The sequence below is a fragment of the Apium graveolens genome, chromosome 6 (assembly GCF_009905375.1).
Source record: "Apium graveolens cultivar Ventura chromosome 6, ASM990537v1, whole genome shotgun sequence".
Lineage (NCBI taxonomy): Eukaryota > Viridiplantae > Streptophyta > Magnoliopsida > Apiales > Apiaceae > Apium > Apium graveolens.
In genome coordinates this window covers 16,506,100-16,578,188 of record NC_133652.1, presented here as the reverse complement: position 1 = coordinate 16,578,188, position 72,089 = coordinate 16,506,100, and the positions used below count along the sequence as shown (strand labels likewise).

General features: G+C 34.7%; 1 protein-coding gene across 6 annotated transcripts; it reads left to right on the top strand.

The window, feature by feature from the left end:
- The first annotated feature begins 43,941 nt into the window (after positions 1-43,941).
- LOC141665113 (uncharacterized) lies at positions 43,942-71,120 on the top strand. Of its 6 annotated transcripts, none has more exons than XM_074471098.1 (15): positions 43,942-44,379; positions 44,838-46,024; positions 46,109-46,281; positions 47,048-47,226; positions 47,836-47,904; positions 48,385-48,457; positions 48,560-48,716; positions 48,849-49,140; positions 49,223-49,337; positions 49,459-49,622; positions 49,818-49,892; positions 50,005-50,417; positions 50,823-51,374; positions 51,478-51,514; positions 70,928-71,120. In XM_074471098.1, the coding sequence occupies exons 1-12, from the start codon at positions 44,038-44,040 to the stop codon at positions 50,191-50,193; spliced, it is 3,015 nt and encodes a 1,004-aa protein (XP_074327199.1). In that variant the 5' UTR covers positions 43,942-44,037; the 3' UTR covers positions 50,194-50,417; positions 50,823-51,374; positions 51,478-51,514; positions 70,928-71,120. The 6 variants fall into 6 exon arrangements, with proteins under 6 accessions (XP_074327199.1, XP_074327195.1, XP_074327198.1 ...); XM_074471094.1 differs by lacking the exon at positions 70,928-71,120 and having other exon boundaries at positions 50,005-50,185; positions 50,274-50,417; positions 51,478-53,747; XM_074471097.1 differs by lacking the exon at positions 70,928-71,120 and adding an exon at positions 52,296-53,747.
- Positions 71,121-72,089: the final 969 nt, after the last annotated feature.

Below are 72,089 nucleotides of genomic sequence, written 5' to 3'. Positions count from 1 at the left end.
CTATCTATTCCAGAATAAGAAATCCCCAAATTTCAATTAAGAACATTCATACGGGTTATAAACCTTAATTTTAAAATTCGAAAATCAAACTCAAATTTGAACATGTTATTGAACTCCAAATCAGACGTATAATATATCAAAATCATCAGGAAAACAAGCTCCACTACATGCAATCATCAAATCAAACAAACAATCATCCGAACAAAAATTCATATTTTTACTAAAATTAATTCGAAAATAAATAAAATTATAGAAAAATAACCTTGATGTCTGCAGGTGTATGGATTACAGAATCTGGTAGAGCTCTTCAAGACCTTCAGATTGGTTACTCGAGCTTTCCAAACTGAATTCAATAACACCTCCAAAAGCTTGTTTGATTCTTAGAACAGTTTATGAATTTAGGGTTTTTCTCTGAAAATTATATAATTATCTGTCTGCAAATGATTTTGATACGAAATAAAATACGGTAAAAGGCTATTTATAATTACGGAAAATTAGTATCCCGTTGGATCATTCCGAATATAAAACGGTACGTTTATTTATAAAAATTGATCCAAACGGTATCGGTTTTCGGGATAATTATCCAAATCAGTACAATTTATACTGCGGTCTTGGTCTCAGCGCCTGGTTACACGTACTACGAGGTGATAATTGGGATAGTTTAATAAAAAGCTCCCGTTTATCGAAAATACGGGTTTTATTGATTTACCGAAACGAATATTGTATCGAAAATGTTGTGTCGGGACCCGCACAGAACAAACCGTACGCCGGATCGAAAAAGTCGAAAAATGGAATATGCTCGGAATATTACAATTAGGTTAGGAAGGAGTTCTCGGAAGAGTTTCGGGTTCCAAAAACGTAACAACGGATGACGTCGGTTGGTTCCCGTTTTTATAAAATAGATTTTAAATACCCGAAAAAAGATTTTATAAATTTCATATGATTCTTAAAAATTCATAAATCATCATAAAAATAATTAGGAAGATATGACAATTATCTATATTTTATTTTGGACATATAAAATTAAAATAATTAATTAATATTATTTTTGAATATCCAAACACAGATAACACTTAACAATTAGTTCATAGAATGGATACTGAACACATATAATAATTATTTAATAGCAAAATAATTACACGATATATCCTGGATATTACAATGAGGCTGCACAAATCATTGTTGATATTGCTCAGAGTGATCTTCTTGTTGACTCTGTTCAACTACTACAGGAAAAGAAAGTTTATCAGGAGGCACTGTCAAAGGTGGATGCAATCATCAATGATTCTATTTTTGAGAAGAGCACACAATAACCTTCACCAAGCATTGCTGAAGCAACTCACATTTCTCAGACTCCACAAGAACCATCGGTTCAAAGTACTGATGTCGGTCTCTCACCTCCTCTTGACAGGTCAAATCCTGATGTTACAACAGCTCCTACTGAGTTTCATCCTTCAACTGAAATAGCTACTATTCATGATCCCCTACTGGTTGCTAGTTTGTAAAAGCATCCTGATGTGCTGTTTGTTCCTCCATTATCATCACTTCCACTTGAGGACTCACCTTTAGGTATTGTTATATTTCTCATATGTTCTCATGTTTGTATGATTATAAATAGTCTCTTCTTTGAGGTTACCTTTATTTATATGACAAACATACTACTCTTCTCAACCATCTTATATTTCTTTGCTAAATGTGTGATTGAGCCTTTATGTGAGACTGTATGAAAATATCATATGAGAAAATTAAATTTTTGAGTGGCAGTCTCCTATACTGGAAAAAGGAGAGGTAGCTTTGAGATAAGAATCTTATAAGTTTTTTTTCTTACTTATAAAGTTTCTTATGTGAGAACCATATTACTCTTAAAAGTAATATATTGTGTGAGAAGTGATGAGATCACTTGAAAAGAAAAGAGAGATTTAGGTGTTACCATTTTTCTGTTTCAGGATCTCATCAGCCACATGCACCTATTGCAAAGGATTTCTGTAAAGGAAAGGCAATTCTGCAATTTCTTCTGAGGGTTTGTCTGATTCTGATAATGACAGTGATACAGATGATTCTGACACAGGTCAGCTTAAGACTGCAATTGATGCATCCAAGAAGTCCAATGTTGGTTCTTCTTCACACTCTAATGAAAATCCTTCTTATTACAGTGCTAATGTTGAGCATTTTCGACAGATAGAATGGGATTATAAATGAAGACTTGCAAATACTTCTATCTCATTTGCTGTTGGTCTGTAACATATTCATCGCGCCTATGATGAAATTTAAACTCCTGATCTGAAGTTGCATCTTAAGGCCTCCACTATTTCTGTCAAAGGAATTCACTAACCTTGATGAAATGAAGAAGTCTCATGCTGCTGTCAAGGATAAAATTGATGGATTTATGCTCCACACACCTACCTCAGCTGAAATCACGAGTGTGAAAACTACTACTAATAGTGTTGTTCAAACTCACCACAGGATGGACTCTAGACTTTCCTCTTTGGAAGACAAGGTCTCTTCTATAGCTGACAAACTGGATGCTCTATTTTCTCTTCTTTCAAATACTGATGCCAAAAAGGGGGAGAAGATAGTTGCTACAAAATATACACCAGATTCTATTCAGATAAAGGATAAAGATATTGATGATGACGGTGATAAGAATCAAGTTACAGATGTTCAAATTGCTTTTACTGCTCAACAGCCTCAACATTCCAAGAAGACTGGTACTTCAAGATAAGGGAAGCCTACTGGTGCTCATAAAGCTAAGCACAAGACTACTACTGATGCTCCTGAGGATGATGATGTTACAATCTCTAATTTAGCATATGTTAAAGGGTTATTCTTTCCTTACAGACATAAGAAAATAGGTGAAAAGATTATCTTGTACTACAAAGACAAGAGGTTTGAGCAAAAGAATGCTAGGAGTGCTCTTGGGTCTATAACTGAAGAATTTCCTGATCTAATAGCTGAAGAAGCAGTTATGCAATAAAAGGAATTAATGGCTCAAACTGAAGCTGAAGCTAACACTTCTAAAAGAAGAGGAAAAAGAGGTGGAAGATCTACAAGAGCTAGAGGAAGAGGAGGAAGATGAAGGACTTCTAAACCAAGTCAAGTGACTGCATTTAATTATGTATTTCTGAATGTTCTATCCAAAGAAGGTTATATTCTTGTACAAGGACATGAAGAAGCTGAAGAAGTTCAGAATCCAGAAGAGTTAATTATTCAAAGGATGAAAAGATCATCCACTGACATTGATCAAGATGATACAACAAATCAGAATGTAACTCTTGAAGTAGACACAAATCCCGAGGTAAAAGCAGATCCCGATGCTGTGAACCTAATAACTGATTTTGACTCTGATGAAAAAGTGATCGAAGCATTAAATGAGTCAGCTATTACTACAGTAGTCACTCCTCATATTTCAGAGGTTGATGAAAAAAAAAGTTGACAGAAGGAATGTTGATCAAGTATGCAAGGATTATAAGCAGAGAGTTTTAAAATCAAAGAGAGAGCTATGGCATAAAGCAAAATGGAAGATTCATTATTTGTCTACAAGTTATGCTCCTCTCAGCAAGAAGGATAAAAGATAGAAAGACATTTATATATTTGATTATCCTAAAGGGTTCAAGCATGTTGAATTTGTGTCAGCAGGGTTAAGGGATTCTATTTTAGAACAGGAGGATGTTGATAAGTCCATCAAGAAACATTCTTGGGTGGAATATAATGAAAAACTGAAACTTGTCAAATCTCGAACCAGAGGAGGCATTGATCATTCTGATATGGAGATTCTAAGATATGATCTGTTGGATACAAATACTCTGACTGAGAATCTTGGTGAAAGAGTTTCTCCTTCACATCTTGAGAAAGTTGAAGCTGTGAAGATTGTTTATAGAAAGATAAATGATAATGATGTCAGAGAAGAGATTCTGTACTTCTTGAGGGATGGTAAAGTAAAGAGCTTTACATTGCAGCAACTCTTAATGAAGACTGTGACAGAATTGAAATACATTCACTATCTTCTTAGAGTTAAGAACAGTGTCACCAGAAATTGGTCTTCTATGATACTTGAAGTCATCAGAAGAAGAGTCATGACAAAAGATGATAAATACAATGGTGATTATGTTCCTATGTACATAACTTATACTGGTCAAGAAATGAATATGGAAAAAGGAGCTGCAGTTCTAAAAGTTTTTCTCAACAGTCCTCAGTTATCTTTCAGTCCTGATCATGAAGATGTCAGTTTAAGCTTCATGTTGATTGGTGATCTTGAGATAAACAAAAGCTCAATTTATAAATTAAGATCAGCCATCTATCAGCTTGGAGAAGACACTGAAGAAAAGAGAGAGTTGAAGAAAAAGCTTGTTAAAGTTCTACAAGGCAAGGGGGAAGAAAAATTGAAAAACTTTCTAAGAACAACTGTCAGTTATCTGAAGATACTGAAGTAAGCTTTAATCCTTGTACATTTTGTAGTTGGTTTTAGCATCATTGAGAATAGAATTTGTGCTTCATTACATTAAGCATAAATTGGGGGAGATTGTTACATACTGATTCTCAATGATCAGAAGAAGCTCAGGATCTGGCTGTTCGGGTGTCATCAGTATTTGATGTGTCGTCAGGATTTGACACATCATCAGCATTTGGATGTCATCAGTATCTGGAGACAGTCAGCTTAGAAGATTTGTTATGTTCCTTGTATTGTGGAATAGATATATTTACGTCTGAGTTATAGGACTTTATCTATTCAGTTGAAGATATGTATCAGTTTCGGTTAGCTTTTGATAATGCATATCCTAGATTGTTTAGTTGTAGTTGTGTATTAGGTCATCACATAGTGTATCGAACTTGAGCATCATACGACCTAGCAGCTCTCAGGAACATCAGTATTTCTTGAGAGAGTTTTGTAACAGTTTTATCAAAAATATAAAAAGTTGTTATATTTTATTACTTGTTCGAACATCTATACAATTGTATCCAACCCCCTTAAACAATTGTATCCTTACTGAGCAACAACTCGTAAAACAGTGTTTATGGAAATATCGTAAACACTAATAACATGAAACAATGATTATGGACTGAATCATAAACCTTATTCAAAACCGAACTCTTGATATAAACACTTATTCTGTTGTCATATCAAATTATATATCAATACGAACTTTGATGCTCACAACATCCCACACCGAAGTCAACATCAATCATCTATACTAATAACACCTTTGATATTTAATAACAAAGTAAGTATCAGCATAAATCAGAACTGAATCAAAATTGCATTTCACCTTTAATCCAAAACAGAAACAGTTGATAAATCATTTATTCTATGATTATCAAAACAATTTAGAAACAACAGCTTAGATTGGAACCAATTATGCACTATGTTGTTCCTGATGATCAGTCACGAAACAACACCGGTATCCCGCAGCCATACTGTAAATATAGGTCCACCCGTATCCCGCAGCCATACGGTACCTATAGGGCGCCAGAAAAGGCTTATATTCGCCTTGTAAGATATTACACTTCCGTATAATAGCTCACGCTGGACCGGTGCCTCGGCCTCTTACGCAACCAGTAACCATCCAATCTTAAAACATTTTATTGAAAGGGGTCATAATAATCGACACCCGAAATAATTTTATTCCCCCATTCACTTGGGCAGGAATACTAGCAACCAAATCATTTCTCAAAATCCAAAATATTTATAAATCCAGTAATTTGATAAGTAAAAACATTTAACTATTCTGAACATTGAATAGCAGAGAGTACTTGCATGACAACTCAGCGATATGTAAAATATTTATCTATGCTGAAGTGAGAATAGGAAAGCAATACTTGCATAATCATAAGCAGTTGGATATGAAAAATATTAAACTATTCTGGAATTAGAATAGCGTAGAAAACTTGCATAATAGGATTCAAAATAAATATCACTTGAACAATAAGTGATGATAGGGATACTTGCCTTTGGTTTTTAGCAGTTAGTCACACTCGCAACATCGCAATTATCTCAGTCTAGCGTCTCATGACCTCGTTGTCTTTCTATTTTAACAATTCACTAACCTACTACTCATGCGATTGCTAGAAGCCTGATAACCAACACCATTCCATTTCACTCTTTATCTAATGTCTTGTCCTGATCAACTCGAATGATCCGCATATATCATTAAAATATAATACTTTAATCGTCTAAACGATAATTACTCGACGAGTTGCGCGTCAAAATCCTATCGTCTACCCGTACGATAATCCACACATAAAGAAGACAGTCAAATACAAGACTCTTGACCCACGTGCACACGTATTTCATATAGCATATAATCATATAAGTCACGTATCACACAATTCATATAACATATGACTCAGTTCGTCAAAAGGTTCGACTCAGTACGCTTAAAACTGAAATCGGGTAAAAATATGATTTATCGCTAAAAAATCGACTCATAATGACTCGTACAACAAGCGACCTTTCGAAACAAAAGAATTTGGGTCTCGAAAGTATTTTTAATGGAAGCGGAATATTTTTCTGAGTCTATACGCGTTCGTTTCGTATTAAACCGACGAACGATTTATTTATTACGAATGAACTAAGATTAGATATAAATAAATCAATTAATAATAATATTAATTGATTTTATATACCTAAATATAAATTTTAAAAGATTAAATATAATTTTTAGGAATTATTTGAATTAATTATAAATAATTATACTTTATTTAACTATTTATAAATAAAATTAATTGATTAATTAAATGAATTTAATCAATTAATTAAATTCATAAATAATTAACTAAAATAAATTATAAATAATTAAACCAAATTGGATTTTTGAAATTTAAAAGTATTCACTTAATTATTAAATAATTAACCAAATAAATTTTGGAAATTAAAAAGGATATTTTAGAATTTGAAAATAGAATTTTGATTTAAATTTTAAAATAAAATATGTGAAATCAGATTTTGGCTGGGGGTCTTCTTCTCCAGGGGATAAAACGACGACTCCCATGGGTGGAACTTCGCCGGCTTCACGAAGAACACGGCTGGCGGTTCGTCGGTTTCTGGAATTTCCAGATTCCGGCCAAACTTCCGACTGTCTCTGGCGAGCCCAATGATCATCAAAACAACGCTATTTCGAGTGGATTTTGCCCCCAAACAATTCCCCGTAATTCCAGGAAATCAAATTCACCATCACCACCCTCAATCAATCCCTCGAAACCGTTCTCCGGCCAAAAACCAACCCATTTCCGGCGACCTCAAATCAAATACCCAAATTCTTCAAAACTAAACCAAAATTGATGGTTTTGGTATCAAAATCATCCTTATAACAAACACAATCAATTTCAGGTCTCAAAAATAATCTAGAACATCAATTAAATCTAAGAAATCGATTCAAAATTTTCAAAAACCCAAAACTCGATTATAATCATTCTGAACTACAACATCAACAAAAATTATATAAAACGCTTCCTGGGATCATTCTTAACCTACTGGTAACCTCAAAAACAATCAAAGATCAACAAGAATAAAAAATGATTTCAAGCAAAGAACACCAAAAATCGATTTTAATCAATAGCTAACCTCAGCTCGTGATTTTGGCATGAACAGAAAGAGCTCGAAACAAGTTTTGATTTGGTTCAAGAATCATAAAAAACGGTTTATTCAATCTCCCAAAATCATTGATCAAAGTTTCTGCAGAGATTTTCACCCCCAAAACTTTGTTCTTGAATTTTCTGAAAATAAAATGAAAAATAAAAAAAAATAAAATAATGTAATCTGCTATTTATATTATCTGAAAAATAAATACCCAAAAAATGAAATAAGGGTGTTTTTATCCTTTAATTAAAATAATCAGGCCCCAAAATAATACTTATGGGGAATAATTTTAAAAGTAATAAAATTAAAAGTTTATATCAAAATTCCCCAAAAATTATGAATAATTCAAAAATACAGAAATAATGGGTATTTGAAATGCGTGTGATTTTATAAAATTAAAAAACGTGAATTTTGTGGGTTTTGACGTCCCGGTGGGGTCTCGGTCTGTTGATTTTTGAGAAACCGATATATTTTCTAAATTAACAGAAAACCCCGAAAACACAAATAGTGCATGTAAACACACACAAAATAAGATAAAATAAGTACCTCAATAAAACGCACTTTGACACGTGTCCCAATCGCGTACAATCTCATATAAATGCATTTTAAACACGTAACGAGTATTTCGTTGGATCATATCGGATCTGAAAATAGATTACTTAGCCGCTAATTAACTATAAAAACAACAACAAGAAAAATGAAGGTGACAAAGGAAAGGCTATTGCAAATTAAGATGTCCCACTTATGCTGAGAAAAGTTGATGCACCTTTGTTCAAGGCATGTGAAGTCAGTTTCAGTGAAGTTGAGTTGGTCATCAAGCAAGAGCTTGCATACGAAGACAATGAGAAGAAATGTACAAAAACAACTCCAACTCCTAAAACTGAAAAGAAGTCAATGGTAAGTCATGTTTTTAAGAAGCCAATCAAGAAAATCAAGTCTGAAAATTCAGGAAAGAAAAAGAAGAATATGAATGGGAAAATTGGAGTAAATAAGAGCAAGAACTTTGCATTTGTTGCAGATGCTCCCAGGAGGCAATGTCAAAAAATGTGGCTCTACAAGTCATCTAACCCACCTTTGCAAAAAGGCTGTTAGTGAGCCAAAAGTGGGATCTTGTAAGTACAATGAAGCAAAGGCTGAAGACCCTTATTCCTTCTGTGATAAATTTAATTACATTCCTTGCAACATGAAATTAACGACAAGTTGTTACAGACCGAGAATGAATCTCAAAGAGGCAAAAAATGAGTCTACAGTCAAGAAGGAAACTGCAAAGCAAAATTTGAACACTATTCTTTCTGGATCATCAAATTCTACTTCTGCACATTCTGTTAACAAGAAGAAAGTACCCAATACTGCTTGGGTAGCCAAATACACTTAATCCTCATTGTTGTGTAGGGCAAGGTGAAGAAGGTCGTATGGATCATAGACAGTGGATGCTCCGGGCATATGACAGGTGATAAAGCCCTGCTATCACAATTTGAGGAGATGGCTGGCCCATTAGTGACTTTTGGAGACAACAACAAAGGTTTCATAATGGGATATGGCAATTTGGTTTCTGGAAATATTGTCATTAAAGATATAACACTGGTAGTTGGACTTGAGGTGAATCTTCCGAGTGTCAGACAATTCACAGATAAAGGATTTAATATTTCATTTCACAAAGGAGAATGCTCAATTATCAGCAAAAAGACTAGTGAAGTTGCTTTGAAAGGAGCAAGAAAGGGAAGCTTGTTTATTTCAGATTTATACTCAGCAAATAAGGATAGAATATATGCTGCTTCTACACCAAGGCATCTGTTGAGCAAAGCAAGTTGTAGCACAAAAAGCTCTTTCACCTGAATTACAAAGCTATCAATACCATGGTGAAAAAGGAGTTAGTGAGAGACATGCCAAATCTGGAGTTTGCTCAAAATAAAGTTTGTGAGGTTTGTCAAAAAGGCAAAATGAAAAGGTCTAGTCACAAAAGCAAATATGTGAATTCTATAAGTGCACCTTTGCAACTTATTCATATGGACCTGTTTGGACCATTTAACGTCTTATCAATTTCAAGGAAGATATATACACTTGTGATGGTGGATGAATACTCAAGGTACACATGGGTAGAGTTTATGAATTCTAAGGATGAAACTCCACACATCATTATTGAACATATCAAGAAGATTGAGAAGCAGGCCGAAGATCAGAATTGTGTAAAAAGACTGAGGAGTGACAATGGCATGGAATTTAGAAATGCAACCTTAACTGAATTCTGCAAGGACAAAGTCATTATTCAAGAATTTTCAGTAGCAAGAACACCTCAGCAAAATGGGGTAGTTGAAAGGAAGAATAGAACTTTGATTGAGGCTGCTAGAACAATGCTGCAAGATGTCAATCTGCCAACTAGTTTTTGGGAAGAAGTTGTCAACAGTACATGCTACACTCAAAACATATATCTCATCAATAAAAATCTTGGAAAGTCACCTTACTCAATCTTATCAAAAAGGAAGACTAATGTGAAGCATCTGCATGTGTTTGGAAGCAAGTGTTATGTTCTAAAAGATAACTCTGAATATGTGGGAAAATTTGACTCTAAAGTTTTTGAAGCAATTTTTCTGGGATATTCATTGGAAAGAACTTCCTGTAGAGTTTATGTGCTTGAACAAAAGAAAATTATGGAAAGCATAGATGTAACTTTGATGATGACAAGTGTCCAGGCTTTGAATGCCTTGATGAAAATGAAGTTGAAGCCCTAAAGTTTGAAAATCTCAACATTAATAGTGATTCTGAAGATGAAGCTGAAGTCAACACAAGCAACATAATGAATGAAGAGTCAACTGAGCAAGTGAATCATGAGAATGGAAGCACATCTCAAATACCTGAATTTGAAAGCACAAACTCAGGGGGAGAAAGAGGAGAAAGTTCTGCAAGTCATGCCAATGGTGAATGTTAGATATATTTGACAATGTCATGGCTAATATGATTTATGTTTAGATTTTAGATCTTACTTAACAGGATAAGTCAGTACTTAACCTTTAATCAGTACTAATACTGGAAGTCAGGACTTAAGGATATCAGTACTTATATTATCAGGAGATAATCATCAGAAGTTAGATATCAGAACTTAATTGCTGAAGGACGTTCAGATAAGGATAGTAGCTGATTAAAGGAAAGAAGATCGAGATAAACATAAGAAGAGATATGCATGAAGAAGGAGTTCCGTGAAGAATGGAATACCTGGAAGAAAAGATATCTGATTGATATATTTTAGGAAGCAGAATTATATTCTATATCAATTAGCGATTATCTTGTAACTATGTAGTATATAAACACAAACATAGGGTTTACACTATAAGTGTTATCATATTCGAGAAGATTATTTATTGTAACCCTAGCAGCTCTCGTGATATTTGTTCATCACTGAGAGGTAACAGTTCCATACTGTAACAGAGTTTATTGTTTCAATAAAGTTTGTTTTCTGTTACTTAATATATTAAAGATCGATTTGATTGTAATATACGCTATATTCACCCCCCTCTACAGTGTGTGTGACCTAACAAGTGGTATCAGAGCTAATCTGTTAACACACATACAGTTAAAGATCCAAACACAATCATGTCTGGCACAGAAATTCCAACTAAGCCTACCAAAACTGAAGAACCTCCAAAGACATAAATTCAAAGTCGGTATGAGACTATCAGAGTTCCCATACTGAGACCATCTGAATATCCCATATGGAAGGTAAGGATGACCATGTTCCTGGAAGCAACAGATCCAGAATACCTTGATAGAATCAAGGAAGGGCCTCACAAACCAACCAAGCTCGTTGTTGCAGTTGCAGGTGAAGCAGCAAAGACCGTACCAAAGGAGAAGAGTGATTATACTGCTGAAGATATAGCATCAATTGCTAAGGATGCTAAGGTACGACACTTACTGCATAGTGCCATTGATAATGTAATGTCAAACAGGGTAATCAACTGCAAGACTGCTAAGGAGATATGGGATGCTCTGGAAACAAGGTGTCAGGGAACTGACACAATTAAGAAGAACAGGAAGACAATACTCACTCAAGAGTATGAACATTTTGACTCAAAGACTAATGAGTCATTGAATGATTTATATGATAGATTTGTCAAACTTTTGAATGATTTGTCATTGGTTGATAAAGAGTATGATCTTGAAGATTCAAACCTTAAATTCCTGTTAGCTCTTCCTGAATGCTGGGATTTGAAGGCAACGACAATAAGAGACAACTACAATCTTGATGAAACAACTCTTGATGAAATCCATGGAATGCTCAAGACTCATGAACTTGAGATGGAACAAAGAAGCAAGAGGAAAGGAGGAAAGTCAAGGACAGTTGCTCTTAAGGCTGAAGAAGAATCCCCCAAAGCAGCTTCCTCAAGGAAAGACAAGGGTAAAGCTCTTTTCATAAATTCTGAAACTGAGTCATCAAGTTCTGAAAGTGATGATGACTCAGATTCTGAAAGCTTGCCTGAGACTGATGCTGATGAGGAGATGATGAAGCTGTGTGCTCTTATAGTGAAAGGAATCACAAAGATTGCATACAGGAAGTTATACCAATGTTAAATGCTATAACTGCGGTGAGAAAGGCCACATATCTCCTGATTGCAAGAAGGAAAATGGTGACAAAGGCAAGGCTCTTGTCACAAAGCAGAAAAGCTGGACAGACACCTCAAACTCTGAAAGTGAGGAGAACTATACATTGATGGCAAATGCTGATAAAGAAAGTGCTGAGAGCAGTTCTGAAGCTGCTGAAACAAAGGTACCTCAGACTACTTATGCTTTTCATACTGATGATATTAATGAGTTGAGAAGATATCTTGAAACCATGTTTGTTAGTTATAGAGATCAAACTTTAACATGTGAAAGATTAACTTCTGAAAATCTTGCTTTTAAGAAAAGAAATGATTTCTTAGAAAAAGAGTTAGTCATGTTCCATCAAACTCAGAAGGATAGAGATGATGTTTTTTTATGTTAGGGATGAAGTGCTAAAAATGAATGAATCTCTAAAAACTGAGTTAGAAAAGGAAAGAGAGATTATCAGGACTTGGACTAACTCTGGCAAAACAACTCAAAATTTGCTAAGTAGTGGAAACTGGAAAGAGGGCTTAGGTTATGGAGAAGATAAGAATGATAAAGGAACTGAAGAAATTAAGCATGTTGTTAAGCAAAAGCCAAAGTTAAAACCTGTTAAGTTTGTAACTGTAAAGTCTGAAAATGAGAAATCAGAAGTTAAAGAGGAATTAACTTCTGACAAACTAAAACAGGAAAAGACAGCTGAAGTGAACATAGGCTTAATGACAAAGAAGCAGCTTAAGCATAAGCTGAAAGATGTTAAGAATGCAAATAAGGTAAAATCACCTAGGAAAAATAGGAATGGAAAGGAAGGTGTGAATAATAGGAATGATTATAAACCTGTTCCTGATGCTCCTAGGAAAACATGTCATAACTGTGGAAGTTCTAACCATCTGGCTTCTTTTTGCAGGAAGAATAAGAATATTAACTCCTTACCTTCAAAATCAGGAGTTAAGAGTCATTCTGTTAGATACAAACCACAAAATCCTTGTTTTCATTGTGGTAGTTTATGGCATTCCATTTATACTTGTAAGGAATATCATAGTTTGTACTATGATTATTATCAAATAAAACCTTCTTTGAAGAAAGTTTCCATTGTTCCTTCTAGTGGAAATTATGATTCAAAGTCTGATAGTGTAAGTTCTGATAAGAAAAATGTTAACATAAACTCTGATGCTAAATCCGCTGCAAATGTTAACAAACTTAATAAGGCCAAAGGATCCAAGCAAGTCTGGGTCCTTAAAACTAATAATTAGTGGTCTTTGTGATTGCAGGGCAACAGGAAAAATATTCTAGTTCTGGACAGTGGATGAGCAGGACATATGACTGGAAATAAGGCCCTGCTATCAGACTTTGTGGAGAAAGCTGGCCCAAGTGTTTCTTATGGAGATGGCAACATTGGAAAAACATTGGGATATGGCAATATCAATCTTGGAAATGTCATAATTAAAGAAGTAGCTCTGGTCTCAGGACTTAAACACAATCTGCTGAGTATAAGTCAAATATGTGACAGAGGTTATCATGTTGATTTCTTTGAAGAACACTGTGAAATTGTGAGTAAATCTAAAGGCAAAGTTGTTCTGAAAGGATACATGCGTGGTAACATTTATGAAGCTAAGCTTTCAACAAGTACTGATGGTTCTGCAATTTGTTTGATGAGTAAATCATCAATTGAAGAAAGCTGGAATTGGCACAAGAAACTCTCTCATTTAAATTTCAACAATATAAATGAACTGGTCAAGAAAAATCTTGTGAGAGGACTGCCAAAGTCAGTATTTGCTCCTGATGGCCTTTGTGATTCCTGTCAGAAAGCCAAACAAAGAAAATCTTCTTTTAAGAGCAAGACTGAATCATCTATTCTTGATCCTTATCATCTACTACATGTTGATCTATTTGGTCCAGTGAATGTCATGTCTATTGCAAAGAAGAAATATGCGTTGGTCATAGTGGATGAGTTCACCAGATATACATGGGTGTATTTCTTGCACACAAAAAGTGAAACTGCATCTATCTTGATTTATCATGTCAAACATCTGGATAAATTGGTCAAAGATTCTGTGAAAATTTTAAGGAGTGATAATGGCACTGAGTTCGAGAATTTGATAATGGAAGAGTTCTGCAAAAACCATGGAATAAAGCAGGAATTTTCTGCTCCTGGAACTCCACAGCAAAATGGAGTTGTTGAAAGGAAGAATAGAACTCTCATTGAAGCTGCACGTACAATGCTTGAAGAAGCAAAGCTTCCAACCTATTTCTGGGCTGAAGCTGTGCAGACTGCTTGTTTTACTCAAAATGCAACACTCATTAACAAGCATGGAAAAACACCATATGAGATGGTGAAGAAAAAGAAGCCAAATCTGAAATACTTTCATGTATTTGGATGCAAGTGTTTTGTTCTCAAGACTCATCCTGAACAACTATCCAAGTTTGATCTAAAAGCTGATGAAGGAATCTTTGTTGGATATCCACTTTCCACAAAAGCCTTCAGAGTCTATAATTTGAGAACAAAAGTGGTCATGGAATCTATCAATGTCTCTTTTGATGACAAGAAGATTACTGGTCTTGAAGATTTCATTGACCATGATCAGCTGAGATTTGAAAATGAAGACTCAAATTCTGATACTGAAAATCCTGACAGTCTAAGTCCTCATACTGTAAACTCTGATGGATTAAACTCTGATATTATTGAAACTGTGGTGGCTACGTCAAAGGAAGATGCACCTATGCAGGGGGAGCATACTCAAGATTTTACCACATCTCAAGAAACATCAGAACATACATCTGGCTCTTTAAGTTCTGATTCATCAAGTTCTGATAAGCCAAGTTCTGCCAGTGCTGAAAATCTAAATTCTGAAGAATCCAACTCAGAGAGCATAGTTTCAGGGGGAGCATCAGAAAATGAAAATGAAGACAGCATGGATCATGGGGGAGCATCCAGTTCTAGAGAAAACCTTCCATCTGCAAGGAAGTGGACAAAATCACATACACCTGATTTGATAATTGGAAATCCTGATGCAGGTGTCAGAACTAGAACAGGTACTTCAAATGAATGTCTTTACAATTCTTTTCTCTCTCAGACTGAGCCAAAGAAAGTGGAAGAAGCTCTTCAAGATGCTGATTGGGTGCAAGCAATGCAGGAAGAGTTGAATGAATTTGAAAGAAACAAAGTCTGGACCCTAGTGCCAAGACCAAAGAATAGATCTGTTGTTGGTACAAAGTGGGTATTCAGAAACAAAACTGACAGTGATGGCATAATTACAAGGAATAAGGCAAGGCTGGTTGCAAAAGGATATTCTTAACAGGAGGGAATTGATTATGATGAAACATTTGCACCAGTTGCTAGGTTAGAAGCCATAAGGATATTTTTGGCTTATGCTGCTCACAAAAAGTTTACTGTCTTTCAAATGGATGTGAAAAGTGCTTTTCTCAATGGAGAATTGGAGGAGGAAGTATATGTTGAACAACCTCCAGGCTTTGTAGATTCCAAACATCCAGATTATGTCTACAGGCTTGATAAAACACTTTATGGACTTAAACAAGCTCCTAGGGCATGGTATGAGGCTTTAGCTCACTTTCTTCTGGAAAGTGGATTCAACAGAGGAACAATAGATAAAACACTGTTCTACCTCAACCATGGAAAGGACTTACTTCTGGTCCATATTTATGTTGATGATATCATTTTTGGGTCTACAAATGACAGACTTTGCAAGAAGTTTGCCAAACTGATGCAGTCAAAATATCAGATGAGTATGATTGGGGAACTTAGCTATTTTCTGGGCCTTCAAGTCAAGCAGAATGAAGAAGGCACTTTTATTTGTCAAACTAAGTACACCAGAAACTTGCTGAAGAAATTTGGAATGCAAGATTGTTCAAGTGCATCCACTCCCATGGCCACTGCAACAAAACTGGATAAGGATACTGGTAAATCGGTAGATATTGCTGATTACAGAGGTATGATTAGCTCTCTACTCTATCTAACTGCTAGTAGACCTGATATCATGTATGCTACCTGTCTTTGTGCAAGATTTCAAGCAGATCCAAGAGAACCTCACTTAACAGTTGTGAAAAGAATTTTTAAGTATCTTAAAGGAACAGCTGATCTGGGATTGTGGTATCCTAGAGAATCAGATTTTAAACTAATAGGTTACTCAGATGCAGATTTTGCAGGTTACAAAATTGACAGGAAAAGCACAAGTGGAAGCTGCCAATTCCTTAAAGGCAGATTGGTTTCTTGGTTCAGCAAGAAACAAAAGTCAATTTCCACATCAACTGCAGAAGCAGAGTATATTGCTGTAGAAAGCTGTTGTGTACAGATTCTTTGGATGAAGAATCAGTTACTGGATTATGGGTTAACATATTTCAAAATCCCTATTTACTGTGATAATCAAAGTGCTATTGCTATGACAGGTAATCCAGTTCAACACTCTATGACAAAGCACATCAGCATCAGGTACCACTTCATAAGGGAACATGTGAATGAAGGTACAGTGGAATTGCACTTTATTCCAACAGATCAACAACTAACAGATATCTTCACAAAACCACTGTGTGAAGCCACTTTTACAAGATTGGTAAATGAACTTGGAATGATTTCAGGTTCTTTCTCTAAATCTGCTTAGTCTTGTTCTGTATTATCAGACTTTATGATCAGTATTTACAGAATTTAATCTCTTTGTGTATTCTGTGATTAATTGATAAATGTTTTTAAGTACTGACTGTTGTCTGATATATGTTTCTAAACTCTGATAAGTGATATGTCTGTCTAATTAACCATTCAATCCTATGAGGATAATTGTGTTAGATACTGACCTAGTAGTCTTCAATAAACAAATGATCTCGTGTAAGAAGTAATTATTTCTGTGGAAATTTTATGACACAAGCAAATTCTGATAATTGAGCTTAGTTGAGTTTACTTTGTTTATCTTATTACTAAGTCACAAATTAGAATAATGCTACTCATCTGTTAAGTTCTGATACTAGTAAAACTGCTGAATGTACTAAGTGCTGATAAACCTCACTTATAAAAAGAAAAATCAAAAGGATCAAAGAATAAAATCAGGTACTCTTTTGAGATCTAGAGTAAAAATGTGGAAGGGAAGACCCAAGTGCATTGCTGGTATTAAGTAAATATGCATTAGAAAAGCAAAATATTTTCTTGGTGACTTTTCACACTCTATGATTACTGGAGAAATACTCTGATAATAGCATAAATTCTGATAAGCAGTCGTGACTCACTTACACTGAGGAGCCACTGTAAAATAGAATTTAAAAAGATGCATAAAATTAGCACAAATCAGTTGAGGTGGACTCAAGCATGAACTCATTCATCAGTAGGTTTCAGGATAATGACAGCTCTTTAGCAAAATTTTAGTTATGCCTTATTTCTAAGATGTACTGAAGTGAATCAGACTTTACTCTTTGTCTGCTATTTAGCTTGATGCATACACTAATCACTCCATCTGAATGATGAAAATTATTGTGGTGGTCTATGTTGTTTTAGATAAACAGTCATTGTGTCACCTTGCACTAGTTCTGAGGACAAGTTCTGGTTGCATGTTCTGAAGATTAAGTTTTGAAGAGTATAACTCAGAAATTGTATGAGGATTTACTCAGATAAGCATTTTTTTTTCGAGTTAAGAAATTATGTTCTGATGACTGTTAAGTTCTGAAATTAGTCTAAGTTCTGATATTACAGTCTAAATTCTTTACTTGACTTATCTGTGGATAAAATTTGATAACAGTCTCGGTTCAAACTAGAATATATTGAAGTGGAAGATTAATAGTCACTATGGTTAGGGTTAATGGTATTCGTACTTGAACAGTCTACTTTTACTTGTTACTTGTGCGCATTAAACCATATTTTCTCTTTCCAATGAATGTTATTCTTTTTCAAAGTCTGGGGAGACGAAGTAGAATTAATTCTACCTGTCAGCATTAAATTCCTTTGCGTCTCCTGGCATTCACTTGCCTATATAAGCAACCACTTCACATCAGCCTTCTCATCAAATTCTTTCTCACAAACTTACCTTCATACTTTTTCTTTCAAAAACACAATGGTCAGATACAACATGTTTTTGAATTACCAAACATTTAATATGGAGCTAAGCTGTGCTGATTGGCAGCAGGAATGGCACGTCACGGCCATTCCTGAGGAGATATGGGACTCTGTCCCACAGGAGGTACTGACCCACCTCCTGTTCTTCTATATGGATTACCATCGCCATCTGGAGCGATTGGAGGAGGAAAGGCTGGAAGCTCTCCGCCAGCAAGAGCGAATCATCCGACTCGCCATTCTGTTTGTCGAGAGTTGGAAGAAGAAATAATTTATTTTCTTCTTCCTGTTTTTCTTCATCATCAGCCTTGCCCTGCTTCTTGAGCTAGGACTAAGGCTGTTGATGTTAGGTTTAGTAGCTTAGGGAAATCTTGTATAAGTACTGATGTAATTTCAATTTCATGAATGTATTCTCTTGATATATTAATGAAATTTGTTTTTGTTTCAAGATTTTGTCTCTAAGTTATTTTGTAATGTATTGATAAATCCTGATAATTATTCATATTCTGATGACCATATAAATTCTGTTTTAATTTAAGTTCTGATTTTCCTTTATCAGTACTTACTCATATAATTTATCTTGGTCACTTTCACTTGATTTCTTTTCAAAATATTAATGTTGCAGTGAAAATTAATTAAATCAGTGGGAACGGTTTCAATTTTGAATTAAAACTGTTTCACCTTGATTAATGGAATATCTGGGTGTCCAACGGTAACATTTTTTTCCAGAGTATAAGTACGACAGAGAGAGGATTTCTTTAATCTTTTATTTCCTTCATACTTTTTCTCTCTACTTGCTTTTACTCTCTTTCTCTCTTTTTCTCACGTTGGTTTTTCATACAGACATTTTATCAAACACCTAACAGGCACTTTTAAATCTCAATTTTTCACATGGCACCTAAGGATTTAATCATTGACGGAGCTAAGTTTGTTCCAAACAACTATGCTACAATTCTTGATCATGCTGAAGCTCCATCTGAATTGTATTTTGTGCAAGATCTTCTTGCACACAGTGAGATTGGGTATGCATTAACTCAGCCTTCAGTCTTTTCGAGCCAACAAGTTCTGACGTTTTGGCGGACTGGGCACTTTGATGATGGTGGTAGACATGGCACTCCTAGTATTGTTTTCGAAGTGGGTGATTCTTCTTATGCAGTTACTCCTGGTACAATACGCAAGGCTCTACATCTCCCAGAAGGTTGTACCTTTTCAATTCCAGAAGAATCAGCTCTTCAGGAGTTAATGGCAAATTTGGGGTATGAAAAGAGTTTGGCAAAACTTGGGCAGTTGAAACGGGCTCATATCAGACGAGAATGGAGCTTCTTCTTCGACTGCATCACTAAAGCTTTTGGGAACAAATGTTCGAATTTTGATGCTATCCCAATTCTGAGTCAGCACATCGGGTATGCTATTATAAATCAAACTCATTTTGATTTTGCAACTGGTATAATTGGTTTTATTGGGGATAGGATGACAGAGGATAGGAATGTTGTCTATTTTGCTAGATTATGTCAACTTATTTATACTTTTTGTATGATGAACCTCAATTAGTCAGTTCCTCAACCCCACCTTTTAAAGTTGCAAAACGCTACTTTAATGACCTGGTAAATGCTGACACTAAGAAATCAGTGGTTAGACCATTACAGATTCTTCAGTCTGTAAAACAGATCCTAATAAATGTTGATCCTGATACTTATAGATCTGTTTACTCTGATGTCCAACCAACAACAAACACTCAAAAACCATCATCATCAGCACCTACCACTCATTCTACTCAACCTACCCTCAAGAAATATCTCAAATCCTATCTCTCCACTTCACAGACTATTCAACCCTCATCCTCAGCACCTACTGTGAAGCCTTCATCCTCCAAGCCAAAGAGGACAAAGACTGTTCCTCAAACACCTCAAAAGAGAAGGAGGATTTCCTTGAGAGATGAATTTGATACTGAGGACCAGGTTCCTTCTTCAGAACCTGTTATAGGTGAAGCTGAGAAAGAGACTTCTCAGAAGGATTCTGGAATTGGGGGATCTAGGCTTCTCAAAAGGCTTAGAAGAATGACAGTCACTGAAACTCCCAAGGAATCCAAATCAACAACGAGATACAAGAAACAGAGGGCAAAAAGGCCAGTTTCAGATGATGAAGAGGAAGTAGCTAAGGAAGGGGATCAGGAATCTCTGATCTCACAAGACAAGGAATTTGCTACAGTCACTTCTTCTCCATCAACTACATCTAAGGAAGCTGTTTCTGAAAAGGCTAACACACCATCTGTGTCTCTTGTTGATCCAGGCACAAGTGCTGATATTGATGTTCAAACCTTGATTGTGCCTGAAGTAATTTTCTTAGAAGCTCCAACAGCAACTAATCCTTCAACAACACATGTTACTGATGCTGTTCAAACTCCAGAGTTATCTACAACACCTTCTCTGCATCATGATGCTGATGATCAGACTTTAAGTGAGCATCAGGAGTTGGCTGTTGATCAGAACTTAGAACCGGATCAGCAACTAGAGGATGTTGAAGCCTCCATTGCTACTCACACTGTTGTTTTATCAGAAGATACTGATTCTGTAAGTTCTGATGCTGCAAATGTTGGAGATACTGGTGATGCTGCTACAAATGCAGATGCTGATGCAGCAGGTCCTTCAGGGCATGCTCCTCAACAAACTACTCTTAAGTCTAAACTTGTTAAGAAGTTTGTTACCAGAGAAGCACCAGTGCCTTGGAGTGAAACTCCTGCAGGACAGGAGTGGACTAAGGAATGAAACTCAGTCACCTGTGTTCCAACTGCACAGAATCTGGCTGAGCAATTGACAAAAGCTGATGAGATGTTAAATACTGATGATTTCAAAACACAGCTTAGAGTCACTGCATTGAGTACTAAATATTTACAAGGTCTTCATTCAAATACTCATGCAGAGTTACATCTCTTAAGGGAAGAACTAATGAAGCAAGAACAAGTTCACAAGATTGATAAGAAAAAGTTCTTCCAACCTACCTTTGACAGGATTGCTTATATTGAGAAGACTCAAGAGACACAACAAGCTCAGATTGATGATATTCTGAAAAATCAAGCTTCTCAGCAATCCCAACTTACTGAAATCCAAGCCTCGGTGGAATTGCTTGTCTCTCTTCTACTACCCGCTGATGCCAAAAAGGGGGAGAGAGTAATTAAGTCCAAATGCAAGACTGCCAAGACACTGAAAGGGAAGGATGATGAAAAGGATGATCAAGGAAACTCTGGAATGGGTAGAGGTCATAGTCAATATAGAGGATTCACATCAAGACAAGCTTGTCACAGGACAAGTTCTGATACTGGGAAAAGAATAAGTTCTGCTACTGGTAAAAGGATAAGTTCTGATGAACTTTTAGATCTTGATGAGGAAATGTCAAAACAGTTATTTCTTCAGGAAAATCCAAGAATGGACTTGGAGAGTTTAATGAAAGAAGAAGCCAGGCTTAAATCAGAGAAAGTCACATCTAAATCTGAAGCTTCTGGTAAAAAGTCACTTCCAAAACTCAAAGGCATTGTGATCAAAGAAAGGACACATTCTGAAACAACATTGGCTAGATCACAACCATAGATAGATCCAAGATCCAAGGGTAAAGAAAAGGTTGGTGAACCTATCAAGGTTTATGTACCTCCCGAGGATGAAGAAATTACTGATGAAAAGGATGATCTTGCTCTGACTTCAAGAAAAGTTCTTAAAACAACCTCTGACATGGCTCAAGTTGTTCAGAGTCAAGAAATTGTAAGTTCTGATATTCAGAAGAAGCAAGTAACCTCTGATATAGCTCAAGTTAACTTGATATCAGAAGATAGACCAAAGACACTCCTACCAGGATTCACTAAAGCAAAACAGACTCAACCTTTGAAGACTACTGCAAGTGGTTTTGAAGCAAGAGTAGTTACTGAAAAGGAAGCAAGAGATAAAACTGGATTGGGAAGTGCTGATGAAAGGAGAATACAGAACACTACCAATGATCCAACTTTCTTGAGTGAACCAGGTATTGGAGCAACTCCTGAGAGATTGAATCAACTGGAATCTGTACAAATAGTTTACCATACCTACTTGAAAGAATACATCTTGTTGTATTTCATGACAGATGGTAGGGTTTATCATATAAGGCAAAATGCCATTCCGTTGAAGTATTTTGAAGAATTGGAGCATGTACTATTCTTACTTCAAGTGGATGACAGATTGACAGGGACTGCTGCAAACTATTTGAAGGATCAGATTCAGAGACAGAAAAGGCTTTATTCTGTTAAGTTTAACAGCACATACGTTCCAAAGTACAGAGATCACAAGGGTGATATAGTTGAAATGAAGCCCAATTCTGCTCAAATTATAACTACCTTTATAGGGTACAGGGCTGTGGAATTCAATCTTGAGTCTGATAAAGCTTATTTGATCAGACTGGATCAGGATATAAGAAAATCAAAGATCAATGATCTCAGAGCTGCAATCTTTCAAATTGGTGAAGATACTGCAGAGCTTAAAGATGCCAAAAGGAGAATGATTGATGAACTTAGATATGCTGAGAGATGTTTGTTGAAGAACTATCTCAGAACAACTCCTGACATCAGAGAGATCAGATAATGAAGCCAAGTCAAAGATCTACAACTGCTTAAATTCTGATATTTGAACAAACTGAAGTTGTTATCAGAAGTTAAATATTGGTAAAGCTTTAAGGACTGTAAGTTGTAGTTATCTAGTCTAATTCTCATACATTTGTACTTAATGTTTTTGACATCATCAAATATCTGTTAAACTTGTATATTATGCTAATTTACAAGTTGGGGGAGATTGTTAGATATATTTGATAATGTCATGGCTAATATGATTTATGTTTAGATTTCAGATCTTACTTAACAGGACAAGTCAGTACTTAACCTTTAATCAGTACTTATACTGGAAGTCAGGACTTAAGGATATCAGTACTTATATTATCAGGAGATAATCATCAGAAGTTAGATATCAGAACTTAAGTGCTGAAGAACGTTCAGATAAGGACAGTAGCTGATTAAAGGAAAGAAGATCGAGATAAACATAAGAAGAGATATGCATGAAGAAGGAGTTCCGTGAAGAATGGAATACTTGGAAGAAAAGATATCTGATTGATATATTTTAGGAAGCAGAATTATATTCCATATCAATTAGCGATTATCTTGTAACTGTGTAGTATATAAACACAGACATAGGGTTTACACTATAAGTGTTATCATATTCGAGAAGATTATTTATTGTAACCCTAGCAGCTCTCGTGATATTTGTTCATCACTGAGAGGTAACAGTTCCATACTGTAACAGAGTTTATTGTTTCAATAAAGTTTGTTTTCTGTTACTTAATATATTAAAGTTTGATTTGATTGTATTATACACTGTATTCACCCCCCTCTACAGTGTGTGTGACCTAACAGTGAAGAAAATGCAGAAAATTCAAGTCAACAAACTCACACCGAAAAATGGGATAGGTATCAAACAAGAGAAGCAATTATTGGTGATCCAAATGCTGGAGTGAGGACTAAAAGTGCAACTGCTAATGAATGTCTACATGCATGCTTTCTTTCACAAATTGAGCCTAAGAAAATTGAGGAAGCTTTACTTGATCCTGACTGGATATCTGCTATACAAGAAGAGCTAAATCAGTTTGAAAGAAATAAAGTTTCGAAATTGGTCCCTGCACCAAAGAACAGAAGTATAATTGGAACAAAGTGGTTGTACATGAACAAAATGGATGGAAATGGAATTGTAACAAGAAACAAAGCAAGGTTGGTTGCAAAAGGCTACTCACAGGAAGAAGGAACTGATTATGATGAAACTTTTGCTCTAGTTGCAAGACTTGAAGCAATAAGGATCTTTCTTGCATTTGCTGTATATTCAAACTTTAAAGTGTATCAAATGGATGTAAAGAGTGCCTTCTTGAATGCTGAGTTGGAAGAAGAAGTTTATGTGCAACAACCACCTGCCTTTGAAGATCCAGAATTTCCAGATTTTGTCTACCAACTTCTCAAAGCTCTTTATGGATTAAAGCAGGCACCTAGAGCTTGGTATGACACATTGTCAGATTTTTTGCTTAAACATAGATTCACAAGAGGAACAATTGACAAGACTCTATTCTACAAGCAGCATGGTGGTGATATGATTCTAGTTCAAATTTATGTGGATGATATCAATTTTGGCTCTACTAATGAAAAATTATGTTAAAGATTTTCAAGACTCATGTAGAGTGAATATTAGATGAGCATGATGGCAGAATTAAGTTACTTTCTTAGAGTTCAAGTCAGTCAAAGAAGTGATAAAATTTTCATCGGCCAAACCAATTATGTTAAAGATTTATTGAAGAATTTTGGAATGATTGTTTGTTCACCTGCATCAACACCTATGTCTACAGCTACTAAGTTGGACGAAGATAAGAAAGGAAAAAGTGTAAACATTCCAGGTTATAGAGGAATGCTTAGATCTTTGTTGTATTTGACTGATAGTATACTAGACATTTTGTTTGCTACATGTCCGTGTACAAGATTTCAAGCTAATCCAAAGGAATCACATTGATGGTTGTGAAGAGAATTTTCAGATACTTAAAGGGAACACCAAACTTGGGATTATGGTATCATAAGGGAAAAAGATTTGAAGTTGTTGGATACATAGGTGCAGATTTTGCTGGATGCAGGGTTGACAGGAAGAGCACTAGTGGAAGCTGTCAATTTCTTGGACAAAGACTTGTATCCTGGTACAGTAAGAAACAACAATCTGTGTTAACTTCCACAGTTGAGGCTGAATACATAGCTGCTGGAAGTTGTTGTGCTCAAGTGCTTTGGATTAGAAATTAGCTAATGGATTATGGCCTAGTGTTACACAAAATTCCAATTATGTGTGACAATACTAGTATTATATCTATTGTTGCTAATCCAGTAAATTATTCTAGAACAAAGCACATTGATGTAAGGTACCATTTTATTAGAGAACATGCTACAAATGGTACTATTGAGCTTATTTTTGTTCCAACAGAAAAACAATTAGCTGACATTTTTACTAAACCCTTGAATGAAGCAACTTTCACTAGACTTGTTGGTAAAATTATAATGCTAAATTTTTCATCCTAAAGGAAATAACTCAGCTAATGTGTTGCAGCAGATTAATTTCTAGTGAATCAAAATCAATTTGATTTAATTGGAAATTAACTGGAATATGAGTTATCAATATTTTAGAAATCTCTGTGTATTTATTTTTCAAAACCCAAAATTTAATTGAAATTTTTCCAAATTATAAGAAAGCTGTTTAACTGTTAATTTACATTCTAAATATGTAAAATTAGCATAAGGTAGAATTAAAAAAACAAAAGTATATAGAGAACTGAGTTCTCGATAAGTCTAATTGACTTCTCGACAAGTCATTTTGAGACTTCTCGATAGAGTTCTCGATAAGTCTCGTTATGACTTCTCGACAAGTCATTGTAGAGATCTCGATAAGTCACTTTGAGACTTCTCGATAGAGTTCTCTACAAGTATCATTCTTAGACTTCTCGATAACTCAAAACTGAAATAATTTAGTTCAATAAATTATTTTAGTAAAATATTTTTGATATAAAATCATTCTAATTTTATTTTGATTTATTCAAATAAAAATTGGAAAAATTCAGTACATTCAGGACAAACTGGGTATTTATTTGACATCTCGATAAGTCACCTTTTAGTTCTCGATAAGTGTCAGGAAAGTGACATAACGATATGTATATGTATATATTCTTACATGTGACTTCTCGATAAGCAAATCCCAACCATTTATCTCTACTTCTCGATAAGTCACTTATCTTTTTAATAACTACCCATACATCTCGACATAACCCCTCTTTACGCTTTCGAGATCTCAAGTGACCTAATTTTCGCGAATCTTAATCGTTTGCTCTCATTTCAAACTCTTTCTCTCTAAAATTTCTTACCCACTAAACTTCAAACACTTCAAATGGCATCAAACAATGTTAGAGCTTTTATCCCAAAGGAGGGCACCAACTACCTTGCATTCACAGATGCTAACCAAGCTCCTGATAGCTTCAAGAGTTTTGTTAAGTTTCTTTTTGAGACATTCTTTGCAGATGCTCTAACTAGAAATCCAATTATGTATCTGGATGTTCTCAATAATTTCTGGAACACAGCTGTGGCTAGGACAGTTGTGCATGAGACCCAAGCTGCATATTTTGTGGTAAACTGCTCAATTCAAGGGCAACATGTGGAATTCAATAAAACTGATGTCAACAAAGCTTTGGGGATTCCTATTGATAACCTGGTGGAGGTTCCTACTCAAGAAGAATTAGTTGAATTCATGGACTTCATCAATTATAATGAAAGAATCAACTTAGCCAGTCTGAACAAGAAGCATTTGAGGAAGGAATGGTCATTCATGTTTGACTCCATTGTGAGAGCTTTCACTTGTAGGAAGACATGGTATGATAACATTTTAAGTGTGGTCCAGAAGCTGGTGTTCTCCATGGCTCACAACAGACACATAAATGTGGGGCTTCTGACTCTGCAGGAACTTAACACAAGGCTCACAATGCCTTTGGCTACAAGAGGTAAGGAAATTTTCTTTCCTAGGTTAATAATGTCTACTTTAAACCATAAAGTTCAAGATATTTATTTACTCAATAGTATAGATAAAACACAGATAGGCAATTGTAAACATGTGTCCAAAATTCTATTTGGCTCACTTATTACAAAGAATAAGGTAACTATAGGTCTCAAAATCACTCTATTTATGTTGGAGAGATTCATGACTTACCCTTACCCTATGCCTGATATGAGGTCCAATGTTCAATCTAGTACAGTAATGACTCATGTTCCTGTGGAAGAACGAACACGTAAACACCAACAAGGGCCTTCCAAAACTGAGACCCTTCCTTCTTTATCATTAGAAGCTAGGAAACTAACCACTTCATCCTCTTAAAAAGGATGAAGTGAGTAAAAAGAAGAGAAAACAGGCACCCTTGACTATTATAAATGAGAGTGGTGAGGACCAAGTTCAAACAGAGTCTAACCTGGTCAAGAAACCAAAGAAGGTGAAGAAATCTGAGTTGACCACTCAATTGGCTACCTCTGCATCCTCCCAAAAACATGTAGTTGAAAAAGAGGGTTTAAAATAGACTCTAGAGGCATCCTCTCAATAGGGTGTCTCTATTGAACAAGACATTCTCCCAGTGCATCTTGTAAAGAGTCTGCACCACAACTTGAACACATTCAAGTTTATGAAAGAAGGAAATAAGGATGACACAAACACTGAGAGCACATCTCTTGAAGCTTCCTCATCCATTCAGGGGGGGCTGCCAACGCTCAATTATGAAATTATATTTTATTTCTAAATTTTCTTCTTCATATAATGAAACACTTGAATCCAATTCTCAAGTGTTGTCAAAATCAAGTGACACAGTTCAAAAGTCTGTGTTCACCAACCAGGAACCACATTCAGTTGGTGAGAGGCTACAAGCTGGGCAGACCTTTATGACACCAACAAAAATATATGAGTTTCATAAGTTTTTACTGAAGACCCTTTGGTAGTATCAAATGCACCTTCATGTGCAAATCAATCTTCACATATTAAAAGGTTTAAGGGTAGTACTCCTGAGGGGGAACTATCTAAATCCTCTCCAATTCAATTGGAGGTTCCTCATGTAGGAACAACTCCCCTCAAAATCATGGCTGAAATTGCTTTAGCAGTTACAGCTAGGAGTCCAATTGTCAATGATCCTATCATTGGGGAGACAAGTCAAGAACATTCAGGTGCCAGTTATTTGCAAGAAGAACAAGGGTTTGAGGCCATAGTACATGACAGTTACCTGGTAAAATCCCCTTCAATTCAAATGAAGGTTCCCACTCTTGGTGAATAACACATTGTCACAACCACAGTTTCTACTGTGAGTTCAACTATGATTCCAATCATAGGATTACCTACCATATCTCAACCCTCCACCTCAACTCAAACATATATACTATCTACCTCCAATCCTACACAACAACCCTCTCACCTCATCTCTCAGTGGCTGCAGGATACTCAAACTCAGCCAATAACCGTGAATGATCTTCTAGTGGACCAACTTTCTGGCCTTGCCAATATTACCCAACAATTGCTCACAGTTGATATGTCCAATTAGGATTATCAAGCTTTCTCGCTTTCTTATAAATCAGAGGTTGAAGAGCAACATCAAAAGATTGTTAATGAAGCTGAACAAGATGGAAATGTTGATGCTTGGCTAGATAAAGATTTCATTTTGGAAATGGATGAGGTTTTGGCTAGGTTTAGGGAAGAGTACATAACTATCCTATGATGCAATGCCAAAACTCTCAGTCCACAAGAAGTTTATGAAGCTATTACAGAAGTTTACAAGGCACAACTTAAAGCTTTTCACCTCATTGGTATAACACTACAACAGACCCTGAATAGTCATCAAGACAGAATTAGAAGATTGGTCAAACACAAATTGGATAATCTTGTGCCAAGTCAAGTAGAAATCAAAAACAAGTTCAAAAAATTTGTTGATCAGATGGCAAAGTTTGATGTCACTAGCATGGAGCAGAGCATCAAGAACTTAAAGTAATCCTTTCTGGCTCTACATGAAGATGTCGAAAATCAAATCACAAATAACAATGACACAAGGGTCAAATTGGATCAACTACATCAGGCTAGATATGAACCTTCGGCTCTTTTGATGGAAGGAATCAGGGAATCAATTCAAGCCACATTTGGTGCTCCTTCCTCATCAAGCTCCCAACAACCAATCTCCACATCCACTAATCTGCAAATCCAAGCTCTTCAAACTCAAGTCTCATCTCTACAGTCATCCAATGATTCTCTCACCAATCAAGTCTCTCAACTGACAGCACTAATACAAAGTCAACATGCAGATATCAAAACTTTGGCAGACTCCCATAAGCATTTTCAATTGCAGAACTCAGTATCATTGGGAGCTATCATGGATGCTCTAAATATTCCTTTGCCTGCTCTACCTAAAGCTGTAAGGCCAGAAATTCCAACTCCACTACTCTTGCCTGCTACCAAGACTAAGAAGGAGATAAAATCTAGAATTCAATAATCCAAGGAAGCTGGAAAATCTACATCTCACTATGGTCAAAGCTCTACTCAAATAAAAATTTCTCAAGATGTTAGTAAAGACAGACTTCAGAAAGTTGCAGTAGGACCCTGTCAAGATAAGGAGTTAAATGAGTTACTGGCTGTGCTAAGAATCTCTCTGGCCAACAACTACATCACTTAAAAGAGAGCCTTGGCCAACAACATCAATTTTCTAAGAGTGGTGATAGTAAAGGTTGACAACTTTTTGGAGAAGAGGATAGTAGCTAATGTCAACGACTGTGATTTGGACAGATGTCTCTCTGAAATCTTCAAACCATGAGATCATCTGAGCTGGATGTAATAATTGATAGAGTTAATCCAGTAATTCCAGAGGACACCCAATTACTCAATGAGCTCAAGAAAGCTCAGATAGCTGCTTTTCCTAAAGCCTATCTATATCCAAGTAGGAGGTGGCCTACATATGTCCACAAACCAAATAGTGCAGATACTTCACAATTCCTAAAAATTGTGTAAGGGCAAATACAAGATTGATTATGATATTGGAAACTAACTTAAAGAGGAAAAATAACAAAACAGCTGAATATGTGGAGATGATCAGGATGTTGGGAAGATATCTACCGAATGCTAAGACCATGTTGCAAATTACTCAAATCAACATAGGAGGTGACAAGGATGATGATGAGCTAAAGAATGATGATCAAAAATCTTCTGGCTCAAATCCTAGTCAATCTGCCAAGGCAATTGGCAGCAAAGTAGAAGAGAAAAAGCAGGATGATAGAAAGAAGATGAGTGAAAGCAGAATGAAGAGAAGGGAAGATGGTGAAGGTGTCAAGAAAAATGTTCAAGAGCTACAAGTCAAGATTCAACCTACTCAAACCTTTAAGCCTGCAAGCTCAAACACTCAACCACCTTTAACCTCTAAGCCTAAACTTTTGTACAAACAAACTGCAAACACCTTACTCAAAATACCAATCACTTTTAGCCAAACCACCTTAAAGAAAATCTCAAACCTACCTTCATTTAAGCCACCAATCAAGACTCATTTCAAGACTATTGGGAGAAAACCAAAGAAGCTGCAAGTTGGTAAGGGGGTTATCTGGAATTGCTTTAATCAGAATGATTTTCTACCTTTAAATTGATGCATCACATATGATGAATATTTTCAACAATTATCTGAAGAAATGGTCAAATTTTAGGTTGTATCATTGAGAGAAGTCAGAATCTATTATCAGGATGGCTCATTTACTCTACTTAGCAGGGATTTAATGGATACACTTTCAACCACATAATTTAAGAGGATGATTGGCTTAATGAAGGACAATGACACATGTATAAGGGCATGAAAGGCAGTGATGTGTGTATGGATGAGAGAAAGGGATGAAAGAAATGCAAAAGCAAGGGCTGAAATAGGAAGTATGCAGAAGAAATTGCTAGGTCTGAACAAAGATCAAATGAGCTCAAGATAAAGGGGATGAGTAAAATCTCAAAAGATGGACACTTTCTAAACATAAAGATTGACAGTTACACAAGATTCAGAGTTAATTACCTTAATGCTTACAAATTGGATTATTGGCTCAAACTGGTAGAAGCCTTAAGAGGGATAAAAATTATTGAAGAACTCAATGTGCTTATAAATCTCAAGGACCTCATTAGGAAAGAACCAGGCTATGAAGATTTCACCTGGTTTTTGTACTATTGAACTAATATAATTGCACAATGCATAACTATTGAAATTTTTCAAATCTGTCAATTTTTATGTAATTAGTTTTAACTTAGGGTTAGTCTTGTTATCATACAAGAATTTTTGATAAGCAATCTTCTCACAAATTGGGGAAGATTATTGTGCAAGACATGCATATATAATAACAAGACTAAGTCACATTGACAACCCTAAGATTTAGTTGTATGATGATCTAAATCTGTATTATGTATTGTATTTCTTGAGTATGTAAAAAGGTTAGAAGATTAGACTGGTGTATTTTTATGTAAACAGTTTCAAGCCTAAGAATAAACCCCGGAAGAAGATCAAACAAAGATCATGCCTCAGAGAAAAGATGTAGAAGTTTGGAGTTGAATAAATCTATTTTATGAAAAATGTTCTAAGTCAAGATATCGACAAGTCACAAATTAAGTTATATAGAGAAGTCATTCGAGAACTTTAGAATGACTTATCGAGAAGTCCAAAATGGCTTATAAAGAAGTCTCAGAGATATCGGAAAGTCAAATGAAGATGTGAAGATTGGAGATATCAAAAAATTATTTCTGCATGTAGAGAACTCAGAGATATCGACAAGTCAAATGAAGATGTGAAGATTGGAGATATCGACAAGTCAATTTTTTTATCATAGATATCGACAAGTCAGAATGCATATAGAGTTCTCATAGATATCGACAAGTCATTTCTACATGTAGAGATCTAGAGACCTCGACAAGTCAAGTACATGTATAGAGAACTCAAAAATCTCGACAAGTCAACTACACTTATAGAGAACTCAGAGATCTCGATAAATCATTATACTTATCGAGATGTCACTTCTCTATAGAACAAACTGGAGATCTCGATATGAACCTCAAATACAGTAATGCAGACAAGTTAAATATTCAAGATTATCAATCAACAAATGATCTATTCACTTAGATTGGAAAGTGTACAAAATTAGTTTGAAGAGTACAAGATCAAGGGCCAATATTAATTGACAAAGGATAGTCACAGACTTGCAAGATTGTGTAAATTTTTATTAAGCCAAAAATAGAAAGATTCAGAGATAGCTTAGAAAAGGGTTTAGTACATCCAATTGCATGTTGTGTAAACCTGTGTTTACTAATCTATAAGGTAAACAGTGGTCCTTTATTTTTAGAAGTAACAAACAAATCTAGATTTTCTTGTACTCTCTCAAGAAAGAAGCCGGGTTCTTTTATTCTAAAGAACTTATAATTTGTAGCAAGACAAACTTAATCAATACAAATTAAGTGAATTTTGAAATATTGTGTTTGGTGTGCTTGTTATTTTAATTCTGCTAACACAATATCTCTACAAAAATAAACTGATTTGTTCACCATATCCAAGAAAGTTTTAAAAGGCTAAAAATCAAGAAAACACATTCATCCCCCTCTGTGTTGCACTTAATATCTAACATACATGTTCAAGAAACCACTTCTCGGATTCTAAAAATGGCTATTGAGTCACTTTTTGCTACACATGGATTAAGTATCTTGAGAATTTGTGGCCAATGGTATGATGGAGCAAGCAATATGAGTGGCAACATTGGAAGGCTTAAAGCTTTAATCCCATAAGATAACAAATGCACTCATTATGTTCGTTGTTTCGTACATCAACTACAATTGACTCTCGTAACGATTGCAAGAAAGAATGATAAGCTTTTTTCATTCTTTGATTACTTGACATCTTTGACCAATTTTGTTGGTGCTTCATGTAAAAGAAAAGAAATGCTTCGAGTGAAACAAATTGAGAAAGTATTTGAAGGAATTTCTCAAGGCACTTTGGAGACCGGAAGAGACATGAATCAAGAAGTTACTTTAAAACGCCCTGGAGAAACACGTTGGAGTTCACACTATAATACTATTATTAGTGTGATTTCTCATTTTTCTCCTAAACTTGAAGTGCTTGAAGAAATGAAAACCTTGTCATCATTTGCAATCCACAAAGGTGAAATAAGTCATTTTATATAAGTTACGTGTGAGTTTGAATTTGAATTCTTATTATTTTTTATGAAAAAAGTGTTGGCAATTACTAATGATCTATCACAAGCATTGCAAAAAAAAGGATCAAGACCTTCCAAATACTATGTGTTTGGTTAAATTGGCTAAAAGAAGGCTATAAGAATTAAGAGAAAATGGTTGGGATAATTTGTTAGTAGATGTAAGTAGCTTTCGTGAAAAGAATGAGATTGTTATTCTAAATATGAATGAGACTTATGTTCCTCGTGGAAGATCAAAACGTAACATTCACAAGATTACAAATCGTCGCCATTACAAAACACAATTACTTGTTGCCGTAGTTGATTTTCAACTCGGAGAGATGGATGAACGTTTGATAATATGAATATCGAACTACTTACATGTATATCATGTCTTGACCCACATGATTCATTCATAGCTTTTGACAAACAAAGATTAGTCCAATTTTCTAGATTTTATCCTCTTGAATTTGATGAAATAAATCTTTGGACACTTGAGGATCAACTTGAAAAGTATGTTGAAGACTTGAGAGCTGATGAAGATTTTAAAGATCTAAACGGGGTTGGAGAACTTGCTCAACGAATGGTTCAAAAGAAGAAGAATATTGGGTTTCCTTTGGTATACATGTAACACCCCCAAATCCGGGGTCAGAGGATTTGGTCGTCACTATAAAACCTCAATCCAAAATAATCTATTAAATCAATAAATAAATGCCAGCGGAAGATATTTAACATAAATGACCCCAAACTAATCCAAGATCTTTTAAGGTTACAGTTCTAGAAACAAGATATCCAAATTCCACAATAATTTTTTTTTCACTTTCTTTCAAAACTCTTTTCAATAATTCTCAATATCCAAACTTAACCCGCTAGTATAACTTCGAAATGAAGTATACTAGGCCTAAATAAAATACACAACTATAATATAATATAATATAAACAACTTTACATAATAAAACTTACACTAGTCCGCAAACCCTGGACCAACCACCTTCGAAAAGCTTCTTCTTTGCTTCCTCGAATTACGCAGCATATATAGGGTCGTTTTGATATAAAAAAAACTAACATCTGCATCAGTGCAGATCATTTAGAAATCATAATTGCTGAATCATAAAACTCTTTTGGATACTTTCCAGCGAAAGGCTTCAGCAATACTTTGAATCTTGACGAGAGCAAAGCTCGTAAAACAGTGTTTACGGAAATATCGTAAACAACAACAACAAGAAGCAATGATCATGGAATGAATCATAAACTTTACTCAAAACCGAACTTTTGAAATTAATACTTATTTTGTTGTTATATCAAATTAGATATAAATACGAACTTTGATGCTCACAACATTCCATACTGAAGTCAACATCAATCATCTATACTAATACCACCTTTGATATTTAACAACAACGTAAGTATCAGCATAAATCAAAATCTGAATCAAAACTGCATTTCACCGTTAATCCAAAACATTTACAGTTAATAAATCATTTATTCTATGAATATCAAAACAATATCATAATTTAGATATCTATTTAGATTGGAACCAATTATGCACTATGCTGTTCCTGATGATCAGTCACGAAACAACACCGGTATCCCGCAGCCATACCGTAAATATAGGTACTACCCGTATCCCGAAGACATACGGTACCTATAGGGCGCCAGAAAAAGGCATAACTAGCCTTGTAAGATATTACACTTCCGTATTGCACTTCTGTATAATAGCTCACGCTGGACCGGTGCCTCGGCCTCTTACGCTACCAGTAACCATCAAATCTCAAATCCTTTTATTGAAAAGGGGTCATAATACTCGACACCCGAAATAATTTTATTCCCCCATTAACTTGGGTAGGAATATTCACAACCAAATCACTTTTCTCAAAATCCAAAACATTTATAAATCCAGAAATTGGATAAGTAAAATCACTTGACTATTCTGAATATAGTATAGCAGATGAGTATTTGCATAAACAGAATTATTTAATTCAGCGATATATAAAACATTTATCTATCTTGAACTGAGAATAGGAAAAGCAATACTTGCATGATAAGATTTAAAATAAATATCACTTGAATAATAAGTGATGATAGGGATACTTGCATAATATGAATCGAATTAAACGTCACTTGAATGATAAGTGAGGTTAGGGTACTTACCTTTGGGTTTTTAGCAGTTAGTCACACTCGCAAACATGCATCTATTCTGACATTCTGTCTTAAGACATCACCGTCCTTCTATTCAACACTTCACCGATATGCTGGTCCTGCGATTGCTAGAAGCCAGATATTCAATACCATTCCATCTCATTCTTTATCCAACGTCTTGTCTCGATCAACTCGAAAGATCCGCATCTATAATTAAAATATAGAACTTTAATCGTCTAAACGGTAACCACTCGACGAACTACGCGTCAAAATCCTATCGTCTACCCATACGATAGCCCACACATAATTATATCAGCCAAACACAGGAATCTTGACCCACCCATGCACATAATTCATATAGCACGTAAGCACATAATCCACGTATCATATAATTCATATCACATATGACTCAGTTCGTCTAAAGGTTCGACTTGGTACACTTAAAACTGAAATCAGGTCAAAAATATGATTTTTCGATCAATAATCGACTCAAATGACTTATAAAACAAGCGACCTTTCGAAACAAAAGAATTTGGGTCTCGAAAGTATTTTTAATGAAAGCGGAATATTTTTCTGAGTCTGTACGCGTTCGTTTCGTATTAAACGGACGAACGGTTGATTTATTATGAATTTTTGAACATTTTTCGGAATTAAAACGATCTCCGAATCATTTAATAATTAAATAATAGGGCTCAAACACCCTAAAATAATTTTATAAGATTTATCGAGCCTGGAAAATAATTTAAAATAATATCTTAAAGCTCGAAACTATTTTTCAGAATTTTTAAATCAATTTTAAATAATTAAATCTAATTAAATAATCAATTAAAATTAATTAATAACTAATTAAATTAATTAATCAATTAAGATTTAAATTAATTGACTAATTAAATAATTAATTATCAACTAAAATTAATTAACTAAATAATTTGGATTTATTTTGAATTAAAAATAAATTTTCAGAAATAAAATAATGATTTTCAAAATAAATAAAATGAATTTTCAGAAATTAAAATAGGATTTTTGAATTATTTTAAAACAGAATTTTCAGAAACATAATTCAGATGGGAAATTTGGGGGAAAACAAATCAAAAATGGGTCATTTTCTGGGTTTGAAAACGGGTCAACGGGTCGGCCAAGAATCAAGAACACCACCGGATTTTCTGCAGAATCCGGCGGCATCCCGGATTCCGGCGAACCCAAATACACACCCCAAACAGCCTGTACAACTTGGGTTTGCAATCTTAGCCTATCCTAAATTAACTCGGAAGTTCAGAAAACAAACTCGCAGCAACAGCTACCACCGGAATCAACGATTCCGGCCTGAACTCCATTAAAACCGACGAGACAAGTTACAGATTCCGGACAACTCATTTTCCATCGATTTAGCAATAGAATGAACACAATAATAGCATAAATCGATTGGTAACAACATCATAAAGCTATACAAACCATCAAAACAAGCCAAATATTGCTTAATCAAAAAGCCCCAAATTCGGGTATAAACCCTAAATTACGAATTTAAAAATTACCAATCCTCAGTTGATTTTGATGCTAAAATCAGATAGAACAGATTGAGGGCTTCACAACGGATATTCATACTTGTAATTTGGTGTTCAATAACACCTTCAAAATTGACTTTGATTTTTAGAATTCTCCAAGAACACCAAGAACACATATTCAAGAAATTTTCAGAAATTAAAACCTTAATTACTACATGATATTGAACTCTATTTTTGAAGTATAATATACCAAATCGACCAGAAAAACATGCTCTACAACATGGAAGCATCAAATCACCTCAACAACATCAAGAACAAAAATTCGTAATTTAATTATCAAATAATTCGAATATAAATAATTAAATAAGAAAATTACTGTGATTTCTGGAAGGAAACTGATGATTGATTCAGATAGAGGATTCCGAGAGCTTCGTTTTGATATGCTGCACGCCCGAATCGGAGTTCGATAACGCCTTCGTTCGTGTGTTTGATTCTCGGGAACGTATCGGTTTTCTCGAGTTTTTCTCTGTATTTACGGTGTTTTAACTGGTTGCAAATGAATAAACGGAATAAACGAAATAAGAAATAGGCTATTTATATTTATGGAATATTGGATCGTTCTGGATCGTTTTGGATCATTTTGGATCATTAAATTAGTTGCTTAGCCGCTAAGTAACTGCAATAACGATCCGATTCAATACCAAAATTGGATAATTATCAAAACCGAGCTTTTTATAAAATATTATATACGAGAATAATATAAAAATATCCCGTCTCTCGAAAATACGGGTTTTATTGATAACAGAAATAACTATCGTATCGAAAATATTGCGCCGGGCCGCGCACGGGTCAAACCGTAATCCGGATCGAAAAAGTTAAAACACGGAAAATGTCCGGAATTACCAGATTAGGTTAGGAAGGAGTTTTCGGAAGAGTTTCGGGTTGTAAAAACGCAAAAACGATTGAAGTCGGACGATTCCCGGCTTTATAAAATAATTTTGGTAATTATTCAGAAAATAATTAATAATACATAAATCAATATAAAATCATCTAACAGTCCAAAAATTACCAGAAAAATATCACAATTATCTATATTTTATTCTGGACATATAATAATTCAAATACTCAAATAATATCACATATAAACATCCAAACATCAATTCCACTTATCAGATAATTCACCAAAATTCACCTAAAATCACATAAATAATTCCAATTAATAATAATAATAATATTTGAAAATATGGGATATTACAATCTACCCACCTTATAAGGATTCCGTCCTCGGAATCAGCAGAAGAAAGCACTAAGGGTTTTCTAACCAACTTTCCATCACACCGCCTTACTTTGACTTGACCGGGATACTCAACTTAACTTGATTGGTATACCTTCGAATATTTGAGATGATAAAATCATAGAAAAGAAAAGAATTTCATATCATAACAGGATAGAATCTGAATTGGAGAAGAAAAAAAAAATTGTTGAAATGAAATAATAACTGAGAGATCAATATGATCCAACGAACTTGATATTGCGTGTCCAAATTAAGACACTACTAAAGGTTGTTAACCTTCATGTATTCACAACACACACAAGTGATGGCGTCCCATCCAACTCCTATCACACAGACAGGTATACCTTGTGTCCCCTATAGTTAGGGTTGTTCATCTCAGTCAGAATAAAAGAATATCAAAGGAATTGAAATATCAAATGAATAAAACTGAAAAGATTTCAAAGATGATATTTCTGAAGGAAATGAAATCCAGAGTACAAAAATTATGACACCAAATGAGCAAGTGGTGTCACATTACCAAGAAACTATCCACCAAATAAGAAAAGTGGAATTAATTATCATAACTTGACAGAGCTATCAAAACCTGAAAAATAGGCTTCATGACAGCCTCTGGCACATTTAAAACACAATTATGATTGAAAATGAGTGTTAGGGAATATATCCTCTAACAATCACTTCTTTTGAGAGATGTCAAAAGGAATTATAGAAAGAAAAGGTATTGCCAAAGTCTTAATATTTATCTTCAATTTGAACTCTCCAGTTGAATCGTCACCCACTTCTAGACACTTCTTCACGTTCCAAGGATATCGATAATCTCCATCGTCGTCGAATCGTAGTCTCGAAAGATTCCACAATAGAAGTTTGCGGCTTTCCGGAGTTCCATCCAGCTCAGCACAATCATCTCGAACGAATGCGCCTATCTTAACTTACTCGTTGGCACTATATCTGATAGTCCAACAGGAACTCGATATGAGCTCAAACGTCCTCACATAGCTATACACACTCCTACACACTCTCGTTTCTAGTTTACTATAACCTCAGCTCTGATACCAACCTGTCACACCCCCAAATCCGGGGTCAGAGGATTTGGTCGTCACTATAAAACCTCAATCCAAAATAATCTATTAAATCAATAAATAAATGCCAGCGGAAGATATTTAACATAAATGACCCCAAACTAATCCAAGATCTTTTAAGGTTACAGTTCTAGAAACAAGATATCCAAATTCCACAATAATTTTTTTTTCACTTTCTTTCAAAACTCTTTTCAATAATTCTCAATATCCAAACTTAACCCGCTAGTATAACTTCGAAATGAAGTATACTAGGCCTAAATAAAATACACAACTATAATATAATATAATATAAACAACTTTACATAATAAAACTTACACTAGTCCGCAAACCCTGGACCAACCACCTTCGAAAAGCTTCTTCTTTGCTTCCTCGAATTACGCAGCATATATAGGGTCGTTTTGATATAAAAAAAACTAACATCTGCATCAGTGCAGATCATTTAGAAATCATAATTGCTGAATCATAAAACTCTTTTGGATACTTTCCAGCGAAAGGCTTCAGCAATACTTTGAATCTTGACGAGAGCAAAGCTCGTAAAACAGTGTTTACGGAAATATCGTAAACAACAACAACAAGAAGCAATGATCATGGAATGAATCATAAACTTTACTCAAAACCGAACTTTTGAAATTAATACTTATTTTGTTGTTATATCAAATTAGATATAAATACGAACTTTGATGCTCACAACATTCCATACTGAAGTCAACATCAATCATCTATACTAATACCACCTTTGATATTTAACAACAACGTAAGTATCAGCATAAATCAAAATCTGAATCAAAACTGCATTTCACCGTTAATCCAAAACATTTACAGTTAATAAATCATTTATTCTATGAATATCAAAACAATATCATAATTTAGATATCTATTTAGATTGGAACCAATTATGCACTATGCTGTTCCTGATGATCAGTCACGAAACAACACCGGTATCCCGCAGCCATACCGTAAATATAGGTACTACCCGTATCCCGAAGACATACGGTACCTATAGGGCGCCAGAAAAAGGCATAACTAGCCTTGTAAGATATTACACTTCCGTATTGCACTTCTGTATAATAGCTCACGCTGGACCGGTGCCTCGGCCTCTTACGCTACCAGTAACCATCAAATCTCAAATCCTTTTATTGAAAAGGGGTCATAATACTCGACACCCGAAATAATTTTATTCCCCCATTAACTTGGGTAGGAATATTCACAACCAAATCACTTTTCTCAAAATCCAAAACATTTATAAATCCAGAAATTGGATAAGTAAAATCACTTGACTATTCTGAATATAGTATAGCAGATGAGTATTTGCATAAACAGAATTATTTAATTCAGCGATATATAAAACATTTATCTATCTTGAACTGAGAATAGGAAAAGCAATACTTGCATGATAAGATTTAAAATAAATATCACTTGAACAATAAGTGATGATAGGGATACTTGCATAATATGAATCGAATTAAACGTCACTTGAATGATAAGTGAGGTTAGGGTACTTACCTTTGGGTTTTTAGCAGTTAGTCACACTCGCAAACATGCATCTATTCTGACATTCTGTCTTAAGACATCACCGTCCTTCTATTCAACACTTCACCGATATGCTGGTCCTGCGATTGCTAGAAGCCAGATATTCAATACCATTCCATCTCATTCTTTATCCAACGTCTTGTCTCGATCAACTCGAAAGATCCGCATCTATAATTAAAATATAGAACTTTAATCGTCTAAACGGTAACCACTCGACGAACTACGCGTCAAAATCCTATCGTCTACCCATACGATAGCCCACACATAATTATATCAGCCAAACACAGGAATCTTGACCCACCCATGCACATAATTCACATAGCACGTAAGCACATAATCCACGTATCATATAATTCATATCACATATGACTCAGTTCGTCTAAAGGTTCGACTTGGTACACTTAAAACTGAAATCAGGTCAAAAATATGATTTTTCGATCAATAATCGACTCAAATGACTTATAAAACAAGCGACCTTTCGAAACAAAAGAATTTGGGTCTCGAAAGTATTTTTAATGAAAGCGGAATATTTTTCTGAGTCTGTACGCGTTCGTTTCGTATTAAACGGACGAACGGTTGATTTATTATGAATTTTTGAACATTTTTCGGAATTAAAACGATCTCCGAATCATTTAATAATTAAATAATAGGGCTCAAACACCCTAAAATAATTTTATAAGATTTATCGAGCCTGGAAAATAATTTAAAATAATATCTTAAAGCTCGAAACTATTTTTCAGAATTTTTAAATCAATTTTAAATAATTAAATCTAATTAAATAATCAATTAAAATTAATTAATAACTAATTAAATTAATTAATCAATTAAGATTTAAATTAATTGACTAATTAAATAATTAATTATCAACTAAAATTAATTAACTAAATAATTTGGATTTATTTTGAATTAAAAATAAATTTTCAGAAATAAAATAATGATTTTCAAAATAAATAAAATGAATTTTCAGAAATTAAAATAGGATTTTTGAATTATTTTAAAACAGAATTTTCAGAAACATAATTCAGATGGGAAATTTGGGGGAAAACAAATCAAAAATGGGTCATTTTCTGGGTTTGAAAACGGGTCAACGGGTCGGCCAAGAATCAAGAACACCACCGGATTTTCTGCAGAATCCGGCGGCATCCCGGATTCCGGCGAACCCAAATACACACCCCAAACAGCCTGTACAACTTGGGTTTGCAATCTTAGCCTATCCTAAATTAACTCGGAAGTTTAGAAAACAAACTCGCAGCAACAGCTACCACCGGAATCAACGATTCCGGCCTGAACTCCATTAAAACCGACGAGACAAGTTACAGATTCCGGACAACTCATTTTCCATCGATTTAGCAATAGAATGAACACAATAATAGCATAAATCGATTGGTAACAACATCATAAAGCTATACAAACCATCAAAACAAGCCAAATATTGCTTAATCAAAAAGCCCCAAATTCGGGTATAAACCCTAAATTACGAATTTAAAAATTACCAATCCTCAGTTGATTTTGATGCTAAAATCAGATAGAACAGATTGAGGGCTTCACAACGGATATTCATACTTGTAATTTGGTGTTCAATAACACCTTCAAAATTGACTTTGATTTTTAGAATTCTCCAAGAACACCAAGAACACATATTCAAGAAATTTTCAGAAATTAAAACCTTAATTACTACATGATATTGAACTCTATTTTTGAAGTATAATATACCAAATCGACCAGAAAAACATGCTCTACAACATGGAAGCATCAAATCACCTCAACAACATCAAGAACAAAAATTCGTAATTTAATTATCAAATAATTCGAATATAAATAATTAAATAAGAAAATTACTGTGATTTCTGGAAGGAAACTGATGATTGATTCAGATAGAGGATTCCGAGAGCTTCGTTTTGATATGCTGCACGCCCGAATCGGAGTTCGATAACGCCTTCGTTCGTGTGTTTGATTCTCGGGAACGTATCGGTTTTCTCGAGTTTTTCTCTGTATTTACGGTGTTTTAACTGGTTGCAAATGAATAAACGGAATAAACGAAATAAGAAATAGGCTATTTATATTTATGGAATATTGGATCGTTCTGGATCGTTTTGGATCATTTTGGATCATTAAATTAGTTGCTTAGCCGCTAAGTAACTGCAATAACGATCCGATTCAATACCAAAATTGGATAATTATCAAAACCGAGCTTTTTATAAAATATTATATACGAGAATAATATAAAAATATCCCGTCTCTCGAAAATACGGGTTTTATTGATAACAGAAATAACTATCGTATCGAAAATATTGCGCCGGGCCGCGCACGGGTCAAACCGTAATCCGGATCGAAAAAGTTAAAACACGGAAAATGTCCGGAATTACCAGATTAGGTTAGGAAGGAGTTTTCGGAAGAGTTTCGGGTTGTAAAAACGCAAAAACGATTGAAGTCGGACGATTCCCGGCTTTATAAAATAATTTTGGTAATTATTCAGAAAATAATTAATAATACATAAATCAATATAAAATCATCTAACAGTCCAAAAATTACCAGAAAAATATCACAATTATCTATATTTTATTCTGGACATATAATAATTCAAATACTCAAATAATATCACATATAAACATCCAAACATCAATTCCACTTATCAGATAATTCACCAAAATTCACCTAAAATCACATAAATAATTCCAATTAATAATAATAATAATATTTGAAAATATGGGATATTACAATACATGTTGATTAAGTTAGCTTTATTATTACCCGTTGCAACCGCTACCGTGGAAAGTATGAATCTTATTAAAAGTATACTTCGAAATGTAATAGGAGATTCTTGGTTAAATGATTGTCTTATGACATACATTGAAAGATATATACTTTTAATAAAAAAAGATAGAGATATTTTCGAGATTACAAGTAATGAAGCAATCATGCAAAGATTTCAAGACATGAAAAATAAGAGAATGTTACTTTGAATTGTAAAATACGTCGAATATATTATTTTTGATTATAAACTCTTATCTATTATAATATTTTAAGAAAATCTTTTGGCCTCCACTAAATTTTGTGGCTGGCTCCCCTGATTGTATATTGCAATTTAGTTGCTCATTTGTATTTCAAATGATGCTTTAAAAACAATAAAGAATGTATTTTGGAGTTTATTATAAAATTTAGTATTTCATTTTTCGGATGAGATTAATTAAATAATATTTTTTTTATATATTTATACCAAAAATTTTAATTTCTAAAGAAAACCAAATTAAAAATTTTTAGTCATTCAAAATAATTTTCTATACCTATTTGAAAATTATAAACAAATATAAATATAAATATAAATTTATAAATAAGTTATGAAACAAAAAATCTAAAAAAAATCGATAAGTGCTGCGTGAGTATAGTATAAATAAATAAAAATAGCTGCGTCTTGAGTTCTCTAATCTAATCACGCCCTCTTTTATATCTTCGTTCATAATCGCTCTCAAAACACGCCTAAAATTGAAAACCCTAGATTTTCTCAATCAAAAATTCATGGCAATCGACGCCGATCAAAAACCGTCACGCACCGCCACAAAACACCACCGTAACTCCGACGACGAATCGGAGAAAATCTCCAAGCGCCACAAGCACCGTCATCACCACCACCACCGCCGTCACAAACACCACCACCGATCCAAAAAACACGATGACATTCAAATTGATGATGTTGCGAATGGTGAGGATGCGTTAGCGCCTGTACCTGCTCCGGCTGTTGTTGTTTCCAATGGGAATTGGCAACCGGATTATGATATGGAAGAAGGCGAGATTGTCGATGATGATTGCGGTGTTGGTGTCGATACGGAGAAGAATATGGATTGTTCTATTCAATTGACGGTGCGTGTTTGATTTTCTTGTGCTTTTTAATTTTCTTTATTTTATTTGTTTGATTGCATTTTAGTATCTTAAGTTTTGTGTTACTAATTTTAAATTGTATTTTGTTCTACGGAGCGGAGACTGTGTTTATAATTGGACTGTGTTTATAATTGGATTTAATGTATGTGAAGGTCGATGATTAGTTAAGAACGGTGTGTTTGTGGGGGGAAATTGAAAGAAAGAAACTAGGTTTTTTTTGGAAATTTCGTATTGTTATGTTATGATTTTTCCAGGAAAAGTTACTCTAGGCGTTTCATGAAGACTTGTCGGTGGCTTTCAGTGATTTGTAAGAACTGGTTTATGCGTTTTTTCTATTTTCTTTGACTTTTTTTAGATTTGTGGACTAATTGCTTAGATTTGATTTTTTTTATGTGTGGATTTTTGTAGTTTAATCATGATTTTATTGCATTGTGTATCAGGAGGGGGTTGGACTGGCACTTGATGGTGGTAGCTTTAATGTAGAGGACCAGAACAGGAAAGTTGGTAGTGGCCCGGTGGTGTTTGGAGAGGGTAACACTGATGGCGGTGACAAGGGTAATGCAACATATACTGGAAAAGGAGTAAGTAGTTTGGATACTGAGATTTGCGATCAGGTAGACTTGCAAGTAAGTTCAAACCTAGAAAATCATGTCAATGGTGATATTGTTACAGACAAGCGGAAGAAATCTTTGGAAGTTTCCCGAGATGAAATATTGGCCAAGGGGATGGGGTACACAGATGATGAAGATGAATTTAAAGGTCACAGCAAATTATCGCGGTCGGAAACTCCAATTGAGAGGCGCAAGTCTTCAGATTCTTCTCTGTTGCAAGAAAGATGCAATGAAAGGTATCGTAGTACTAATCGATCGGCATCACGTGATCGAGGTAGGGATAGGTCACAATCACAAAGCCTTGTTCGAGATATGTCACTTTTGGATACACATCGGGATGGTGCTTATGACACAGAGGAGAAGCATACTATAGTTTCTGATGATGAATCTCTAAGTAAACACCAACGGAATAGACGAGGTGGCAGCCAAGACAATGTTAGGGATAAAAGAAGGGAACGCAGTTCAAGTTATTATAGCAGACATAGTGTACGAGCCGATGATCGGATTCAAGAGACTTCCGATTACAATAAAGATAAAAGTTGCGATGAGCGAGAAATTGTCAGGGAAAAGGATAGAAACAGAGACAGGGAGAAAAATAGAGAGAGGGAGAAAAACAGAAAAAGTGAAATGGAGAGAGATAGAGAGAGGCATCGTAAGAGGGACAGGAGTATGGAGAGGGAGAGGGATCGGGAGAGGGACAGGAGCATGGAGAGGGAGCGGAAAAGGGACAGGATTACAGAGAGGGGAAGAGAGAGGGACAGGGAGAGAGATAGGGTTAGGAGAGGGAGAGATGGAGAAAGGAGGGACAAAGAAAGAAATAGAACCAGGGAGGAAGAGGATATCCGCCATGGTAAATATCATGATGCTGATAATGTTAGCAAAAAAGAAATGCATAGTGATCATAGGAGTCAAAGGTTAGATGATAAAGAGTACAGTGACAGAGTAAGAAAAAATGAAGAAGAGATACTTAGCAGTAGAATCGATCATTCAGAGAAGGAAACTAAAGAATTACACAGGTTATTATCTAAAATGCTTAGTGTTTCTCAATGGAATGGTTAAAATTTTACAACTGTGTATAATTTATATTTTATTCACTGCAGAGATGATGATGAAGAAGATTATCAAGAAACGGTTGTTTTGCACCCTGCGGAACAGGAGGAAGAAGATCTTATCAGAATTAAAGAGGAGAGTAGAAGGCGAAGACAAGCCATTCTTGAGAAATATAAAGCCCAGCAATTACAACAGAAGGATGAGTTGAAGTCGGAGGAGAAGGGTAAGTCTCATGTGTAACGTGTTTTTATCCTGATAACTGTGTTTGTTGTCATCTCTAAAGCTGTGTTAGTTCTGAACATATATGATCCCTAGTTGATTTGGATATTTGCTCATATATTGCCTACACTATAGTATTTGAATGTCTCATCAATGAATTTTGATTATTTTTTAGTACATTTCTATGGTTACATATTATACCTAGGCAGAGATTTAGATCAATTGCATCCCTCAAATTCAGTGAAGATGATAGAATAACTTTTTAGACCTGAGCCCTGGTTACTCAGTGCTATCAAGCGTAAAATGTAATCAGAAGGACTGGTTAGTTGATATTAGGTCAGTAATAGTAGAAGTTGGTCCAAGCCAGCTTGATCAGTTTAAAGTGTACTTTAGTTTTTTATTTATTTGAATTACATTGTTCACAAAAAAGGTACAATTGCAAGAAATTTGCTGCCAATCTCCTCCCCCCCTTTAGAAATCTGTTAATCTTTGCTTATCTCTTTATAAATCTGTCAGCTCTCTGAGCCTTATTTTTACTTTCTGTACTGATTCTCCCATTTTTGTATATAATTTATCATCTATGTATGATCTACATATCTAAAACTCTAGGATGTGATTCATGAGATGATCACGACACTAATATTTGCCAGATGGTAAAAAATTACAATCCCTTTTTAGTAACTGAACACCTAATGTTTTTGGATTAAATACCTAATGTTTTTGGATTAAATACCATTATTTATATTCTTTTTTGTCAATGCATTGAACAGTTATGGAGAGTCCTAAGCAGCCATCTAAATCAGTGGCAGGAAGTCATAGTGGTCAGTTTGAATCTGCAGACATGTTCCTTAATGACGCATCATTTTCCCTGGGAAAGTCTCCTGAAAACACGGAGCCTCCTGGCTTGAAGATTTCTGGAACTGGGACACTGGGAGAGGGTACTCCAAAGGTGTGTTAATCTTTACTATATTTGTCAGTCATCTTTCGAAAGAGGAGGGGCATTTATAATATAAGATTGAAGTCATTTATAAAAGTTTAAAAATAATTATTCTTGCAAGTCAAACATATTGGGGCAATTTCAGAAATTGACACATGCTTCTATTATTGTGTATATTTGTATATGTATTGTTTTAATATATTATTTTATATATATGACCAGAAAATTATTGGAAGTTAAACTCAATACACATACATGTTTATCTAGACACGACTTAATGGGAAATTTCCACTTGGATTTTGTGATTGTAGAATATGGTAGTTAGTAATCTACTTGTAAAAAAGTAAATGTTAAAGATACTTTATTAAATTCAGAGAAATGATGAAAAAAGCTTGAAACTTTATTGCTATATAAGCTCTTAAACAGTGATGTACATCGCTTGTACATTCTGCATAAGATGTAGTATATTGGGGCTTAATTTGTACAAAATGGAGTCCAAAGATCAATTCACTAAATTTCTCAGACTCCATATTGTTACCTCTTTTTCCTTCGTTAAATTTTGCGTCTTGTGAACTGAGATGTTTAGTAGTTTAATTATTTACAGTTGATAAAAACTTGCAGAGTGAAAGATCAGAAGACATGTTTTGTGATGATATATTTGGAGACTCTCCTGCCGGAGTTCGCAAACAGGTAGTCCTCATTGTTAGATTTGTCTCCTTAATTTTATGGCATTATTCTTTATTCTTCATTTAACAAGTCCAGAATTGTATAAAATGTCTTCTATGAGCACTTCAACTACACACTTTCCGGTCATCAATTTCAGATATTTAGAAGGCGTTGAGAGGATTGTCTTTAGTAGGTTCCGAGATAATTCTGAATGATATATTTAGTATCTTGATGAAAGTTACCTTGTACTTGAAATATTGAAGATAAGCCACATGCTATTTGTGATCGTCCAAGATTCCCATCTATTGTTGATACAATAATTTTTTTATGCGTAGTTGATTTTATAATTTTGAACAGGCGAGTTAGGTGTCTCAAATAAGTATGTTGCTTCATCTGTAAAGATTAGTTGATAATTTTTTTTTATTGCAGAGTATGTTGAGGTGTATTGGCTGTTAGTTGATTATAAGGCTAATGGTCTTTGTGTACCTTTTATACTTTCTGCAGGGAAAAGGAGATGGGTTAAAGATTGAAAGGAGCGGCCTTCATGATAATTGGGACGATGCTGAGGGGTATTACAGTAAGTATACATGCACCATCCTAGTATGAAAATATATCTGTGTTTGAACCTATTACAGTGAATTTTTTAGGTTTAAACAGCTTGCGGTTTTTGTATATGCAGGCTATCGCTTTGGAGAAGTGCTTGATGGCCGATACGAAGTTATTGCTGCTCATGGCAAAGGTGTATATTCAAATGTTGTTCGTGCAAGGGATCTCAAGGCTGGATCTGGTGATCCGGAAGAGGTGGCAATTAAAATTATTCGCAGTAATGATACAATGTGGGTGATTCTTTTCCCCTCCCCCTCAGTATCCCCCGTCCCCAACAGTCAGTTGTTTTATATGTATCATTCTTTTTTTTTTCTATTTCACTTTGTTATAGCCTGTTTAATGTTATACTTGCTCGGTCCTAGGTACAAAGCCGGTCTTGAGGAATTAGTTATTTTAAAGAAGTTGGTTGGTGCTGACCCGGAGGACAGGAGACACTGCGTTCGTTTTCTTTCGAATTTCAAGTACAGAAATCATCTTTGTTTGGTTTTTGAATCTCTTCATATGAATCTTCGTGAGGTGCTAAAAAAGTTTGGCCGTAATATTGGACTAAAACTAACAGCTGTGAGAGCGTATGCAAAACAACTATTTATTGCGCTGAAGCATCTGAAGAATTGCGGGGTTCTTCATTCTGACATTAAACCAGACAACATGCTAGTAATGCATCCTTACCTTTTCTCTTTTTTACTTAGAAACTTTAAAATGTCTGAATCTAAGTTGATTTGTTTCTTTCCTTCAGGTAAACGAGGCCAAAAATGTGCTGAAACTTTCTGATTTTGGTAATGCTATGTTTGCTGGGAAAAACGAAATAACACCATACCTTGTGAGCCGCTTTTATCGTGCTCCTGAAATAAGTAAGCATCAGCTACAATATTTAATATTTTCATCTATATATCTCGTACTTAGCTGACTTGTCTGATTTCTCGTTTTCTGCTGGGCCCAATTCAATAACCGTTTAATTTATCTTCTCTGCAGTTCTGGGCCTGCCTTATGACCATCCAATGGATATATGGTCAGTTGGCTGCTGTTTATATGAGCTTTATAGCGGAAAAGTTCTTTTCCCTGGTCCTTCAAACAATGACATGCTTCGCCTCCACATGGAACTGAAGGGTCCTTTTCCAAAAAAGATGATCCGTAAGGTAGAAATTGTTAATTTTATACTTGACCAATTTGGTTACAAACTTGCATTAGTAAGTATTTAAGAAGTCGACAAGTGGGCTGTAAAAATAACTTCTTTAAATCCTTACACTGTAAAGATATTTTCCATTTTACCTTTATTATCCAATATTTGATTTGTGCCAAATATATTAACTTAGATCCCCCTTGTGATCTAGGGAGCATTTACGGATCAGCACTTTGACCAGGATATGAATTTTCTTGCCACGGAGGAGGATCCTGTTACTAAGAAGGTATGTATCATTGTTTGCACTTGCTTGTTTTTAAAGAGTTGCCCTACATCTCGATGGTTATTACTTTTTAATGTGCTTTTATGTTTATTGAATATTTAACTTATCCATGCAGGCTATAAAAAGGTTGATTCTTAATATCAAGCCAAAAGATATTAGTACTATAGTTTTGGGTTCTGCTGGTGAAGATCCAAAGATGTTAGCTAACTTTAAGGATATTCTTGAAAAAATATTTGTGCTGGATCCAGACAAGAGGATTACGGTATCACAAGCACTGAGCCATCCCTTCATCACGGGCAAGTGAATCTTGAAGCTGATTTTATGACTTCAAGAATCCTGTTACCCTCGATTAATAATGTATATAATGATCTAATCTGTATGTAGTTCTCTAATCACTGGGAATTTATCTGTCCCCATCTTCTGTCTGGCTAAAAGCTTTAGACACACTTCCCGTTCTGGTTGGAGTCGGCACAGTTAATGTTGGTTGGGCCACATTCTTGGCGGTTCTTTCATTGGATTTTTTCTATTGTAAGACAACTCGCCAGAGGCGATTCTCTCTTGTATTGATTCTTGGTGGTTAGCATTAAGACAACATATACTTCTTCTCCTTGGAGTCGTGATTACTGAAGTTGTACTATGAATATTAGTTTTGTAATTTGCTGTAGAAATTTGGTATGATAAAAGTTTTCAATTCTGTTTGTTTTGGGGACGAGAGAGATAGGTTGATGCATATGATTTTATTTGGTTATCCTTATACCCGACTGTCCTCCCCTTTAGAGAGATTTAGTTCTTACATTATTTGAGTTGATATTTGCCTGATTCGTGGGGTTACTTCCTTCTTTCTTTTTTATGTGGATATTTTTTTATCTTGCTCATTTATTTAATACACGTGATATATGGATTCTGGAGAATCTAATTCAATTTTTCGTTCAGGAATCTAAATGACAGAGCTTTGAAGCTACATTCAGTGCTCTAGATTGCTTTAAAAGGCAGTATGGAGAAGGTACCTTAATTGTTTATAAGGATTTGTTCTGGCACTTTTGACATATTATGATATGATGTCTACCCTAGTAACTTCTGGTTTGCTGAGTATAGTGATACTTTTTTTGGGGAACATTTAAAGCACAACAAATTGTGCTCCTGCTCATGCTTTAAATTTAGTATACTCTTGATTTTTTAATAGTTATTAGTTTTAGTACTTGGTTATAACTTTGAAAATTTTGATGCAATTAATGTAATCTTGAACTATAATATGTACTGTGCTAATTAATGAACAATACATGTGTGTGTGTTGTGTTTGATGGGGTAATTAACATCAGTGAGAAATATGCTACATTGCTTGCTTGTGTTTTTTAAATTTTGAAATTCCACAAATGTTTGTATTCTAATGACTTTGCATTATATATGATCCATGGTTTGGTCATCTGGGAATGAGGTCACTCGGGGAGGTTCCACGCTGCTGTATCAAACTGAAGCTTATTTTCAGTAAGTTACTTTATCTGTAGTTAGTAGTTGTATCAATTTTTTAGTTGATCAGAATGGGTCTTCTCTTGCGAAATTTATTAATACTTTGTTTTATTATTTCCAGGTTACATATCCTCCTGACCTCGTCCATCTTCAAGTCTGTAAGTATATCTGTTGTTTGTTATTATAGGATCTAGTCTAAATAGTACTCTATTTTGTCGTTGATGCTCTATGAACTGTCTGATATAATTTTCATCTGTTGCATAATTGCATGTAATTATAGCAATACGTTTGCAATGTCCAGTTAGTTTCAAAGTCCTCTCTTGTTTTGTTATGATGACGTATGTTGGCTATATCTGTTGCTGGGGAATTAAAAATGAAGAGTTACCTTCTGTTGCACTCTCAAATCCTTATAAAAGTGGGCCTGTATCTGTTTCATATAGAAGAGTTCTTGTTTGTTTGCTACCTTCTGTAGGTTTTATATATAGATTCAGGATGACTTCTTCCGTCTTTTTGCACAAATAAATTTATGTGATTGGATTCTGTCATTATGCAACTACACAATATTACAATGCACCTATTGGATAATACTTCTTGTTACACTAACTTTGCTTTATCTTCCCACAGTTTCCCGGCTAAAACCTATTATCATCTTCTGAGTTCACAAATATTAACAGAGATTCTTGCTTCAGAAAATAAAATGGGAATGCCATGTAAATTTGGACTCTTTAAGAAAAAGATGATTAATCAGGATGATCGCCAGGATTTATGTAAAAATTGAGAGATATTTATCCTGTGCGCATGTAGTCTTTAAAGAAACATATATTTATCATCACATGTTCCTCAAGACCTCCACATAGTATACACTGACGATTTGGTTATCCAGGTGAGTTTTTTTGAGTGTGTTGCTAACTTTTTCTTATCTTTTTTGGCACCTTTGAGGGAAAAGGAAGACTATGCTGTGTCTGTAGCAAACTGAAGGTCCAGTGGTATAAAACCGTTGTTATAGTACTAGGGTGTACAGTTAAAAAAGAACCTCGCGGCATATTATCTTTTGCACCTATTCCACATGGTAGGTACATTATCTATAGTAAATAAATGAAAGAGGCTCCTGATATATACCAATGATGGAGCGCTGCAGGTCAAGTGGGGTTGTTAGACCATATAAAGCAGGAAACGAATTGTAAAGGAAAACAACAAAAAGATGACTGCAGGTGGATTAACCTTGGAAAACTAACATGTCCTAATGGGATTTGAACGCGGAAGAACCAGTACCCTTTAGAGTTCTCTTCTACCACAGAATATAGAACTCTGTTTGGATCTCAAAGCTTAACCAAGAGAATACCCTCAACTTAATAATTTACCAAAGTCTTCAGATGAGTAAAGACTCTCTCTTTCTCTCTTTATAAATGAGGATTAAAATCCTAAACTTACCCAACAAGTAAAATTTTACTAATAACAAAATAGTCTAATTTACTAAAAATTTAACATAGTTTTATTAATCAGAAATCATTAATTTCCTTTGTGCCTTCATAACTGTTTTAGCTTCGGAAAGCACTGATGATAACCTTTTTACTCCTGCCATCCTAGATTATCCGTGGGCTTGTGCTTCTGTTAATGCATCTTTAACAAACTTGATTAAATGTCAGACTACTTAGGTGCTGATCGTTGTTGTGTTATTTGTTTTGATATTGTCGTGGCTTTAGTTTCTGTTCCTCCCGCCCCCCTTAGAGCTGACGTCTGTTTTTTTAGTGATGTATTTCGTCACAATTTATATTTATATAAATAATATCCTGATTCCACCCGTGATGCCGTCTTTAGTTTGTAATGTTATATGGGGATTTCAAGAAACATGTATAACTTGATTTCAATTCTCATACCATCTTAAAGTACTTGGTTTTGTGGTATGGAATATTAATATGGTGATTCATATATTTTAATGGAGGGAGCTATTAAAGAAAATTAAAAGATTGTAGCTTGTGTGTAAATGTTATTCGTCATGTTTCAATTTAAAAGTTGGTGCAATCAAGTGGAACCAGTTATCAGCTCTGAACAAGCGGTAATATTTGTGTTCATGTATCAATTGCTGGTTCGTTGGAGGTGCAGTTCTCCAATTGCATCCTATTTTTTCTTTATCCATCTGAATGTTCCTGAAAATAATATAAACTAAATCTCTATCTGAAGCAGTTCCTTGTTGAAGAACAGGCTTGTAAGGGTGAAATGACTTTTGATTATAGCTTGACTAGTATGTACCAAAAACTTCTGATTAAATGAGTCTTAGACTCATATTTTTGTGATTTGTGTTCTGTCATCAACTATGAATGAGTATGTGTAACGTACGAAACAAAGAGTATTGTGGGCGTTATTGATATTCTGTCACTCCCTATTCCCTACTATTTGTTCTTACCCTATGGTGCAAGTATCTTGTGCTGATCTGTCTTGATTTTGGATGAGCCCATGACTTCAATACCCTTATCAAGTATTCTTAATATTATTGCACACATAAGGGGTTTCTTTTTAATTGATGATAAATGTGAAATAATGCTGAAGCTTACTTTTGGGCGCATATACTATTACTATAATTTGTTTACAAAGTGAAGTGTTTTTAGCAATTGTTGGAATGACTGGAAAAATAAAAGAAAGTTCACTTGTAATTTTACAGTGTTAGCTGTGGCAAAAACAGATTATTTCTTCTGTTCCATATTATGACTTTCATGAATTAAATATCTTAAATATTGTTGATTTCGAAATTATGACTTTCATGATTTAAATATTGATGTGGTATCATATTCTTTCAAAATATGTTTTAGCATTTGATAAATGATAATGATTATATATTTCTTTTGCTAAAGGTGATAAATTTTATATTGTAGTAGTAGCAGCCATTCGTCTAAGAAAAGAGGTTTATGCATAGTATGGTGTAAATTGTATCTGGTTTTTCATTGAATTGACGTCATTTAAGATTTAGACAGATCTTCTACTTGAACAAATTAAATTTATTAAAATGTAACCTTGCATATTGATATCAATACATTGTGTTTGAACAAAATATTGATAAATTCAATTTTTAAAATGGCAGTGGAAATTATAGTTAAATCTCTTTTAAGTAATATGGTTGGGAGCGTGAAAAAAATATTACAGATCGCAGCAAATCGAGGGGATGAATTCATATTCAGTTTATTATTTTATCAGGAGTAGAATATATTATGTTGATATTGGGAAAAAAAATATTATTTTAACGAAATTATTTTATCGATTTTTACCTCATTAAGATTCAGCACCACTATTAGCTCGTATAGAATTATGGAGCATTTTGTTCGTGGCAATCGTGGTGTGGGATGTTTTCTACCATATTTACCAATAGTATAACCTAAATATTCAGATAAATATTTACTAATTTCGGTCTTATCTTACCCTAAATATAGGTATCTTTGAATTCAAAAATCCTTTAACAAGAAAAAAAGTTAGTCCGAATTAATACAAACTATAATGTATTTCATATGTAAGGGCATTATATCCTATATATAATTAGATTAAGGGAGTTTTGGTGGTACGGTTACATGGTTTGATCGTCACATAGGTAGATTGCACGTGCTAAGGTATATGTACTAAGGATATCATATTATTCTACTATAATATCTAATAATCTATATATATATATAATATAATTAGAGTAAGAGAGTTTTGGTAAAAGAGTTTTGGTGGTACGGTTACATAATTTGGTCGTCACATAGGTAGATTGCACGTGCTAAGGTATAGGTACCAAGGATATCCTATTATTCTATTATAATATCTAATAATCTATATAATAAACATTTATAATTAAGAAATTGAACTATAATAATATATTCTTAATTGATATAAAAAATATTGAAAGTATTATATTATATATAATACTAATAATAATTATTTTTAATAAAAATAAATATAAATAACAATTAACAAATCATTTATAATCGGGTTAAATTAGTATCATTTTCTTAAAAAAAATTGGAATGAGTAAGTTTGAAATATAATAATAATAATAATAATAATAATAATAATACATTATTACAATTTAAAATTGAAATACAAATATAATGAAATATCTTGAAAGGACCATGAAAATTAAACGTAAAGTATTTTTTTTTCAAAATTATTAATAGAATAGAAAAAAAATAAGGCGAGGTTGCACGGGTAAAAGTGTAGGTATAATAATAATAATAAACTATTATAAATTGAAATTGAAATAAAAATCCAATAAAATATATTATTACTATATGTATTTCAACTATTGTAATATTCCATTAAAATACTTAATAATCTATATAAATAGATAATTGATTAAGAAATTAAACTATAATTACACATTTATAACACATAAAAATCAGGAAGAAATATAATAATAATCATAAAACATTATTATAATTTAAAATTGAAAACCAGACTAATAAAATAAATTCAAAAGTACTATACAAAATTTTTGAACAAACTAAGGTGGGGTTACACGGGTGAAAGTGTAGGTATAATAAATTCCAGTGTAAGGAATCTCATTGCTAGAGATGCTCAACTTGTCTTCTAATCTAAAGAATCTTCTAACTCCCTTATCATCCATGAATTCCAGTGTAAGGAATAGTTAGAGTTTTTGGGAGTGCATCCTTGGCTCTAATACTCAGTTCTTCAATCTTCTTTAGAACCAGTCTTCTAACTGTCACATTGAATCCAAAGTTCTTCTTAAATGATGAATAAACCTTTATCAGCACAGATTGGCTTTCTTGAAGGATCCTGTGAAGTGGCCATTGTATCTCTTTTCCTCCCTTGTACTTGAAAACTAACCTTTCAGGTAGATTCCTGTAGGCATCAATCCCTATAACTTCTTCCAGTTCATCTGGATGGAGGTTTAGATCAGAGAATTTCTTGATGTCACAGATGTACATAATATCTCCCTTGTTGACTTTGGGTTGAGCTTTGGTTAGGGACTTGGATCTGAGAGTTGAGGGCTTCACTTTCTTAACTGCTCTTGTCTTTATCTTCATTGGTTTAATGAAATGAGGTAGACTGAGTTGAGGTATTGGTAGACTATCCCAGTCCATTGGCTTATCCTTTGGAATGATAGGTTCACCATGAAAATTCTTAGATGGATCTATCTTGAATTCTCCATGTGTCACAGAGGGCATGGATGTTTGAGTTGTTGTAGATGTAGACTTTTTGGGAAACTGATCTTCCAATTCCTTCTTATCAAAGTCCACTTTTCTCTTTGCATGAAGTTTGTATCTAAATTTTTTTCTCTGCTGTGATTCTTCTTGCATCTTCAGTTCCTTAGATTCAGTGGTTTCAGATGGTTGTTCAGGAATTTGTTGTGTAGGTTTCACAGCTTGCAGCTTGGCCAAGATAGCAGCTTGCTTCTTCTTTTGTCTGACATTTTTAGCATCTAGAGCATCTTGCTTCTTTTCTTGCTTCAATCTTGTCTTTTCTTCTCTTTTTGGTTCAACAAATTGAGGGTGTTCAGCCACCACACAAATTTCCTTACCATTTCTGAAAACTTTGGCCATTCTCCTTTTCAATATTGAATCAGCTGGATCCTTGTAGAATGCAATAGATCTTGACAACAGTTTCTTCTCATCAGACTTTGGTGTCTTATACACTGTATCCAAAGGATTCTTTAGTGAAGATTTTGGGTAGTTAACCTTTGGCCTCATGATTAGATCTGCCTTTGGAGATTTGATGCAGGATGTTTGACCTCTTTTCAGATAGTTCATGCTCATATCATTCACAGAAATTTGCCTGACTTGAGAGTGATGAATGGCTAATTTTTCTGGCTCCTTTTCTAGCCCAAACTTCTTTTGAATGTCCTCATCAATTTTCTCCCAGTTGATTGGGCTCAACTGCTTCTTTTCAGCTGCTCTCAATGTGGCTGCTGCTTCATTAATCAGATCAATGTTGTCCTTAATTGGTGGCTTGGTGAAAGCAATTGTAGGCACAATTACTTTGCTAACTTGAATATTAAGCTGTTGCTCACCCTCACTTGAGCCTTTCTCCCCTTTTTTGTTATCATCAAGTTGTGTGGAAGGGAGTTGAGCAGCCACCAAATGTTGGAGTAGTGCAGTCTGAGTTTGTTGATTGTAAAGTATCTTGGCCATTGACTTCTCTTCAGCAGATATTCTTGAGTCCATGGCCTCAACTTTCCTGTTAAGATCAGCCTCCTTCCTTAGCTTTTGAACAATTTCAGTCATGGTGGTTGCAGGGAGTCCAACATCCATCCTTTCTATAACATCTTGTTTGACTTCAGAAATTTATTGCTTGATGGCATCCACACTCTGACTATGTTGGAGGGCTTGAATTTTATGCAGTTGGAGTGCTTCAAGATGTGCTGTGAGTAGCTTCTTTGTGCTGGCATTGGTAGATGCCTGAATGGCTGCTTGGGTGTCATGAATTAGCTTGAATAATGTTGATTGGAGATGTGAGTAGGAGCATTCTTTTGTTAGCATCCAGGCAGGAACATCTGCATCTCCCCCTATATCCATGCTATCTTCCTCATCATCCCCATCAGCATCCCCAAAAGAAGCTTCATCCATTTCAAAATCACTGCCAATATTGGAAGGCAGAGCAGTGATTGCATCCTTTGCTCTTTGTAAAGATTGTGTAGTATGCACCAAGTTTAGCAATCTTTCAGCCTCCACATTGCCATGTACAGCTAGAATTTGATAAGCTGTCACAAGGTGAGTAAATGTCTCAGCATCCAGGGAAATAGAATCTATAACAGCTTGATATTCTTGCTGAAATAGCCTTTCCCTTTCTGCATCATTGACATTCATTGACTCATCTGCAATGGTTTCCATCCTTATCACTCATGTACCTGCATTTCTCTCATAATCTCTCTTTTGTTGCATCAAGGTCTCACCTTGGCTCCCCACCCTCACACCCTCACCTTCACCATCTAAGGTGAGACTCCTCACACTCACTTTTGCCAGTCCTGAAGAAATAGACTGCATTGGTTCACTCTTTTCCTCTCCTTTTTCCTGAGAGTAACCCAGACTCTCACTCATTCCACTCCCTTCCCTCAATCCTAGGAGTGATTGTACTACTACTAAGTCTTCTACACTTGTAATAATTGATGAAATTTGAAGCTGTGCAGAGACAGTAGACAGATAAGAGATATCCATCGGGGTAGTAATTTGGCTAATCGACGGATGACTGCTGTTAGGCACATCCGTCGGGATACAATGACTACTCGACGGATGAACAATATCCATCGAGAGAATAGAAATAAATGAGTTTGGAGTGGAGACTATTGTGGACTCTGTGCAGATTGATGAAAATTTAGGCACAAATGTCTCAACAGTCTTAGAAAGAAATGGCAAGTGAGCCAACAAATCATCTAGGAGATGATGCTCACTTGCTTGGATTTTTGGATTCTCCAAGAGAGTTAAAGGATGGAGAATTTGGAAGTGATGTGTTAATCATGTCAACATCCAAATAGTATGTGGGAGAATTTGGTGTGTCAGGTGCTTCAATTGTTAGAGATTTTGGCTGTGACTCCATATTTATTGGAGCCACATCAATCTGACTTTGAGAAGGTGCAGTGACTGTGTCTTTAGCACCAGTTTGCACAGTGTGTGAACCCTGTGCATCTCCAAGGGTCTTTGATTTCTTCTTTCTAGTGTAAGTTTGGGGTGAGCTTGTGTCCCTTACCCTTTTGGCCTGTGCTCTTGGTGGAGAGCTGTGTTCAATAGTCACATCCTTTTGGGAGGATGCAACTAGTAATGAGCTTATATCCTTATTAAGCACTGCAGTTTGTTGGGAAACTGCAGTGTGGCTAGGCTGGGAAACACTCACCTATCCAACCTTATCCTTAGGGTTTCTTTGATGTTCATCATGTCCCTCACCTTTCTTACCCACCTTCACACTCCCCTCTTTAGGTTTTGTGGATTTTACAACTGGCATCTTTTGAGAGACACCAGATGGGGATTTCTTTGTCTTTGTTTTTGAAATTTTGGGTTTGGCAGCTTGGGTAGGCAACTGTTGGGTCAATGACACAGTTGCCATAGCTACACTAGAATGCAAAGAAGTTTCTGAGGTTGGAAGAGTAGAGACAGTTGAAATTACCTCACTTACCTGAGGTGCCTCCATAACTGGAAAATAGAAGAGTGGCACCTCTTTGTGATGGTTTGCCTTGTTCAAATCTGCAATGATTCTCCTTTCTTGAACCCAACAATCTAATTTGTTGGTTGGGTTTTCAAGCACAATATTCTCAGAGAGGTGGTTAGCAATCATCATTAAAAATCTAGCATAGTAAACATTTTTACCCCTCTGATTTAGCTCCTCTAACTTAAACCCCAACTCAAATATGACAAGATCACTAAAATTGAAAAATTTATCAGTTACTAACATGTAAAGCATATTGAGCATAGAGATATTAACTGAATCAAAATTGCTAATTTTACCAGAAAATACCTTAGTAATTACATCACACAGATAACTCCATTCCTTCCTAAGACCCAACCTCCTAATTTCACTTAATTTAGAAGTAGAGAGTGCATAACCATTGGAGTTAAGCATATTAACAAGGTCAGTGTCTGTGTGTGGAGAAGTTACAGTATTATCAGGAACTTTGAAACATGCTTTAACAATGTCACTATTAACACAGAATTCCTTACCTTTAATAGTGAATGTGATGGTCTTATCAGTTGAGTTGTATGTTGCAGTCGTCCACATTTCTTCAACAACCTCACAGTAGATGGTGGGTGATTCCAGCATGGCATAGTTGAGTTTGCAGTTCTTCACAAAATCCATCATTTTATGGTAGTCGCCTGACTGTTGAATCCCCTTGTTCACAAGAGCAGTGAAGTTGTTCTTCTCATAGATAAATCCAGTTTGAGATATGATCTTGACGACTGGTGCCATTGTTAGAGAGTGAAAATTGCAGAGAGAGAGATGATAATTGCTTTTGAGAAAGAGAGAAGTTAGAGCAGATGATTTGAGAATGATAAAAGAAAAGCAATGAAAATGAATTATGCTTTTATACTATCTCAAAAATAACTGTCAAAAATAATAAAGTAAAATAAAGTAATCAATAAGAATTGCCCAAAATAGCCGTTTAAAAATAAACTGTAAAAATTCCATCAATTATCTGTCGTGTTATGCTTACAAACTGTAAGTATACTCGATGGATAAAGTTCAGAGAATCAACGGCTAAGAATGAGACAATTTGATGGATGAGGATAAATCAGTTATCCGTCGAGACATAAAATATTCCAGAAAAATAATTAATTTTATTAACAAATAGTATACCGACGGATGATCAAACTCGATGGATAATGATCATCCGTCGAGATGTAAATTTTGACTTAGCCAAAATTTCATCCATGACTGAAAAATCAATTAAATTTATGGCTGCATTACAACTTGCAAATTATCTGTAAAGATTCAAGTGTAATTAAGCATACATAACTCACTTACCAACCTTGAAAAGGTGGATTCATCTAGTGGCTTGGTAAATATATCTGCAAGTTGTTTTTCATTTGGAACAAAATGTAGTTCCACAATACCATTCATTACATGTTCCCTTATGAAGTGGTACTTGATGTCTATGTGCTTTGTTCTTGAATGCTGTAATGGATTTTCAGTGATGGCAATTGCACTTGTGTTATCACAGAAAATAGGAATCCTTTCCACTTGCAGACCATAGTCTAGCAATTAGTTTTTCATCAACAAAATATGTGCACAGCAACTGCTAGCAGCAATATATTCAGCTTCAACTGTAGAAGTAGAAACTGAATTTTGCTTTTTACTGAACCAGGACACAAGCTTGTTTCCTAGAAATTAGCAGGTTCTTGTTGTACTTTTTCTATCAATTCTGCAACCTGCATAATCTGCATCTGAATAACCAGTTAGATCAAAACCAGAATCTCTAGGGTACCAAATACCAAGTTTTGGTGTTCCCTTGAGATATCTGAAAATTCTCTTAATAGCTACTAAGTGGGATTCTCTAGGATCAGCCTGAAATCTAGCACAAAGACATGTAGCAAACATTATATCTGGCCTACTAGCTGTTAAGTACATAAGTGGGCCAACCATGCCCCTATAACTTGAAATATCCACAGGCTTTTCAGTAGTGTTTAATTCAAGCTTAGTTGCAGTGGTCATGAGAGTTTTTGCAGATGTGCAATCCATTAGATCGAACTTCTTTAAAAGATCATAAATGTATTTAGTTTGACTAATGAATATTCCATCACTAACTTGCTTAACTTATAAACCAAGAAAGTAAGTTAGTTCTCCCATCATGCTCATTTCATACTTACTTTGCATTAATTTGTCAAACTTTTTGCAAAGTTTTTCATCTATAGAGCCAAAAATAATGTCATCTACATAAATTTGAACAAGTATGCTAGAGCCATTAACATTTCTAAAGAATAAAGTTTTGTCAACAGTACCTCTTGTGAAGTGATTCTCTAAAAGAAACTTTGACAAAGTGTCATACCAGGCTCTAGGTGCTTGCTTCAGTCCATAAAGTGCTTTCAAAAGATAGTAGACATATTCTGGAAAATTTGGATCTTCAAAACCAGAAGGCTGACTAACATAGACTTCCTCCTCCAAATCTCCATTTAGAAAGGCATTCTTGACATCCATTTGATAGACCTTGAAATTGGCATGGGCTGCATAGGCTAAGAAGATTCTGATGGCTTCAAGTCTTGCAACAGGAGCAAAGGTTTCATCAAAATCTATTCCTTCTTGTTGACAATAGCCCTTAGCAACCAATCTCGCTTTGTTCCTGACTACTATGTCATTTTCATCCATCTTGTTTCTGAATACCCATTTGGTGTCTATTGGACTCTTTCCTTTAGGCTTGGGCACCAGCTTCCACACCTTATTCCTTTCAAATTGGTTTAGCTACTCCTGCATAGCTAAAATCCAATTAGGATCCAACAAAGCTTCTTCTACCTTCTTTGGTTTTTTCTTAGATAGGAAACTACTATATAAACATTCTTCATGAGTTGCTCTCCTTGTTTGAACTCTAGAAGATACATCACCAATGATGAGCTCAAAGGGGTGATCCTTTGTCCATTTCCTTTGTAGAGGTAGATTAGTTCTAGATGAAGAGGCCTCATTGTTGTCTTGATGTGTGATTGAGTTTTAATTAGTAGAAACTTCCCCTAAGTTTATGGATCTTTGATTTGAGAAAGGGGAACTTTCTGTAAGTGATCTATTCTGACTTTCAGCTTCTTTTGAAGACCCGACGGAAGGTGAATTTTGAGTACCGACGGATGAAGCTGGTTGTCTCCCGACGGATAAAGCAGATTGTCTCCCGACGGATGAAGCATTTTGCAACTCGACAGATGTTGAATTTTGTGCTTCATTGGTAGTAAATTTTTCTGCATTATCCTTTGAAACTGTTTCTTGATCACTTTCATCATCACTATCATCACTAACCATCTCCACATTGTCAAATTTGAGGCTCTCATGGTAATCTCCATCTTGTAGTCCTTCAATCTTTTTATCATCAAACACAACATGTATTGATTTATCAAGATATAACATTTGCAGCCAGAGACATGAAGAAAATTTAGAGTTGGCTTCTTGTTCTTGAACAATTGGTAGGGAGTCATGCATTTTGCTTGATTAACCAGAGAAATATTCTGAGTATAGCATGCAGTATTTATAGCTTTAGCCCAGAAATATGTTGGTAACTTAGATTCTTCAAGCATTGTTCTTGCAGCTTCAATGAGTGATCTGTTCTTTCTTTCTACTACTCCATTTTGTTGTGGAGTTCTTGCTGCTGAAAACTCATGCAAGATCCCATTTTCTTCACAAAATGCTCTCATGACAGAATTCTTGAACTCAGTTTCATTGTCACTCTTGATTCTTCTAACTTTGAAATCAGGATGATTGTTGACTTGCCTTATGTGATTGATGATGATTTCACTAGCCTCATCTTTAGACTTAAGGAAATATGTCCAAGTGAACTTTGAGAAATCATCTACAATTACTAGGCAAAATCTTTTCCTTGAGATGAACAACACATTGACTGGTCCAAACAAATCCATGTGCAGCAGTTGCAAAGGTTCTTCAATTGTTGAATCAAGCTTCTTTCTGAATGATGCTTTAATTTGCTTTCCCTTTTGGCAAGCATCACACAGTCCATCCTTAGAAAACTCCACTTGAGGAATGCCTCTAACCAGTTCTTTCTTTACAAGTTAATTCATGGTTTTGAAGTTTAGATGAGATAGCTTCTTGTGCCATAGCCAACTTTCATCTTGACTTGCTTTACTGAGAAGACAAGTAACAGATCCTGCGTTTGATGAGTTGAAGTCAGTTAAATACACATTCCCTTTTCTCACTCCAGTGAGAACCACTTTGTTGCTCCTCTTGTTTGTCACAACACAGGCTTCTGAGTTGAAGGTTACTGAATTGCCTTTATCACAAAGTTGGCTGATACTCAACAGATTGTGTTAGAGACCATCCACTAAGGCAACCTCCTCAATGATGACATTGTCTTTTGAAATCAAGCCATATCCCACAGTATAACCCTTGATGTCATCTCCAAAAGTAATACTTGGTCCAACTCTCTCCTTGAACTCTGTGAGCAGGGTAAAATCACCAGTAATGTGTCTTGAACAGCCACTATCCAAGTACCACAAATTCTTCCTGTTTCCCTGCACACATTAAAACCAAATCAAATTGATTTTGGTACCCAAGTTTCCTTGGGTCCTACCTTGTTAGCTTTCTTCTTCTGTTTCTTAGTTTTGATCTCATTTGACTTGGGGATATCAGATTCATCCTTAGTCATCTGAGTTGGACCTTTGAAACTATTCATTAAAACAGAATTATCATGCACATTGTGATTAACAGGAAATGGCATGCTATTTGCAAACATGTTATTCCAGTAGGGCATGCTAAATGGCATTTGTGGCATATTAAATGCAGCATAATAAGGGTTAGGTGCAAATGGCATATTAGCAAATTGTGCATTCATATTCTGTGTGGACATAACATTCATAGGCATAAAAGGCATGTCATTCATGTTGGAAAAAGGAGGTGACACAGATATGGAAATAGGCATGACAGTTTTGCAATTAACAGACAGATGATTTACACTACCACACTTAACACAGATTTTTCTTGGAGCATACTTATCAGGTGTGTAGTTGTTATGTTTGTTAATCCCTACTTTACCATTTCTATTATTTGTCTTTTTAGCCTCTGTTTTAACCTCATTTTTTTCTAGTCTGTCATTAAATTGCTTGACAGACAGATGACCAACATTCACTTTCTTCTCCTTCCTCACTTGACTAGATTCTCCTGAAATGAAGTTTTTGGAAACTGATCCATATTTTTCATTTAACTTGGCAAGTTTGGCTTTGCTCATAGGTTTGCTTACAGCCGACGAATGAGGATTTATGTCATTCGACGGATAATCCTTTTGGTTATCCGACGGATGACTTTCATCATCTGTCGAGTCTACATCTGTTAGCAATCCTTCAACCAAATTGGATTCAAGCTTCGCCTTATTCTTCTTCCAGGCTGCATCACAAAAAAACTCAATACCTTGAACTTTGGTGATTTAAGCATGAACATCTCTAGATGTTTTCCATGCCTTAATCATCTCCTGTTCTCGTTCAAGCTGCTTCTTCAAAATCTCTTCTTTCTTTAAGGACTCAGTTAATTCCTCCTTAGCAATCTTACACTCAATTCTCAATTTTTCAAATTCAATAAACCGAGACTCTAGCACATTATTCCTCTCACTTAAAAATAAATTGTTTTCTTTAATTTTAGCATTTTCCTTAGTGAGAGACTTAAGTGTAACACGCAAGTGATATAATTCTGTAGACATGCCATTGATAGCATCATTACACTCAGCTTTAGATAAATGTGCTAGGTTAGTGGTGATTACCTGATTACTTGAAGAACTTGTATCTGTTTCATCAGACTTGGCCATTAGGGCTAGATTGACATAGCTGACATCCTCATCCTCATCCAGACCATCTGCTGCCCAGTCATTTTCTTGTGTAATGAAAGCCCTTTTCTTTTGTTTGAGCAACTCAAAATACTTCTGTTTATAATCCACAGGCTCAAACTTCTTCTTGCTGGAATCTGACTTTCTACACTCACTGGCAAAGTGCCCTGCCAAGCCATATTTGAAATATTTGAATTTTGATTTATCCACCATGTTTCTATTTGGCTTAGCTGCTCCAAAGTTCTTCTTGAACTTGAGCTTGGCAAATCTTCTGGAAAGAAATGCTAGATGTTCATCAATGTCATCCATATCATCTTGGCTCAAAGAATCTTCATTTTCTGCTACCAGCCCCTTGCCCTTGTTTTCACAGACCTTTGAAGTAGACTCAACAGCTTCTATCTTCATCTCCTTCTCTTTCTCTAACTCAGAAACCAGTGCAATGGACTCTCCTTTCTTTCTCCCTTTCTCCATTCTTTCATCTTGATCTATTTCAAGCTCATAAGTCTTTAGAATGCCATACAGTCTCTCTAGTATAAACTCCCTGTATTCTTGTGAGTTTCTCAAGGAGACTATCATTGTTTTCCATTCCTTTGGTAGGGATCTCAGAAATTTGAGGTTAGAATCTTTGGTTTGGTAGACTCTTCCATGCAGCTTTAGAGCATTTAGTAACATTTGAAATCTATTAAATATATCAGTGAGAGTTTCACCTTCTTCAAAGTGGAAATGCTCATACTGCTGAATTAGTAACTGCATCTTGTTTTCTCTAACTTGTTCAGTGCCATCACAGATAATCTGGATTGTATCCCAAACTTCCATGGTAGTTTTGCAATTGATGATGTTGTCAAACATGTCACCATCAACTCCATTGAACAGAATATTCATGGCCTTCTTGTCTTTCCTGACTTGTTCAATATCAGGATCTGACCATTCATGCCTTGGCTTGGGTACTGATGGCTCGTTTCCAGTTGCAGCTCTCATTGGTACATGAGGACCTTTCTCTATGCAATCAACATAGGCCTCATCTTGAGAAAGTAAATGGAGATGCATATTTACCTTCCAGTGATGGTAATTATCTTTGTCCAGAAAAGGAATCTTGACTCCAACATCCTTCTTGTTCATCTTGCTGTTTGTTGTGATCTTTAAACTCTTTGTTCTTCAAGAGCTTGCTCTGATACCAATTGTTAGTCCCTAATAATGCAACAAGAATTACAGAAGGGGGGTTGAATGGAATTCTTGAAACTTTTTCTGAATTATAAAATGTTATAACTCAAAGTATACATGTGAGTGTTTTGATTTGCAAAGTGCGGAATGATAAGTTAAAATGAATCAAAACACAAAGTAATAAAAACACAAGTTTTTAAAACTTTCTGGTGGATTTGAATGTATCCACCATATATATATATATATATATATATGGAGAGAACTCTGTAAAGCTTGAATAGCTCATAGTTGCTTACAAAATAAGAATAACTAAACTTACAGAGAAATGCTAAAGGATTCAGCTTACAATTGTTTCTCTGAAAAAATATTTGCTTAGTCTTGTTGTTGTTCTATTTGCTACTATTGGTTTATATATCACCAAGATTACACAGTAATAAGATAAGATAATAAAATAAAACCTATCAAGTCTAATACTATGCTGCTTCACTACTCTATTCCAGCATCCTTGAATATCTTCATAATAGCATGAAAATGGCAATGCTTCTTTGTTCTCAAAAACCCAGTTGAATAGGCTGCCACATTCCTTTTGCATATACTCGACGCATGTTACTGTGTTGTCACTGTCAACGGATGTTTGAATTGATCATCCGTCGGGTACATGATCATCCGTCGGGTTGCCTTGTTGATCATTCGTCGGTGGCTTTGTTGATCATCCGTCGGGTAGCCATTTATCAATCGACTCCATTTCATTTGTGCAGAATTACAAGACATCATCTATTTATATTTAATCAACCTATTTTGCACATCTACTAGCAGTCTACATGATTTATAAGCTACTACAGAATCTATACAAAGGTGTTTGCAGGAATGTGCTACATGACTTATTGTTACATAAGCTACTCACTCAATGGATAACAAATCATCATCCGTCGGGACTATATTGAGTCATCCGTCGGGACTATATTTGGTTATCCGCCGAGTGCTACATAATTCACTAAGTTGAATCTACTAAGGTGTTTTGTTAATGAAATCATCAAGTTCACAACATATACCCAACACTAACAGATAATCAAATTCATTCACTAAAATCAAAGTCTTTATTCTAATTCAAATAGCACAAAACTAATCAGCACAGATCTCCACAATGTTCTCATTCCTTATTCTTAATATGCTCCAAATTCCGAAACTGAAATATTAAAAGGGGTGAGCTACAAAACTCAGCAAGTACAAATTGACTAAACATTTAACCGAAAATTAATGGGTGTTTTAATAAACGATTTTTCTCAAAACAATAATAATTTTGTAAAACATTTATAAAATAGATTGAACCCAAAGTTTTGTATCTCAAATTTCAGAATTTAAAATATATTAGAATTTATAACAAAGTAAAACAGAACGAAACGATAATTATTATAAATATCACAGTCTTAATCTGTAATATCCGGGAAAATTATGTGAATATTTTGTTATAAATAAATAAATATTAAGTGTTTAAATAAGTTTAAAATATTCATTGCCATGATATTACGTATTATAGTTGTTATCTATGGCCCCGCAAGGACCAGGGTATTTTTCGATTAATTGTTATATATTTAAAATGTATTTATATGGATTGATCCGCAATCTGAACGCGTATTTATTAGCGTCTTTATCAAGGTACTTATTTTATCTTGTTTTATATGCGTTTAAATGTATTTTATGAGTTTTCGGGGTTTTCTGTTAATTTAGAAATTGTTTCGGTTTTTCAAAAATCTACGGACCAGGACCCCACCGGGACGTCAAAGCCCACAAAATTCATAATTTTATTTTTATAAAATTATACATATTTCAAATACCCATTACTTTTTCATTTTTGAATTATTCATAATTTTTCAGGAATTTTGACATAAATTTTATATTTAATTGCTTTTAAAATTATTCCCCATAATCATTTTTTGGGTTTAATTATTTTAATTAAGGGATAAAAATACCCTTAATTGATTTTGGGGTATTAATTTTTCAGATAATATAAATAGCATATTACTTATTTTATTTTATTTTATTTTTATTAAAAATAATTTTGAAGAACAATTTTGGGGGTGAAAATTTGTTCTTAAACTTTGATTGATGATTCTGGGAGTTCTAGGAATCCAAATTTGATGTTCTAATAACCAAACCAATCCTCTCGAAGAGCCTGATCTTTTGATACCACTCTTGCAAATCGAGGTTAGGTATTTGTAAAAATTGAATTTGTGTTCTTGAGCTTGAATTTCGTTTTTGATTCTTCAATGATTGTTGATTGTTTTTGAAGTTATAATTAGCTTTAGAATGATTAGGGGGGTCGATTTATATATTTATTTCAAATGTTTGATCCCCGGAATGTCATAGCCGAGTTCATGGTTTTATTGCCTTTTATTTTTCGATTTTAGAGATTATTAATGTTAGTTGGATCGATTTTAATTACGGGGACTGTTTGTAATCGACCTGAGCTTTAATTTGAGATATAAATCGTTAATTATGGTTGAGTTTCGAAGGTTCTTGAGTTTGGCCGGAGTTGTGGTCGGACTTAGTTTGATTTTGCCCGAGACGAAGCATGTTGCTTCGGTTAGGATCGAGTTGATCGTTTCTGAATTGCTGCGAATGTGTAGAACAATTTAGGATTGAAAACGAGTTGTAAAGGTATCAATTTAGGGTCGTTCGGGGCAGCCGGAGGAGCCGCCGAAGCTCTGCCGGACTTTTTCTGGCCGGCCGGAATCTGGGTATTTTCCAGATTTCCGGCGAGTTCTTAAGAACTCAGGCGGTTGTTCTCCAGGGTCCGGATTTGACCCGTTTTGTTTTCTTTCTTACCCATGTTTGATCCGTTTTGCCCCAATTCAGTTTTACAAAATCTGTTTCTGCACTTTATTTATTTATTTATTTCAAAATTCATTTTCAATTTTCTAAAAAGATCAATTCTTTTAATTTCAAAAATTATTTAATTATTATTTTCAAATTCTAAAAATTATTTAGTTAATTATTTTAAGTTCCAAAAATTATTTTCTTTTATTATTTTCATAAATCAAAATTTGATTTAATTATTTATAATTTATTTTAAGTTATTATTTATAGATTTAATTAGTTGATTAATTTATTTAATCAATTAATTTTATTTATAAATAGTTAAATAAAGTATAATTATTTATAATTAATTCAAATAATTCCAAAAAATTATTTTCAGCTCCTAAAATTTATATTTAGGTATTTAAAAATTATTTATTAATTGATTTATTCTTATTTTATTCGTAATAAATAAAGCGTTCATCCGTTTAATACGAAACAAACGCTTCTAGACTCAGAAAAATATTCCGATTTTAATAAAAATACTTTCGAGACCTAATTTCTTTTGTATTGAAAGGTCGTTTGATTTGTGAGTCATTCTAAGTCGGAATCTGATCGATACATACCGTTATTGACCCGATTTCAATTCTAAACGTATTGAGACCTAACTTTTGACAATGTGACTTAAGTGTTAAATGAAATATGTGATTACGTGTTATATGAGCAACATGATTATGTGCTATGTGATATGCATACTATCTGTTTACAGTTTTGAATGTCATGATTAGTTATAAACGATCGGGTAGATGTCAAGACGTATAGTTACGTCGATTGAGTTTGGTTCTGTTAATTGAGATAGTCTTTTTGTTTATAGAATCGAGTCGCAAGGAGCGCAGTCAAGTGTTAGACGGAGTTGGAAAGTTATTGAGCATACCAGACAAGTTTTCTCACCTATTCTAAAATCAGAATAGTGTATTACTTTATTTATTCATATACCAAATGCAACTTTATATATTATGCTAATTTCATAATAGTTTAACATTTTGCTTATCAGATTGTTTAATCATAATCATGCAAGTATATCTTCCCTATTTTAAGTTCTAAATAGTTAAACATTTTTTTATTTTGCTGAAATTACTCTATACAGTGGAAATTTGATATGAGATTGGCGAAACTAATTATTCTAGTTATTTCGCCATCAGTTGTTGAGATGACTCCGGACCATATGAAATGGGAAGTTATATTGTTAAGGATGTCGTTTGATTCGGCTCCTTTGATTAAAATGTTTTATGGATTAGATGAAAGTGTAAGTGACCGGGGCGGACGGTCCAGTGGAGGGCCATGTATTATATGAAATATTATAATGCAACTTATGCCATAGGCATATATATTGCCTTTTTAGTTGAGTACTCGTATTTTGGGACATGTTTCTATGAACCATGATCCAGTGCTATCACACGGGCTGATCAGCATGTGATAGTACGTCTGTCGGTGAAAGATTCCAATCTTAAAATTATCGTTTACTGTTTATAGCTTGTTTAGCTTATATTGCTTATCGAGTATTGTTGTTTATCCCCTGTCATTCAGTTATTATCATAATGTGGTTTATCACTTCAAGCATACTTTTGTACTGTTTGCTGAGCATTCCTTTCGCTCATACTTATTTATTATTCTGATCTTTCAGCTAAGTCAGAGTTCCAGGTTTTTCCCAGGAGTTGTGTGCTTGTAAATAGTTTGGTGTGTTTTCCAGGTAGGCTGTTTTGGGACGCTTGATTAGTCTAGAGGTTTGTAATAAAATCTGGATAGTTTGTAAAATAAATTAGACTTATGGGTTGTAAAAACATTTGGCTTGTATTAGTGCATGTTTCATACTATAACATGTGATTGATCCAGTTGCATGCAAGGGGTCACATCTATTATTTTATTCCGCTATGCATATTTAAGTATTGTTTATCGTATGGTAACTCCCAAATCTAGACCCCGGATTTGAGGACGTTACATAATCTACGACCACACTTGCCAGTAGCCGACATCTAATTCCTATTCTTATTCTTTATACCACATTTTTCCAGTGTCGGCATCTAAAATTCAATAATTACGCGCACTTAATAGGTATCTAAAGTTGCACACTTGTGCGCCTAATAAGGGTATCTAAGCCTAATTCCGGAACTATAGCGTAAATTATGAACGGGTTCGGAAACGTAGAGACTAGATTTCAAAAGATTCTCGTATCTTAATTCTTATACAGTTCGAAATAGAATATATATATATCTTATAAAATTCGAAAATCAGGGTATCAAAACTTTTCCGAAAATAAAGGTAAGTCAAAAAGTACTTACTTCAAAACTTGACTAGATCTGAATATAGCCTTTTTGACCCTCTAAACGACGTTATCTTGAAAAATATAAACCACGATAGTTGTAGAGAACGAAAAGATCTTTCCGAAAAGTCCAGAATCAACGAATTCTGACTTACGATGAATTTTCTACGAATTTTACAAGTTTGCTAATTTTTGTATTTAATGAATAAAAACGAGAAAGACGAATATGGTGTCTTTATAACGATACAAAACCCTATATCTTAATCTACAAATTATCCATATTATAATCTGATTCAAATTTTAGTCACATTGGTCTAATTCAATTTTAAATCATAATCTTAATCAAATTTTAATCTTTTTTCTTTTATTATTCTATTATCAATCTAATTTTAAAAATTACGGGATATTACACTTTAAGTGAATGCATTTGATAGATATAACGATATACAAATATACGTAACATTTAACTAACATAAATTTGATTATATAATTTGTAAATTAAATTAAACACTACCCGGTACCTTTA

Coding starts and splice junctions, on each gene's coding strand:
- LOC141665113 (XM_074471098.1), top strand. CDS start 44,038: ATGGCAATCGACGCCGATCAAAAACCGTCACGCACCGCCACAAAACAC. Junction 48,717..48,848: donor ATTCGCAGTAATGATACAAT/GTGGGTGATTCT, acceptor GCTCGGTCCTAG/GTACAAAGCCGGTCTTGAGG. Junction 49,141..49,222: donor TTAAACCAGACAACATGCTA/GTAATGCATCCT, acceptor TCTTTCCTTCAG/GTAAACGAGGCCAAAAATGT.